The following is a 72,089-nucleotide window of genomic DNA, read 5'->3' on the forward strand; positions in this document are numbered from 1 at the left end:
ACAAGACATACAGTCCTGCCACAGGCCTGTGCTTTCTGAGTTGGAGAAGGCTGGGCTTCACTAGTACAACCTGAGGGCCCCGGGTGCTGGTCATCCCACCATGAGGCCTAGGAGGATTTCAGTGGAAACCAGTTAAGTACAAGCTAAAGGAAAAAGAGCTCCAAGTGGCCCCCCTTTCCTCCATTCTCAGACACGGAACAGCTGAGGCTTCTTAATGAAATTCTGCCGCTGTGGGAGGGCTCCCAGCAAGACACTGGCCCCACCCCAGTTTCCAAAGGCCAACTCCAATCTCAAGACCAAATATTAAGGTTTCAGCTCCCTGACACTAATCCAGAGTAACTCTGGGTTTGTATCTTGCAGCTGCCATGTGTCTTCACACATGTACCCATCTCTCGTTGACATGCTATCCCAGATTGCTGCCGGCCTCATTCAGGGAGGCTAAGCAAGACGAAACTCTTACCTTCTGGCTTGGGAATTGTACTCTTAGAAGCTTGAGGATAGCAGCACCATGGGCCTGCTGTTAGACTGTTACCCCAAAAGGAGTAAGACAGCTGCGTTTCTCATATCTCTATTTCCCTCAACCCAACATCTCCTCCAAAGGAACTGTAGCAATGCCTCTCCCATGTACCACCTTCCCAATTCTCAAAGGCTCTGTCCTTCGCCAACAATATTAAAACATTTCTTTGCTGCCTGCATCAAGAGGACTTTTTCCCCTTTGCTCAAGGAGCATTAGAATTTCCTAAGATAAAGATGAAAAAAAGAAAGGTTCTGAGATGAAATCCTATGAGTTAGGCTCATGTGCCTATTTCTGCCACCTTCAAGTCCCCTCAGCCTCGGTTTCCTTTTTCTGAATTTTCTTTTTTAAACAGCCAGCTTTAAAGCCGATTGTTTCTTGGCCCCCATTCATTTAGACTGAAGTCAAGGGAGCATAAGTGATTTTTCCCAGTTTCCTGGAGGGTCAGCCCAAGTGCCCTAACTCTGGGAGCTCTGTTCTCCCACAAACCACCCCTGAAGCTCAATTAAACTGTTACAAAAGGAGAGAGCTGGGCTTTCTTTCCAGAGCCAAAGTATCTGCTACATGTTTAAACAAAGCAGGCTGTCTCCACTTGGAAGCAGGCGGAGTGTTTGGGATTCTAATTGATGGAGACACGCACAGAGCTGTCCTCATAAGGTTTTCTAATTCCATTGTAATTAGTGACCTTCTTCTTGGCCAGGGCCATTTAGATAAATAAAGTGACTGGTGTGAGAGGCACAGAGACTCTAGCGGCCCAGATGGAAGGGGATTCATAGACAGATGGTAGGAAATAGCATTCTGCATCCTCATTCCACTCTGCAGGAACAGCCCAAAGCTGCTTTCTCAAGGTTCTTTTCCAGCTTGAAAATTTTATATTTCTCTCGACAACTTTGCTCCCATTTGGTGAAATGGCTTCCTTTCCCTGTGGCTCCTGGAACTGGCTGAATAGGCCCTTTGGAGAAAGAATAGAGCTCAAAAGGGATTTTTCTAGAGAGCAAGACTGGGTCTGGGAAGCCTAGACAAAGGCATTGTCTGCCCCCAAAAGCTTCATCTTAAGAGATACAGTTCGATAGAGTGGAAGCAGCCTCCTCTGAGCTGGGGCTGGAGTGACCTTGGAGACAAGCTACTTCCCCTCTCTGAGGCTATGCTGTACAACTGGGAATGTTTAGCCAGGAAAAAACCTGGGGGTGGGCAAAGCTGAAAAATTGGCCTTGCTCTACTCGGGCCCACAAGACAAAATGAGACACATGGTGGGGGTGAGGTGAGGACAGTTGCAGAGGCAATCTCAGCTGGATAGAACAGTGAAAACTCCTCATCCAAAGCCCCAAAAAGTTCTGCAATCAAACCCTTTCATTTGACAAATGGGCAAATCAAGGCCCAGAGATCACCAGTAAATGTAGAGCCTGGCTTGCAGGATACCCTCGACACCAAGTCTTGGGACTTTGAACTCGGCTGCATCCCTTCTGGACCTGAACTGTGGTTTAACAAGACATACCAATGCTATCAACAGTGCAGACTTGAAACCGGGATCCCCAAGTCTTGTCTAGGACCTCTCTCATCTCACATCTCCCTGAGAGCTGAACACAGCACCAAAAGGCTGTTTAGACCCAAAGTCAGTAGAGTCTGGGTTAAAGAGAGGATTATCAAAACTAGTCTTTCCAGGGAATTCTTGGATGAAATCAATGCTATCTATAGTCATGAAAAATTGCTCTAAAATTATTGATAAGAAATGCAATTTTTTTTTGGCTTTTTGCAAGGCAATGGGGTTAAGTGGTTTACCCAAGCTCACACAGCCAAGTAATTAAGTGTCTGAAGCTGTATTTGAACTTGGGTCATGACTCCAGGACCAGTGCTATATTCACTTAGCCCCTTCCTAGCTGCCCGAGAAATTCGAATTAAAACATCTTTGAGGTCCCATCTCACACCTCTTAGATTGGTCCACGACTAGAAAGGAAAATGATCAATGTTGGAGGGATATGGGAAAACGGACACTAAAGCATTGTTGGTGGTGGCGTGAACTGAGCCAATCTTTCTGGAAAGCAATTTGCAATTATGCCCAGAGGGAAATAAAAATGATGTACAAAAATATTTTTAGCAGCTTTTTGTAGTGGCAAAGAATTAGAAATTGAGAGGATGCCCATCAACTGGTGAATGGCTGAACAAATTGTGCTACGTGTTAACAATTTGATCTACAAGAAATCATGAGGGGTAGGATTTCAGAAAAGCCTAGAAAGACTTAGATGAATTGATGCTGAATCGAAGTGTGCAGAAACAATGATAATCATATACGAAGGACTTGTTCATTTCAGTAGTATAACAATCAGACAATTTTAAAAGACTTAATCTTCAATTTTTAAAAGTTTTCTTATGTCATTTTTTTCATCTCATTTTCTTTGTTCCATTTGGATCTAATTCTTCTCTCACAACATGATCAATATGAATCTCTATTTAGCATGGTTATAAATATAGAGCCTATATCAGAGTGCTTTCTGTCAGGGGAAGGGGGAATAGACAAAAAATATAAAACTCAAAAGCTTGCAAAAAACAATTGGTAAAACATGTAGTTGAAAAAACAAATATTAAAAAAAAACCCAAACCCCATCTTTCCAATTTTTCTGCTAAAACAGATTTTTAAAATACATTAGCAATTCAAGTCAAGTCTTGGCCTCTGAATATGGAGGCCATGGGGGGATAGTAGGCAGAATGGTGCTTGGTCAAGGACTCAAGTCATTCCTAAAAGCCGGGTGACCTTGGGCAAGTCTCATTTGTAAAATGTGTGAGCTGAACGAGCTTCCCTCTAAACTCTCCCAAGGGAGGCTCTGTGGGAAGATGAACTGGGGTGGGGGGTGGGGAGGAAGAGGAAAGGGACAGGCTGGAAATAACATTAGCTGGTGAAAAGGAGAGCCTGGATGACAGTGTCTAAGGGAGAAATGCCGTGACCTTATTTTGCAGCCTGGATCCCAAAAAGACAGAGATCTGATGTAGCAGAGAAGTGGAAACTGGGGAGATGCCCATAAACTGGAGAGATGCCCATTAACTGAGGAATGACTGAACAAATTAAGGTATATGAATGCGATGGAATAGGAATGGGCTGTAAGAAATGATGATTTCAGAGACACCTGGGAAAACTTACATGAAACAATCCAGAGTGAAGTGAATATAACCAGAACAATTTCTATTGTAACTGGTACTGTAAAAATGAATGCAATTTTTAAAGTCTCAGTACTTGATCAACCGATGATCAATCACAATTCCAACAGACTCATGGAGGAAACAGGCCTGAGAGCTGACGAACTCACAGAGAGTGATTTTAGTATGTGGTCTTCCATTCTTTTTGGGGGGTGAAGAGAGAGGGCAGCAGCAAAATATATCTAATGTCATAAATGTAATGGATTTTGTTTTTTCTTGCCTTCAATGGGTGTTGGAGAGAATTTGAAACTGAAACTCAATTTTTTTTTAAAAAAGATCTGCCTGATTTGAAGTCAAAAGTTCTAAGTTCACATCTTGATTTTGTCATTTAGCTATTGGGTGGGCTGGGGTAATCATTTTACCTCTCTGTAAAATAAGGATATTTGCCTTCAATACTGACCATGCCAGGATAGCTGAGAGGATCAAATGAGCAAATCAGTACAATAATAGCCAAATTTGCTATCTAGATATCTGAGATACAAAAGGACAAAGACCCTTATAGAGAAACCCCTGGAGAACCCCAAGTCAAATTACAGCTCTTTCATAGGACTGTTAAGTAACATGGTACAATACAGCATAAATACTTAGGTTAGGTACTTCATAGGTTACTGGGAGAAAAGCTTTCTTTAGACTTCAAGAAACTGTTCTTATTGTTCACCCCAAAACAGGAGATAAGGAAGCATGTCCAGAGTTCAATCCCACAATCACTATTTCACCTAGAGTCACATTCACAGTTTGGGAATCCTGAAATACTTACCAAACTGGTTAGGCAAAAAAAAATTTTTTTTTTTCCATCAATTTCTAACAAGACAAGATGGGGCTGATTTAACATTTAACCCTTCCAATGGAGCTGCCTGGAGGGCTGAAAGCATGTGTCTCACTTGGGCTTCTTTATTTTAGTGCCATGTCTCAAAAACCAAAATGGATAAATCACTGAAAGCTGGGGTTGGCCAGGCCCAACAGCGGCCTGCATTGGTCCCCCCCACCCCCAACCCTTTACTTTGGACTAAGACACTGTGCTGGGCCTGAGACACAAAGACTCAGCCCACCATACACTCCACCTTATGCCCTTAGAACAACACATTGCATTTCCCAAATGTACTCAAGATAGGGAGGGATTCAACACACTCCTGAAAGAGTAAGTTTAAGCAGGATAGAATTATGTACTTAACCAAACAGAAAACTCAAGCTCAGCCCAGACCCCTGACCTAGCATTCAAGGCCTCCCCAGGAGCACCCATTCTCATCCTGCCCTCTCTCATCTGTGATCCCAGACTCCAGACTCCACCCACAGACATCCCCTTCCCTTTCAGGCCCACCTCAGGTGGGTATCATTTCTTCCAGGAAGATTTCCTTCCCATCCCACCACTCTCGGCTAACAGTACTTTGTGTATATTCCTTTGTATAAAAAAGATGTTTATTAAATGTGTGGTGGATGAATGGGACTCCCAATATCTGTATAACAAAGTCCAGTAATAATAAAAAATATTTTATTCCCAAACAGACACAAATAGAAAGCTTTTAATTAGAAAGCTTCCAATAGTTCATGATAGCTATAGAAATCATTATGTGTGACAAACTGTAGCTCTTCTTTTTATTTAATTCAACTTGTGGTAACATCTCACAAGCATGAATATTCAGTCTTTAGAGTCAAGGACCTTGGTCCTTCCCATCTATATAAAGCATCAACTTTTAGTAGGCAAAGTCTCATAAATGCAAATAATCCATAATTTCTGACCTATGCTCACATTTTCTTGACTGCATTGATTGTAGCCTGATTTCCACAATAATGATGAAATACTAGAAACTGGTTCAGATGACTCTATAATTTACTTTAAGACACCATAGGGCCTTGGATATATGTAGTAGGCACTCAAAATGTTTGCTGAATGAATGAATGTTTAAACACTCCTGATTAGGAAGCTCAAATGTCCCAGGCACTATGCTGGCCAAACCTTTGCTTTGAAGGAGATGGTGTTTGCCTGGTAAAAGTCAGACACAGTTTCACAAAAGAGTACTTGAAAAGTGAAAACATTCTTTGAATCTTTTCAAAGAGATCCCCTATAAAACCACAAAGCCTCCTCCAGCCATGACGGCACTAGTACCCTTTTGCTCCCAACTCCCTCTTCCATTACCAGCCCCAAGAGGGGGGATAGACAGGAAAAGGGAGCAGAGGGGCCTATGATACTGGAAAAGCCTGTTCCCCACAGAATCTCCTCCTCCCTCTTCCTTGCTAGGGAGGCACTGCTTTCTGGCTCCTGAGGTCAATCAGCCTGTGACCTGGCTGGCCACCTGTTTCTCAACTGGGAAATGTAATCCCTTGATCCCTCTGCCCTGGGGAACCCCTCTCATGAAGTTCTTTCATCAGGTTCGGGGAAATGGCTTTGACTTGTCGAGGTGGCAACAGCATCAGGATCCAATTTTCTTCTTTTCTTCAGCTGGTGCAGGTGGGATTTGGACTTTGTATGTGCTGGGGGCAAAGACAGAAAGAAAAACAAAAGGCCCTCAGTATGATTTTATTTTTTTAGATTTTTCAAGGCAATGGGGTTAAGTGGTTTGCCCAAGGCCACACAGCTAGGTGTGTCTGAGACTTGAACCCAGGTACTCCTGACTCCAAGGCCGGTGCTTTATCCACTAGGCCACCTAGCTGCCCCTCAGTATGATTTTTTAAGGGGGCCACAACATCCCCATCCTTTTCCCCCTCTGGCAGCAACAAGGCTAACTTGAGGCTGGGGTAGGGGGTGGTGGTGTGGATCCGTTCCCTCTTCCAAGAAGAACAAAAAAACAAGCCTGATGTCTTTCTCTATTATTCTGTTTTCACATGCCTCCATCAAGCCCCTTCTTGGACAGCTAGAGTTCTACTCTTCTTCTATAGACATTACAACCCTCCAGAAGACAAGACTGAAAATTGTGGCAACCCCACTAGCTACTAAAAATAGTTCTTTTCAACAATGACAAGGGGGTCATCTGCTAGTGCTGGGAGAACTGCAGATATCACTTTTGCCCATTCATCCCAGAACTCTTTGGCCATGTTAGGGAGAGCTGTGCTGCCCCTCTAGGTCTCTTAGCCTGTAGTTCAGGCTAGCAAGAGCCAAAATCATAGTCCCTCTCTCTGTTTCCAGCAAGCTGACCATCTAGGGCTGGAGTTCTCCAAATAAATAGAGATGCCTTGAATAGATGGCAAGTATGAATCTCCTTCCAGGAGAAAATAAGACAGTAGGGATCTGAGATCCCACTGAGAGCCTCAAGTGCAGAAGGCTCAATCACCTGGTCTTATCTCAGACCTCTAACCTGGGACAATCCCCAACCTAGAATTAGATTAAGAAGTCACATTTTTAAGAGATTGTGTACTATCAAAGAAAGATCATCAATTTTCCTAGGTAGGAAACTGATTATTAGTAATGGTTTGAAAAGAAATCCACAATGCAAAAAAGATTAGGAAGTTCAGTTAACATAGTTCTCAATTCAGGCCCTATGGCAAAGCAGAAGGTTCTGGCTTCTCTTCCTATTGGCAACAAGAGAAGAAAGAAGGGGATCGACAGATGGTGCTATAGAATGTCTTACACAACCCACCCTCACAAAGGCTCACAAGTGTGCTCCTGTAAGAGGAATGGAGACAATCCCAGTACTTTCTGCAGGTGGTACAATTGAGTTTTTCTACATTAACCACATTCTCCTTTCTTCCTTCACCCCCCCAATCTGGCATGTGCGAAACCTGAATATGGCTTGTAATTGGTGATATTTTTAAGTATAACTGTACAGATCTGGAGATCTCACTTTTAGAAGATGGTCTGCATCCAGGAGCTACTTCTATTAGCACTAATACGGTATTCTCTCTCCCTATCAACACCACAGACCAATTACAACTGGAACTGCTACTGGCAACAGAATACCCTGCTAGACAGTAGAGGGTCTGACCCCATATGGCAATTCCTGTATCCTGACAATGGAGTCTGATTTATTAATTTACTGCCTGTTCTTGTGAACAGGAGACTTAGTCAAGCCAATATGGAAAAAAAAAATCTAAATTCACTATTTTTTCATTTTAAAAGAGGCTATAAAGGAAGGATTTCCTGTCAAAAAACCTTCCAATCAACCCTACCTATCCAACATATACCAGAAATGCAAAGAACCAGGAAGACTTGAGTTCAAGCCTCAGCTCTGTCTGCTCCTTCCAAACTGGGTGAACCTGGCAACTGACAGAATGAGTTTTCCTGGAAGGTTCAGTTAATTATTCCTGTTCTCTTATTTTACAGAGAGAAAACTGAGACCCACAGAAGTCAAATGGCTTTCTCAAGATCCAAGAAAGCAAAATGACCCCTAGTATCTTTTTTTTTATTATTAGGTTTTTTGCAAGGCAGTGGGGTTTAAATGGCTTGCCCAGGGCCACATAGCTAGGTAATTATTAAGTGTCTGAGGCCGGATTTGAACTCAAGGACTCCTGACTCCAGGGCCAGTGCTCTATCCACTGCGCCACCTAGCCAGCCCAGACCCCTAGTATCTTTGAAATGAATTTAAGTCTTCTGAACTAGAAGATGATAACTTGGGGAAGTAGCTAGTCACTCAGTATCTGTGCTAGAAGATAACTTTTCAATATGGAATTACTACAGATTTATATAGAGAACAGAATTAACTGTCCAATGAGTCTTGTAGTCTTATCCAGGAACTCTTCATGAAATTATGTTCAGTAAATTATTAGAAGCTGATTTCTGCTCTCCCTATAATATCTACTAAGCTTAAACCTAAAGTTACTCTGAATTTTCTGTAATTTTAGATGATTTAGCAGTTCTTCCAAAAAGTCTCCTTTTAACATTATCAGTTTTCATTAAAACCAAAGTACCATTTTCAGAAAGGGATTTCAATGAACAAAAACTACTATTCCACCAAGTCTTTTTTTTTCTTTGCAAGGCAAATGGGGTTAAAAGTGGCTTGCCCAAGGCCACACAGCTAGGTAATTATTAAGTGTCTGAGACCGGATTTAAACTATTCCATCAAGTCTTAAAAAAAAACAAAACACCTAAGCTTCCATCCCTTCCCCATCCCAAGTCCTTTATAAGGTTTACCTGCCCATTCTCGATCCCCAATGATGATTCTATCACACAGTTCACATCTGTGATGACTTCGCTTATTCTCGGTTACATCACATTGCAATCTTATGGGAGTGGCTACAGGTTGCTGGCCCTAGAGAAAGCAAATCAATAAAAAAAAGTATTTGACTGATAGATTACTATTTTATTTTCAATTCTCTGAGAAAACAGCTCTGGGATTTCTATAGTGCATCACAGCTTATTTAGAAACCTTCCTCATGGGGCAGCTAGGTGGTGCAGTGGATAAGACACCGGCCCTGGAGTCAGGAGTACCTGGGTACAAATCCGGTATCAAACATTTAATAATTACCTAGCTGTGGGGCCTTGGGCAAGCCACCTAACCACATTTGCCTTGCAAAAACCTAAAAACCTTCCTCATGACAAGCCTGTCAAAAAGTGGTAATAGGTCTATTAATTATCCCTATTTTATTGATAAAATAACAGAGGCTGAGAGATAAATAATTTACCTCCAATCACACAAGTTTGCCACCCAGGGGCAGCCTAGTAGAGTAAAAAGGACACCAGGTTTTGCATCAGCAGACTTGTGACTAATGCATTATTGTAGATTTCTGAACTAGAAGATGATAACTTGGGGAAGTACCTAGCTAGTCACCCAGTACCTTTGTTAATAGATAAATTTTCTTTTTTTTAGGTTTTTGCAAGGCAAATGGGGTTAAGTGGCTTGCCGAAGGCCACACAACTAGGTAATTATTAAGTGTCTGAGACCGGATTTGAACCCAGGTACTCTTGACTCCAGGGCAATAGATAACTTTTCAATATGGAATTACTTCAAGTTTGTAAAGAGAATAGAATTAACTGTCCAATAAGTCTTGCAGTAATTCCTCTTAAGCTGGAGCTACTATCAGACTGACTGTCTTGGACTTTAGCTGTCAATGTTAGTGCTATTAAGATAGTCAAAGTAAATGAAAAGCACTTGAGACTATGCTTTTGACCTAGATCTCTTTCTCTGTAAAACAGGGATAGTATTTGTACCTTGCAAACTTCTTGTGAACAAAGCATTTTTGTCACCTTTTGAAAACTAAGTTATTAATAACCTTTCAAAGTTCTACATAAATGTAAAGTGTCTTTGTTTATCATCCTGGGTCAAAGATATGATGGGCGCACTAATTCTGGCAATAAACTTTACAAACATGAAAAGTGGAAAGGGGGGCATGGAAAAGTCAACTTTAAACAAGTTTGTGCAGATAAAGACAAGAGGAAGCTCCAAAGTAATGTTTTGTTTCATTCTTAACTAAGAGACCAATACATGAGATCATAAATAGTCAATTTTCATTTCACAGAATGCAAATTTTTAAACAAACAGAACAAACAGTAATAAGAGAAACAATTAACTAAGGGAGAGAAACAGCACATGTATCTGGCAAAATACAGGAAACTAATACAAATATAGAAGGAAAAAGACTAATTATTCAACTGAAAAGTGGTCAAAGGATAGGGACCAACAATTTCTCTTTTCAAAGGAGAAATACAAAGCATCAAACAAAGAAATCTTCTAAGGAATGGAAGACAATGTTGAGTTTTCTCCTTGGAACAACCAGCTTGTAAAGATGACAAAAGGTAGAGATGACCCATTTAAGAGGAAATACAGAAAGACAATCTAGGATAATCAATCTCCACTGTTGGCGCCATGAATGAGTCCAAATGTTCTGAAAAACAATTTGGAACTCTACGTCACTGACTAGCTATACCCTTTGATGCAGCAATACTACCAGTGGGAACAACTCCCAATGAGATCAAAAATGGAGACAAAGATCCCATATATACCAAAATATTCACAGCAACATCTTTTTGTGGTAGCAAAGAGACTAAAGGCAAAGTGGGTTTCTTATTCCAAAAGGCTGAACGAACTGTTGTACAAGACATTAACAGAATATTAAGATATGAGAAATAATGAATATGAAGAATGCAAAGAAATCTGGAAATACCTTCATGAATTGATGAAGGTTGAAGTAAGCAAAAACAAAGGAACACCTTATACATGATCACAATAATATAAAGCAAAATAATCTTGAACTCTGATTAAGCAATGACTAATCTTGGTTTCAGATTATACAATGTGAAACACATCTTCCCTCTATGATGGACTTAAAATACAAAATGATACATGCATTTTCTGAACATAGCCAATGTTTAAGAATTTGTTTTGCTTGATTATACTTTTTCTTTAGGTTTTTGCAAGGCAAATGGGGTTAAGTGTCTTGCCCAAGGCCATACAGTTAGGTAATTATGAAGTGTCTGAGGCCAGATTAGAACTCAGGTACTCCTGACTCCAGGGCCTGTGCTCTATCCACTGCACCACCTAGCTGCCCCAACTATACATATTTTTAATGAGGATTTTATTTATCTTTTTTCATCATTCAATTTGGGATAGGGGACAAAATTGAAAGGGAAAAGAAATAAGTATTTGTTAATATTAAAAATTAAATTCCTCTTCCTTTCCCACCACAAAACAATTTTGTCAGAGCTTTTAAGCATGAAGATCTTCTTTGTCTCAATGAAAAAAATAAGCTTATTTTTGTTCTGTTTTAGGTTTTTGCAAGGCAAATGGGATTAAGTGGCTTGCCCAAGGCCACAAGGCTAGGTAATTATTAAGCATTTGAGACGCGGATTTGAACCCAGGTACTCCTGACTCCAGGGCTGGTGCTTTATCCACTGCGCCACCTAGCCGCCCTTCAATGAAAAAAATAAGCTTATTTTAAAGCTTAAATTAAAGATAATAAATTCTATGATCCTAACTTAGGGGGAAAAAAAGAAACATACCTCCATCCTCTAAATAAAGAAGTGATGGATTACAGATATATGGAATAAGACACAGCCAATGTACTGGTATACTGTTTAGCAATATACTTCATAGTTATGAAGAAAGGCTCAGAAAGACCTTGGAAAGTGAAAACTAAAAACAGTATGGAGAAAGAGCTAAAAACAAATAAACAAAGATTGTTGTGCCTTAGAGGCAGGTTAAAGGCAACAAACAGCTTTCCTGAGGAAAGGTGTTCAGAACTCTATCCAGACCATACTGCACCTGGAAGGTACCTGGATGAAGCTTCCCACAATCTGCAGAGCAGGTCCCAGAACTGACTCCTCCCATTTTAAGGCATCAGTTACCTCCAAACCATAAATCGGGGGCACATTGGGTCCCGGGCCTGACAAAAAAAGAAAAACTATTAGTTGACCAAGTCCAAGCTCAAACTAACCTTGCTTCAAATGTTCTGTGGCTTGATAACACTAAAATTCTTAAGACAAATATTCATTATTCAAAATTCAATTCACATCTGAAGATAAAACATGCTACCTTGTCTCTAAGTCAAAAGCATAGTCCCAAGTGCTTTTTGTTTGCTTTGACTATCTTAATAGCACCAACAATGACAGATAAAGTCCATGACAGTCTGTCTGATAGTAGCCCCAGTTTAAGAGGAATTACTGCAAAAGATCTCTGAAATGGGCACTGACATTCAAGAAATCTGTGCTAAATATACATAGACACAGGAGGAATTGCCAATCCACTACCATCAGGTTTTTGTTTTTTTTGCCAAAGACAGTGTACAGCAGAGCATAAAACACTAGTTTAAGATGGTGATCCAACACTTTCTACACTATTCTGGGCCCAGTCAATTGCTGATAGGATGCTTCAACATATCCCTAACCTGCTTATTAGTCATTCTCCTAAACCTATTCCCTTTTAAACACCAATTAGTCTGTGGCATCACAATAACCAGGCTCTCCCCTGGGTTTATCTTTGACTCTACCTCCTGTCAAGTACAATTCACGTAAGATATTGCCAAGGTGGAGTAAGTTACTGATAAGTTCTACTGATTCTATCTTGGCAATATCTTACATGAATTGTACCTACTATCTCACCTTAATAAAGAGGTGTTCCTCACCATCTACCTGGATGACTGCAAAAAACTTTTTCAGGTAGTAGAGAGCATACTCCCATTGTTACATTAAAGGAACAGCTACCCCAAAGCCAAACAACCCTAAAGGATCTTTCTGTCTCTAATGTTCTGGTTCTTCCAATTTATCCTTCTTACCCTTGTCAGGCACAGATCTAATCATGTCACTTCTGGTCAAAAAAACTTCCAGTCATTTCCTTCTGTTCCTGGTTCAAAGTTCACACTCCCTCTGACATTCAAGACTCTCCAGAATCATACCATGTATGTCCCTGCCTCTTAGCCCACTACTCTGCTGTAATTCTCAAAAGAGCGAGGGTCTTTGAATTTCTCCTTACAGCTGGTAGAGGTTTTGCACAGGCAGAAAGCATGCCTCCACATCTATGATGCTAACAACACCCACGCCCAATGATTAGTGAAAGTCTTCTGTTAATGGAGCCTGAGCCCCTACCATCAGCAAAGGCAGAGGCAGGAATACTGGCATGATTCAGTGCAGACCGGCAAAGAGCATCAAGCCTTGGACCAAAACATCAAAGGCCACAGCGTGCCAACGGTTGGCAGGTGCTGGCCTTTTTACCATGCCCACCACAAATGAGCTTTTTTCAGAGAGAAGCCTGAGCTGCACCTGCCCTCCACCTGCCCTCCTGAGGAAAGGTGAGCCTGGGAGGGGCGGGCAGTGCCCACAGTCCACCTGGCTTGGGATAAGCTCTGCACCTGTCTCAGGGCCACTCTACACTCTCTCTCTCCTTCGAACCCTTTGTTAGACTTCTGAGTCCGCCCTCAGCCCCTTCCACAAGTGCTCAGCTCCCAGCTGCTGTCGATGGCTCTGATCCAAGGCTGAGCTCGGTTGGGGAAGTCCCTCTGGCTCCCCGCCAAAGTGATGTCTCCCCAGCCCCAGAGACCCACGCCAATAGGCCGGTTCCTGATCTGGAAGGCGGCTGTGCCTTTCACTCCGGCACCGCATGTGTTTGTGTGCAAGAGAAGCAGACGTATGATAGGCTATGCCATCAACTCCATATGCTTCTGAGGGTGAGGGCAGGGCCAGCATTCTGCAGCTTCTCAAGATTATAAAGTTCCAACAATAAAAAGTGGTGTGTGTTAGAAGAGGCTTATTTCAGGAAGTCAGGGGGATTGAGAAAAGAGAAGCCACATCAGGACTTTGTGGTCTACCAAGTCTCCAACTTGGCCGATGACCTATTTTCTCCTGCCTAACTGGATGAACAATGAAACAGAGAAAAAGAGTAGGGAGTCCAGGGTGCCTCGAGGAGAGAAAGTCATCTCTAATATCAAGGGACAAATGCCAGTCTGTGTATGGATGATGTCATTGAACAAGGCAGGAGCAAAGAATGCTCAAAGGAAGAGAAGATCCACTGGCACTGTTACATGTGTAGTCCAAAGTACTAGCTCAAATAACACTAATGCTGAAAGATGGGTGATTCAAATACGAGGGATCTTGGCCCTGTGCTCACTACTAGGGATGAGGATGAAAAGTAGCATAGTTCTTGTAATCCAGAATCCAGATTTAATGGAGGGATTTGTGATGAGGTAGGACAATAACAAAAGGTGTGGTGTGAGGCAGGATATGGTAGGGCAAAGGAAAACCAGGCCAAATGCTCTAAGAAAATCAGAAAAGGGAAATTTCCTGAAGGCAATGGCTTCTGAGAGACTGTCACAGGCAAAGTTAGGAGGAAAACTGAATTCAGCTGTCCTTAGCTATAAAAGAAAACATGCCCAAAGTCAGATAGCATGTGAGAGGCTATTTATTCAGGAGTCACCAGGAACAGCCAGCCACAAGCTCTAAGGTGGTTTCTAACATGCTAAGCCTCCTTCGGCCCACAGTCACATAACTTATTCTTTCTGACACCATGCTGAGGTTGTTCAGGGAACCGAATAGTTGGCAGGGGAAGAATTACATTTGCTGCCTAAACACCAGACAGGCTCAGATGGCCTAGTGTTGTGTAAATGAGGAAGGGGAAATCTACCACAGATTCTTATGGTTAGATAGCTTTGAGCTGGGGTTTCTTAATCTTAAGGACTGTTTACTCTGAACTTTAGAAGGAAATTCCTCAGCAAAGATTAAATGTTATAAGGTAAGGTTTTTTTTAAGGTTTTTGCAAGGCAAATGGGGTTAAGTGGCTTGCCCAAGGCCACACAGCTAGGTAATTATTAAGTGTCTGAGGCCAGATTTGAACTCAGGTGCTCCTGACTCCAGGGCCAGTGCTCTATCCACTGCGCCACCTACTTGCTCCATAAGTGTTCTTAATGTGAGGATTTGGGAACTTGTTTTATAAAAAATATTTTGATAACTATATTTCAATATAACTGGTGTTCTCTATAATGATTTTTTAATTCTATGCTTTAAAAAATATTCTTAAGTTTCCTTTTACTGGCTAGCAAAGGGGTCCATGACACAAAATGGTTAAGAACTGCTGTTCTAGGGTAATGAACCTTTTTAAGCTTAAATTATGATGACGTAAAATTGAAATTCTTTAGTATTAACAAAATTAATAGGAAGGAAAGGGGGGAAAATCTTTTTTTTAAATCAAATATTTCTGATAAAGGTTTGTTTATTACGAGACCAAGATTTATCCCCATAGGATATGAACAAAGAGATCTCAAAAAATAAATCATAAACTACAAGCAACCAAAGATTGTGCCAAATCATGAATAATAAAACTGCAATTAAAAATCAACTCTGAGGTGTGGGTTCACACCTAACAAATTGGCAAAGATAACCTTTGGGAATGGTCAATGTTGCTGGGAGCTGATACAACAATCTGGAAAGTAATTTGGAATCTTGCTAAGAAATTAACTAACATGTTCATTCCCTCTTAGCCAGAGATTCTACTTCTGGGCATATATCCTCAGAGAGGGCTGGAGATAGACCTATAATTTCAATAATTCAGAAAACACCTGGAGGAAAAAACCTTCTCCAAAGCAGGTTTCTTTCTCTGCAAACTCCTGTCTTAAGAGAAAGGTTTAGAGCACTGAACTTGACGATATCTGTCAGAGACAGAATCCAAACCTGGGTTCTCCTGTCATCCGGATCAAGTTCTCTATTACCCCTAGATGTTCACTACACCCCCCGCCTTCCTGATACCCCAGTCCAAAGACAGATAAAAAGAAAGGCTCCACAGACACCAACATATTTGTAATGACTCTATTTTTAGTAAAGAAATAGAAACAAAATGATGTCTACAGAGTGGGAAATGGATAAACAAGGTGTGGTACAAATACAATAGAATATTACTGCTCTTTAATAAATGAATATGAATAAATCTTAACCTTCAGAAGAATTACACAACTAAGGCAAAGCAAAGTAAGCAGAACATATATAATGTCAATAACATAAATGGTATAGATTACAGCAAACCCAAAATTTCATAATACTGAACTCAGTCAAATAAGGTAAGAAAATGTACTTCCCTCCCCCCTATTGCTACATTTTCAGACATTTTAGTTCTAATGATTCCCTCCAGACCCCTTTCAAATTTATTCTGTCTTAAGCTTGCTGAACAGGAAGAAAGGACATATCTGAAAATGACAGTGATGTTAAAACAATGATGTACCAAGTTAAAAAAAAAAATTGAAACTGATACCAGGTACATATTTTCCTATACTTTCTGCAGAATGCCTACATCACGATGAGGCAGACTTTACCTGTGAGCTATTTTCCCCAGAGGTAACAAAAAATAGAGTAAAATTGTTTCACATATGTATCTCACTTGATTCTCAGATATTATGCCCATTTGACAGCTGAGGAGATAATCTCAGAGAAGTAAAGAAACTGGCATAAGGTGATGACATAAGCCTCTGCTCCTCTCTATCAACATTATCTTTGTTAAGCCATCTAACTGGCTGGGGCCTCAAGTCCCTTATCTATGAAATGAGAGGTTGGACTAGATGGTCATTAGGGCCCTTTTTGAGTTCTAGAACTATGACTCTATGACTTGAATCCAGTTCTTCTGACTCCAAACCACTTCAATAATGGCTCTACCATCTACCTCAGGGACAGTGGGATAGAATGAGTCAAAGACTTGGAATCATTCCCCAGGCCAAAATTTCAATCAAATACCAAACACCCCTCCACTGTACCCCCTGGAATGTGTGTTCCATTGACAATAAACTTCCCTTCATTCTAAATCTTTTTCTCCCATGTCTTAAATCTTCTAAGTAGTACTGAATCCTGACTCCTCCTGATGACAAAGTTTCACTACTCACCCTTGTCAGAATGCATCTTCTTTCATTCCCCTTGACTCATTTGCCATTTTCAGACTCTTTCCTCACACCTCCATCACTCAGTAACCTCTCCTTCTGTGAGATTAATGTAATTTATGTCTATTACCCAATCAAAATCTTTATTTGAATCTTCCATTTCTACTATCATCTTATATGTCATCTACCCTTTGTTGCTAAACTCCATAAAAAGACCATTTATAAAAAGCACTTCTGCTTTTTTTCCTCTTACTCTCATCTTACAATCTGGCTTCCAACTCATTATTCCACCAAGAAATGCTTTTTTTTAATGATCTCTAAGTTGCCAAATCTAATGGTCTTTTCTCAATCTACATTGTTCTCAATCTCTCTGCAGTTTATAGTAATGTTGATCACCCTCTTCTTCCTCATCCTCCCTTCCCTGACTTTTGGGACACAGTTTTCTCCTGGTTTTCCTCTTACCTAACTGTTCTTTCTGTATTTTTTGTCACCTCCTCCAGATCATGCCTTCCAACCTTGTGTGTCCTATATGAGGTTCTGCCCTGGGCCCTTTTATCTTTACCCTCTATACAGCTTGGTGAGCTTATCAGCAACCATAGATTTCATTACCATCTCTATGCCAATTATTCTCAAATCTATTATCCTGACCCAAGTCTCTGCTGACCAATCTCACCTAGCCCTTTCAGACATACCAAACTCAACATGTCTAAAACATCCCCTGCCCCCAATCATGCCTGGACTATTTTAATAGCCTGCTGGTAGATCTGTATGCCTCCAGTCACTCTCTACTCCAATACATTTTCCATTCAGCCATCAAAGTGATATTCCTAAAGCACAGGTTTGATCATGCCCTCCTTTCCCTTCTCCCTCAATAAACTTTGCATCCTATTTCATCTATGATCAAAAGTAAAACAAACTGACCCTCAAAACCCTTCATAACCTATCTTTACTCCTATCTTTCTGGTCTTCTTATATGCTACTACCCACCATGTTGTCTAATTCAGTGATATTCTACTCCTCAGCTCTGGGCATTTTCTCTGGCTCTTCATGTCCAAAATGCTCTCCCTCCTCTTGTATGTCTACTATCCTCCCTGGCTTCCTTTCAACTCTTAACTAAAGTCCCATCTTCTAAAGGATACTTTTCCCAAGTTCTCTTAATTCTAACTATCTACCCTATTTTAGTACTCTATTCTAAACAGAACTTGTTCTCTTTCTTAGCTTGCTGTCTCCTTCACTAGATTCTAAATTCCTTGAGGGAAAGGACTTTATTTTTCTCTCTTTGTATTTCTTTCCAAAACAAAGTAACTCCCTAAATATTTACCCAACCAGGAGACTAGAGATTGAGGTTCAAATGCCAGCTCTAACACTTAGTAACCGAGCCTCAGTTATACCATCAGTAAAATGGGAGGTCCTTATCATCTATCTGCATATGTCACATACAGACCCCCCCCCCAATTATTGTGAGGACAATGCATGAGCCTTCAAGTGCTTTAGAAGTGAATTGCTACATTTTACAAAAGACTGCAGGAACAAGATTTCATTTACTAGGGCCTGCTAAAAATAAGGATACTAGTAACTCTTCTTCATTATGAAAGAACAAGTGATAGGATAAGCCAATACAAGGAACTTACGACTTAAGAAGCGGTTTTTAACCCATTTGTTTTGTTTCCGAGCATATCTCTTGGTCACCTGTTTTAGAGCTTCAATACCTGCAAGTGAAGAAGACAGAGTTAAATCAAGTAACCAGCACCAGTGTCCTCAGGATCTCCTGACCAGAGAGCAGACAGCCCTTGGATAGCAAGGAGATCAGCAACACTCTGGGGGACTCACTCCTAAGAACCCACAAGTCCAAGGTCATGGATGCTTTGACAGAGTAGAGAAATGTCAAGGGCAGTGAATGGAGGCAGAGACTTTGAGGAAAGGATTTTGCTCCAAACACTAAACAGAAGGGAATTATTGTTATTAACTTCTCATCCTGTGCTATCAAGCTTGTACTTAGACTTTTACCATCAATCTTGCCCCAAGATTTCCCAGGATTGAATAAGAAATTTCATACCTTTTTTAAGGAGGAGGTTACTGGTCTCTGGACTGCACTGGTCATCACTGATCAAGTATTCATGGAATTCCTTGAAACCAATGGATTGAAAGATGCCATGCTGGTAGTTCTGACTGGGAAAAGAAAAAGATGAATCATTTATTTCTCTGACCTGGGACTTTTTTTGTCCCCTATCCCTTAACAACATTCCTCAGAATCTCAGCATCTCTAAAACTCGAGTTGAAAAAGTTCAGAAATCAGTAGTTGAACCCCTATATAGGAGTGTCCTTTAAAGAAGCTCTGACAAATGGTCAGACAGCCCCTGCTGTTTCCAATGAGGAGGACCCCACTATGTTTAATGTCTGGACATTCCACTCCTGCACAGCATTGTCAGTATTCCTTAAATCTAATTATTCCTAAAATGCCTCTCTGCAACTTCCCAACACTGCTCTTGGATAATCAAGGATCAAGTAAAACAGATCCAATATCTCTTCAAATACTTGTGCCCCCATGTAGCCTCTTCTTCTGGCTGAACACTAACAGTTCATTCAGGGAATCATTAAATGGCACAGTCTCCAATTCTTACATTGCCCTGGTCACCCTCCAGTCTGTCAATGCTTTTCCTAAAATTTGGTACTAGAACTGAAAAAAAAAATCCAGATATGGCCTGAGGAGGGCCACAGAACATTACTCTCTTCCAGTAGGCAATAAGATCAAACAAAAACACAAACATATTTTCGTTCTACTAACTTTTAGACACAATTGAAAGTGATATGCCCATATGCTCACCAATTCTCAGCAACTTTCTCCCGATTGTAGCGTCTATGAAACTCTTTCAGCTCTTCCAAAAGCCCAGTAGCTATCATTTCATCTACCCTCTTATCCAGACGCTGGTCTAGAACTTTAATTGAAATCAATCAATAAATAAGGCTGTATTTACTTGGTATCTTTCTTTATATGATTAGCATTACACTTAAACAAAATTATTACACAAAAGTAGAGAACCACTAAAGAGCAAGAAAAAGATTTATATTCCAAGGGGACCCATTGAATAGTGGTTGGATCTGGAGTCAGGAAGACTTGTGCTCAAATCTGACCTCAGATACTTACCAATGGTATGAGTCTAGACAAGTCAGTTAAACTTTGTCTGCCACAGTTTCCTCATCTGTAAAATGAAGAAAATAAAAACACCTACCTCCCAGGCTTTTTATGACACAATGAGATATTTACAAAATGCTCTGCAAATCTTTTTTTTAATTTTTTTTTTTAGGTTTTTGCAAGGCAAACGGGGTTAAGTGGCTTGCCCAAGGACACATAGCTAGATAATTACAAAGTGTCTGGATTTGAACCCAGGTACTCCGACTCCAGGACCAGTGCTTTATCCACTACACCACCTAGCCGCCCTGCTTTGCAAATCTTAAAGCAATATAAAATATCAATTGGTGTTATTATTTCACATTGCCATACCAGTCAAAGACAGCTAGATAGAGCATAAGTGCAAAAATGATGTGCTGGTAAAGCTCTGACCATGTCAGCAGAAGAATTTCAAACAGTAGAAGGGTTGGAGCTGAGAAAGAATCATAGTTATTCCAAATCTAGTGGTCCTCATATTAAGCCCCTACTTCTTGGAAAAGAAAGCCCAGAGGATAAATAACTCATTCCCAGGATACAAAGGAACAAAAAATAGAGCTGCTGTTTTGGGGATAAGGTAGTGGAGCTAAAAAGTCCATTCTAATTTACAGGTCCTATAACTATTTATTCACCTAATTCAAGTTATACTTATTTTCTTCTTATTCACTCTTTTGTCATTTACTTCATTTGTCATTCTCATCTAGGTAAGTTATTTCAAAGTTTCAGGATTTGTCACCTAGAGGAAGAAAGTAGTGCTAAATAGTTAATGTTTGTATCTGATGATGGAATGACAAAAAGACAAGCTTCCATAAATAAATCTTACAGAGATACTTAATTCTAGGATAGAGGGGTTTAAATGCAAAATCCAAGTTTTAGCATATTCTCTCATGTTGAAAAAACTTCTGAGCCTGCTTTTTCAAGACCCAAAAAGCTTTGTACTCTGGTTACTTAATGACGAATTTTTTGACCAGAGCAATTCAAGAAACAAAGGAAAACAAAATGACTCCTATAAAAGGGAGCCCTTAAGCAAAGTCAAGGAAAAAAAGCTATCAATTCTAGAAAATGAATGAACAGGTAATTACTAAGCATTTGGAAGTATGATAAAAGGGCTCCTTATCTGTCTAACACTATAATACAAAAGCAAGACTTCTCCTCAAAGAGCTTACACTCTAATGGAGGAAGACAACACAAAGATGCAGAAGGAAGGAGATCCAATATCTCTTCAAATACTTGTGCCCCCATGTAGCCTCTTCTTCTGGCTGAATACTCACAGTTCATTCAGGGAATCATTAAATGGCACAGTCTCCGATTCTTACATTGCCCTGGTCACCCTCCAGTCTGTCAATGCTTTTCCTAAAATTTGGTACTAAAACTGAAAAAAAAAAATCCAGATATGGCCTGAGGAGGGCCACAGGACATTACTCTCTTCCAGTAGGCAATAAGATCAAACAAAAACATGTACCCATCCAGAGGTACAGAAATGGAAGGTAGAACAGGATGTACAAGAAAAACCAAGTAGGACAATATGGCTGGATCACAGACTAAATATACTGACAAATATAAAGAAGATTAGAAATCTAGGCAAGGACTACAGAGCACTAATGAGGAAGGAAGGACTTTTTATTTGAATTTAGAAGTAAATTATGTAACACTAAAAGGAAATCCAAGTTGGGAGAGTCATCAATCCTGGTCATAGAAATCATCTTCTGAGCTAGAGTCAACAGGTGCAAAGAAGAAATCACCAGGCTAATTAGTTTTGTTTATCTGTTTTTTCTTGTTACAAAAGGCTTCAAAGTCTACTAGGAAAAGGTGGAGAAAGTACATGGGAGATAAGGAGAAACAATCAAGATATATAGAAACTTATTGGATGGAGAGTGAGAATATTAAAGCATCCCATTTCTTAGTTATCTATAAAAGATAACACCTATTGGTACTCCAAATGTGAGATTCATGCCCACAGAGCAGTGATACTGCTAAAAAAATTCTACCATATCAACCTTGACATTTTCATTACACATGAAACAAGACAAAATGAGATTGTTACCGAGCAAAGGGATGGCTCACAGGGTGGTTTTTTTTTTAACTTTGGACAGATAGATGAGGAGCCCTTTTATCATACTTCCAAAGATAGGAGGAAAATACTTCAGCTCATAAGATATGATCATCTTATATTAAACTCCTTGTGAAAAAATACCAAATTTAGAACCATACAATGAGACATGACATACTATTAAAACAATTTAATACACAAGACCTCTTTGATCTATCTAGGCAATCCACTGACTCTTAAAAATGGAAAGGGAATAAAAGACAGAATAATAACACAATATCATTTCCCAAAGAATCTAAATAGCTATTTCACCAGCAAACATGCTCTTTCAGTTAGGTGGAGAGATATGGCAGCCAAAAGAAAAACTAATAACAGTTATAAAATCAAAAAGAGGATCAGTGGTACAGATTAGGCACACACACAAAAAAGGCAATAAAATACAGAAGCATGGTATTTAACAATCCTAAAGCTTCAAAATCCTAGGATATGGACTCACCAACTGACAAAAATTGCTGGGGAAAAGAAAGCAATCTAACAAATTAGATTTAGACCACCATCTCCCACTACCAGTGGATACAGGACTTAGCTACAAAAAAATCTTATCATAAGCAAATAAAAAGCAAAGAAGGAAACACCTGTCTCTATTATAGATAAAGAGTTCCTGATCAAATGTGTAATAGAGAGGATCACAGAAAATTGTATACAGAGCTGAAGTTTTTGCACAAATAAAATTAATGCAGTGTGACTTAGAAAGGAGGCAGCATAAGATGTATTACCCAATAGATAAAGTCAAAGAATACACAAGTAGAGAGTTCTCAAAAATAGGGAGGAAAGTTCTTCAAGAAAGGATGGAAGAGTATAATTGATTCAGAGAAACAAGGGAAGACATGTACAAACTGATACAGAATGAAATAAGAAAATGCAGGAAAGCAATTTATACAAAAGCTTTAATACTACAAAGAAAAACAACTTGAAACTTCTGTGATCAATGCAATGACCAACCACGACTCCAAAAATTGATGATAAAGTATGATTCCCACAGGAGTCCTATTTACTTGTACTGCTGGTTTAAAGGATATGCTCATTTTAGTGATGGGAACGAAATAATTCCAAGTTACTTTCCAGAGTATCTGGATTAATTACATAGGACCCTGAGGTACTGCTGTCAGCCTCAGTCTCATCCTCACCTATGTGGATCTCCTCACTACCTCAGCACCCTCAGTTGTCTCTCCTCTCCAACTGAAGGCTGAATAATAAACTCTTCCCAAAGTCTCCCTTTATTGAGGGTTCAAAATTTTTCAGTCATCTCTCCAATTCACCTCTTGCTTGGATTTGATTTCACAAACATAACTCCTTCCCATCACCTGAAATATCATCATCAAAGTGGTTGAGCTTTAAAATAACTCCTCTTCTGGCTATAAAGCAGAACAATTTTTTCAACCTCTTTTTAAGTGTTGTTTCCCTCATTAGATTGTAAGCTCTGAGAGGACAGCAGTTGTCTTTTAAAAATTTGTGTTAGTAGAGCTTAACCCAGTGGAGTGAGCACATAGTATTATTAAGGAAGGTGCCAATCATCCTCCCCAAATGCCATCCAATTGCTACACATAAGACAGGGCAAAGACAGGAGGCAGCAGGTGCCAGGGAAGTCAAACCATCACTTTGACCATCATCTTCCCTCAGGTCCTGACTCAAGAGCCTGGAGGAAAGCACCCCAACCACCAATCTAACTGCCTGCCTCACCCTCACAACCATCTTTGAGGGCAGAAATCATTGTGGAAAGGGATCTCATCATCATCTGTAGCAACTGTTAACCATTATTTTCAATAGGCAGAGGAATAGAAGAACCCCGGGAATAACAGCACCTCCCAGACCCCTGATTCTCCTTCCAGTTCAACCATCATCTGGGAAGCAAACCCTGTGAAGAAAGGGTCAGTTATCCCCACAGACTACCAGCCATAGGGAGGGACCTGAGGGAGACACAAGAGGCAACAGGTGCCAGGTAAGTCAAAGCACCATCATCACCACCACATCATCTCCCCTCAGTCTTTGAAGCCAAAAAGTCTTGGAAGTAGCATGACTTTTAGCCCTGTAGAGACACAGTCAGAAGTTGCAACTAAAGGTGCTATAGTCACAACTTCTGAAGACTCAGAAAAGAAAGCTCTGGTCACCCAAGTCCTTGGTACAAGTCAATGACTCAACACTTGAAGGTAAAAGGATTATATCAGTAGAAATGACCCTAAAGAACAGGTACTATCAGTTCATTGCTGGGTCCTAAGGTCAATGAGTCCTTGCCCTTTAAATGGTAGATAGTGGAACCTAAGATCTTCTGGGTCTTCTACCATTAGAATGAAAGCTTCTTGAAAGCAGGGCTGGTCTTTCCTCTTTCTATCTTCTGCACTTACCACATGGGCTTACACATATTGAGTATCTAATAAATGCTTCACAAGTCCTAAGTTCATACATTCATCCAGTCCTCATAGAAAGGTGAGAGGTGGATTTGTTTTACTTGACTATACTTAACTGTACAAGAAAAGGGTTGTGCTTGGAGAGGTTGGGGAGGGTTACTATTGACAGTGACATCAAATGATAAAGAAAAGATTTAAAAACTTCTACAGGTGCACACATGAAGGAAGGCTGGAGAGAGACACAAGCCAAGACACTGAATTGATATTCATGGATTTGGGAAGGCATAACATGGTACCTGAATGTAAAGAAATAACACTGGGGCGGAGCCAAGATGGCGACATGAAGGGATCGAGTCTTAGGTGCTCTGATAAAAACTCATAAACTAAGGACTCTAACTAAACTTTCAAGAGACAGAACCCACAGAGGGACCCAGTGAGGCAGTTCTCCTACTCAAGGTAACCTGGAAAAGAGCAGAAAGGCTCTGCTCCCCAGGGGTCGGAGGGGCGGCCCGCCAGAGGGGTAGCCCAAGCGAAAGAACTTCAGCCTCCAGGAGGGAGCCCCAGGGCACTGGGAGTCACAACTCACAGCAGTGGGGGAGTCTCCTGAGCTGCACCCCGGGGAGCACCGGGCACAAAGTGGGGGAACAGTGGGGGACCTCTGCCAGAGCAAGCACATGGAGCCCAGCCCTCAGGGCACACAGAAAGCAGCTTGGTCTTTCAGCAGCCCTGATCCAGGAACAGAAGCAGGTGGAGCTGGTAAGCAGGAGCCCCCAGGGCATGAGCCCATTGAACCTAGGGAGGGGAGTGAAGAGAGACTGCAGAGCTCTGTCCTCTGCCCCTGGAACAGGACTCTGGGGCTCTGACCACATTCAGATCCTGATCGCAGTCTAGGCCCCCCCATAGAACAGCAGGGTCCCCCCACCTCGGCCCCGTGGCAGAGGGGGGCGCTTATGGTCATTCACAGACCAGGAGGGAGGACAGAGGCTCACACACTGAGACCCTTGTGGGAGTGTCCCAAAAGCTCAGGAAGCACCCCCAAACCAGGCCCAGGCTGGGAAAATGAACAAGCAAAGGAACAAGAGGAAGACCATTGAGAAATATTTTGCAAATGAGCCCAAGAAGGATCAAAATACTCAGTCTGAAGATGAGGAAGCACAAGCTCCTGCACCTAAAGACTCCAAGAAAAACAGAAATTGGGCTCAGGCTATGACAGAGCTCAAAAAAGACTTTGAAAATCAAATGAGGGAGTTAGAAGAAAAACTGGGAAAAGAAAGGAGAGATGCAGGAAAAACATGAAAATGAAGTCAGCAGCTTAGTCAAGGAAATCCAAAAAAATGCAGAAGAAAATAGCATGCTAAAAACCAGCTTAGGACAAATGGACAAAACAGTTCAAAAAAGTTATTGAGGAGAAGAATGCTTTGAAAAGCAAAATTGGCCAGATGGAAAAAGAGATAAGAAAACTCTCTGAGGAGAACAAATCCTTCAGACAAAGAATAGAATTCAGGGAGATTGATGAATTTACTAGAAATCAGGAATCAATACTTCAAAACCAAAAAAATGAAAAATTAGAAGAAAATGTGAAATATCTCATTGAAAAAACAACTGATAATGGAAAACAGACTTAGGAAAGATAATTTAAAAATTATTGGAATACCTGAAAGTCATGATCAAGAAAAGAGCCTTGACATCATTTTCAAAGAATTACTACAGGAAAATTGCCCTGATATTCTAGAAGCAGAGGGCAAAATAGAAATGGAGAGAATCCACCGATCCCCCCGAGAAAAAGATCCCAAAAAACCAACCCCTAGGAATATTATAGCCAAGTTCCAGAACTCCCAAGTCAAAGAGAAAATATTACAAGCAGCCAGAAGGACACAGTTCAAATATCGTGGAGCTGCAGTCAGGATCACAAAGGACTTAGCAGCAACTACATTGGAAGCTTGTAGGGCTTGGAATACAATATACCGAAAGGCAAAAGAGCTTAGAATGCAGCCAAGAATGAACTACCCAGCAAGGCTGAATGTCCTCTTCCAGGGGAAAAAGATGGACTTTCAATGAACCAGGGGAATTTCAAAGGTTCCTTTTGGAATGGCCAGAGCTGAACAGATGGTTTGATCTTCAGATACAGGACTCAGGTGAAGCATGGAGATTGGAGGAGAGGGGGAAAATATGAGGGACTTAATGAGGATGAACTGCATGTATTCCTGCATAGAAAAATGACACTGATAATACTCATATGAACCATCTCAGTTAATAGAGCAGGTAGAGGGAGCTTTTTTAGTTGAAGCACAGGAGAAAGCTGAATTCGAAGATAAAATATGGTGTAAAATGGAGTCAATAGGAAAAAAAGGGAAATGGAATGGGAGAAAGAAAAAGGAGGGGGAATAGGCCAAGATATTTCACATAATAAGATTTTTTTTTTTATCAATGAGCTATTGCAATGATATGGAAGGGGGGAGGTAAGGGGGAATGAAGGAACCTTCATTCTCATCAGAGGTGGCTAGGAGAGGAAACAGCAAATATACTCAATGGGGTATAGACATCTGGAGTAAGAAGGAGGGGGGGGAGCAGGGGGAAGGGGTGGGGATGTGAATGAAGGAGGAGAGGATGGACCATGGCAGGAGAGTGGTCAGATATAACACATTTTCTTTTTTACTTCTTGCAAGGGGCTGGGATCAGAAGGCCTGCCCAGGACCATAGGACCAGGTGGATGCTGGGCCTAAGGGGTGGTATGGGGGCTCAGGGCTTCTTGGCCCCAGGGCCAGGGATCTGTCTGCTGCGCCATTCAGCGACCCTACAGCAGAGTCAGAGTGAAAGGAGAAAGAAAATATAGTACATGGCAGTGGAGAAATATGAAAGGAGGGAGTTGCAATCAGCAATGGCAACATTGGAAAAATATGGAAGTTAACTTTTGTGATGGACTTATCAAAGAATGTGATCCACCCATGACAGAGTTGTTGGTGTTGGAACAAAGACTGAAGCACATTTTTTGTTATTATTATTTGGGGGAGGGTGCAGGGCATGTGGGGCTGGGTGGCCTGCCTGGGGCCACATAGCAGGGTGATCTTTGGGTGTCTGGGACCGGATTCGGACCCAGGGGCTCCTGGTTCAAGGGCCAATGCTCTGTCTGCCACCCAGCCACCCCTACTATTATTACCATTTTATTTTATTTTGGGTCTTTTTTTTCCCCTTCTTTTTGGTTTTTGCAGGGCAGTGGGGATCAGGTGGCTTGCATGTCACATGGCTGGGTGATTATTGGGTTTACGAGGCTGGATATGGACTCGGGTGCTCGTGGCTCCAGGGCTGGTGCTTCGTCCATTGCGCCACCTGGCCATACCTACAATTATTACTATTATTTTTTTAATTTTAATTTTTTTCTCTCCCCTTTACTTTTTTCACCCAAGCAAGTCTGTCTATATTCATGGGGGGAGGGGTATTTTGTTACTTGTAAACAAGAACATTTTATTAATGTAAAAAAAACATTTGTACAAAATGAGAATAAAAAAATAAATTAAAAGAAATAACACTGCTGTAAGAAATGACAAACATGTTGAGTACAGAAAAGTATAGAAAAAATTAACATGAACAGATACAAAGTGAAGTAAACAGAATCAGGACAACAATATTATACAATAATATCAAAGTAAATGGAAAAACAATAACCACAAAACAATCAAAAACGAATGCTGCAGAATTATGAATGCTTGACTTTGAAGAAGAGTTGGGAGCCTATCCCCAGTCCTTTAGGGAAGGGATGGGAGGACCCCATGGGTATGAAATATTACATATGACATCACATTTTTTCAGTGTACTGAATGGGTTTGCTTGGGTTTTTTCTGTTTCTTCTTTCTGTAAAAATTCTATTACAAGGAACAGGGAGATTCTCTGGGACAGGAGGAGAAATATAGGAGTGATAAAGGAAACCTCAGGTAGTATCAAAAACAAAAAAAATTAATATTTTTTAAAAAAAGAAACTGCAGTGCTGAATTTATTGTATAATTTTAAAAACAAAGATGCATATAGTATTAAACTCAGTTTCATATGAATCAATGATTTCTGTTTGGAAATAATCGATAAATTTTTGCTGATGTTTGGCAAGTTTGGAATAAAATTAAATTAAAACCTTGGGGTGAAAAATTACTATTGCCCAGTCTATGATGATGTATTGGATAAAATGTCTATCAAAATACATTCAAGACAGACATAGCAGGTGAAGTGACCAGGAAAAGAGTATGCTACATTATGTATAGAAAATTGCTTAAGTGTTATTAATATGATTAAACTTCTTCACGAAACTAAGGGTCAACTGTATAGGCATTACTATACTTCTGGTGATACTGTACAGAGAATTCATAGGGTCTGAAGAATTAAAGGCATAGATGACACAAAGGCTCCAAAGGGGTATATGGTAAGCATGAGCAAAATAATACCCTGTATTTTTATAGCTCTTTAAGATTTGCAAACCCACACATATCTCACTGATCGTCACAACAAATGAGTGAGGCAGATGCTACTCTGATTCCTATGTTATAGATGCAGAAACCAAGGCTAAGAGAGGTGAAGCAACATGTCCAGGGTGCAAGCATTCTAGTCACATCACCACCTTACTTCACTGAAGAGCAATGCGAGTGAAGAAATGTTCAGGATAAATAGGGTGGAGGATATCAAAGAAATATGTCCCTGGAAAGTGTGATGAGAGAGCCAAGAATGAGGGTTCACTGATGTCCACCTCAATGCTTCCATGATACCCAGATCTGGAAGAAAGTAAGGTAGATGGGCCTTCTGAGAAGACAGGACAAAAGACAAAGTGGGTGAATTTCAATTTGCAGCCCATCAAATCATCAAAGAAGAGCTAAGAGAGAAAGCATAACACCATACAAAGACTAAGAAATAAAAATTATAGATGACACAAAGCTGAGGACAGTCAATACTCAGGACGCAGGATTCAAAGACTTAGCACGTATATCATAAAATTAGATTTAATAGGCATTTTTCTATATTTAAGGTCTTGCACATAGTTAAAGAAATAAAATGAACAAGTATAGAAGACATGACTACAGGGCAATTTATGAATAAAAGACTTAGAAGTTATTAATTCCAACTTTAACATCAATCAACATAATGAGGGAGTTGCTAAGAAAGCTGATACACCCTTATTCTGCATTAAAGGATGAATGTCCAAGAAGAAGGAAGTGACAGTCCCCACCATACTGTGAATTGGTCAGATACATATGGGATACTACCATGTAAGAAGAACACTGACCCATAGCCACAGGCTTCTTTGCTGATCCTCTCACATTAAAAACTCCATCTCCTGACTCAGAGCATTTCCACTGGTTGTAGATTATTGCCTAGAATGTCTTCTTGTCTCTGCCTCTAGGTTTTCTTCCCAGTCCCAGCTAAAATGCCACCCTTTGCAAGAACTCATCCCTTGTCCCCCTTGCTGTTAGTGCCTTCCTTCAGAGATTTCCTCCAATTTATCCTGTTGATACTTTCAAGTCCAGTCAATAAGCATATATTAAATACTCATGCTGTATCATAGATTCTACTGTCTTAGGAACATAGATGCAAGCAGAAAGAAGATCCCTGCTCTCAAGGAGCTGTCATTCTAATGGAGGAAGGGAGCTGAAAGGAGGAGGTGATGAAAGAAGAGAAAAGAAAGAGAGGAAGGCCTCAGAACAGTGACCCTGGAGGGGAAGGAGAAATGGGTTGACCTGGACACTCCCCTTCATTAGAGGTTCTGGGAAGGGTCTTCAAAGAGCACCCTAATTCGGTCTGGTTTAGAGAGAGCTGTTGGGCTCATTAAATCTGAATTCTGTGGCTTGGTCTGTTGTGCTTCTCTCTATATTCCCATTTGTGTGTGAGGAGTAGCCTACAGGACTCAGGTGAAGCATAGAGATTGGAGAAGGGGAAAATATGAGGATGAACTGCATGTATTCCTGTATAGAAAAATGACACTGATAATACTCATAAGAACCTTCTCAATTAACAGAGCAGGTAGAAGGAGCTTTTATAGATGAAGCACAAGAGAAAGCTGAATTTGAAGATAAAATATGGTGTAAAAATGGAGTCAACAGGAAAAAAAGGGAAACGGAATGGGAGAAAGAAAAAGGAGAGGGGGAATAGGCCAAGATATTTCATATAATAAGATTTTTCTTTATTACAATGAGCTATTGCAATGATATGGAAGGGGGGAAGGCAAGGGGGAATGAGGGAATCTTCATTCTCATCAGAGGAGGCTAGGAGAGGAAACAGCATATCTACTCAATGGGGTATAGACAACTATAGTAAGGAGAGAAGGGGGACAGGGGGACAGGTGGAAGGGGGGATGTGAATGATGGAGGAGAGGATGGACCATGGGGGGAGAGTGGTCAGATATAACACATTTTCTTTTTTACTTCTTGCAAAAGGGCTGGGATTGGATGGCCTGTCCGGGACCATAGGGCCAGGTGGATGCTGGGCCTAAAGGGTGGTATGGGGGCTCAGGGCTTCTTGGCCCCAGGGCCAGGGATCTGTCTGCTGTGCCACTCAGCGACCCTACAGCAGAGTCAGAGTGAAAGGAGAGAGAAAATATAGTACATGGTAGTGGAGAAATAAGAAAGGAGGGAGTTGAGGGGCAGCTAGGTGGCGCAGTGGATAAAGTACCAGCCCTGGAGTCAGGAGTACCTGGGTTCAAATCTGGTCCCAGACACTTAATAATTACCTAGCCGTGTGGCCTTGGGCAAGCCACTTAACCCCATTGCCTTTCAAAAACCTAAAAAAAAAAAAGGAGGGAGTTGCAATCAGCAATGGCAACGGTGGAAAAATATGGAAGTAATTTTTGCGATGGACTTATCATAAAGAATGTGATCCACCCACAACAGAGTTGGTGGTGTTGGAACAAAGACTCAATCACATTTTATATTATTATTTTTTTTGGGGGGGGTGCAGGGCAAATGGAGCTGGGTGGCCTGCCTGGGGCCGCATAGCAGGATGATCTTTGGGTATCCAAGGCCGGATTTGGGACCCGGGTGCTCCGGGCTCAAGGGCCAATGCTCTGTCCGCCACCCAGCCACCCCTACTATTATTACTATTTTATTTTGGGTCTTTTTTTTCTTTTTTTGGTTTTTGCAGGGCAGTAGGGTTGGGGTGGCTTGCATGTCACACAGCTGGGTGATTGTTGGGTGTATGGGGCCTGATGTAGGCTCGGGTGCTCCTGGCTCCAGGGCTGGTGCTCCATCCACTGTGCCACCTGGCCATACCTACAATTATTACTGTATTATTTTTAATTGTAATTTTAATTTTTTTTCCTCTCCCCTTTACTTTATCACTCAAGTGAGTCTGTATTTTTGGGCGGGAGGGGTATTTTGTTTACTCTTAAACAAGAACATTTTATTAATGTATAAAAAACATTATTTGTACAAAATGAGAATAAATATTAAATAAAAAAAATAGAAAAATATATACCCCCCAAAAAAACAGAATAATGTAGAAAGAAATTTGTGGTCAGAAGTGGTTTGGCTAAGATGACTTTCCAAAGTCCCTTCCACCTCTGAGATTCTGTGATTCCAGATTCATATCTGGCAGTCACTGGCATCATAATCTAATGTTGCCATGTTTGGCTGAAGTTTTTGAAGGGAGTATAAAGTTTATTTAAAATTTTCACCATTAAAGAGATATATCTTTCCTTCAAACAAACACTCAATTGGCATCAATTTGAGAATAGCCTTTTCTAATCCATTTAACAATTTTCTTCCTTTTATATGGCAACTATATTTTGGGATGAGATAAATTTGAGAGTTTTAATTTTTCCTAGGCTCTTGATCTGCATATATCCTTTATTTGTATCCCATACTAGCAATTTCCTTTCAGGATTTCCTTAATGTACTTAATGTATTCTAGGCACAGATAATGTATCCTAAGTGTAGGTGAAAGAACACTAGATTTGGTCTAAGATGACCTGGGATACCTAACCTCTGGCTTCTTTTTGACCAGAGCCACAAAAGTGGACATGAGGTAGCATACAGATGTGGTACAGTAGCTGCTAATGGAGTTCAAATCAGACTAAAATATTATTTTTAACAAAATTTACCAAAAGAAAAACAATTCAACAAAGATAATGTTAATTTGTGTTTTCTAAAGTCAATATGCAACCTCATATATCTGAGTTTCATACCACAGGTATAACTGATGGAGATGAGGTCTGGGAGCCAGGAAGACCTGAAATCAAGTGCTGCCTTTAATATATATACTGACTTGGTTAACCAGTCACTCACCCTCCTGGGACTTCATGTGACTTTTGAAGGCTATCAGCTGTAGAAAAGATGCTGAACTACATTTGAAACAGCATTTCCTCACCAATGAGACCAATGAAATGGAGCCCATAATTTCTCGAGTCTTTTCCAGTTCTATATATATATATGGTCCTATAATCTTTTTTTTTCATAGTATGACATAAGCATGCTATTTGAGTCCATTAGAATCTAGCAATTTCAAAGTCAGCCAGTCAGTATTCATACCACAAGAATTAGCTACCTACTCCAACACAAGAATTGGCTTCCTATTCCATCCCTGACCCTTCTGGATAAACTGATGATCCAACTAGCCTGTGGTCATTTTTTTCCCAAGATCCTCTCTCTGTCTCTCTCTCTGTCTCTCTCTCTCTCTCTCCCCTTTCATTAGGTCTTTCATAAATCTCATTCCAGGTCCTCCCCTCCTCTTTTCATACAAAGTTAGGGCTACAAATGATGATTGGTACTCACTTTCTTCTGACCTGGAAAATGAGTTCTCCAGAATGGGGACAGTATTATCTTTCTCTTGGTCAAGGGATATTAGATATATGTATGAAGAGTCTACATTTCTCAGAACATTACATTTTCAGAAAAATCTTTGGGAATTATTCTCTTACCTTCTTGATCTGCATGTAACCAGAAAATACAAGAATTAGGAAACTTTAAGGGACCTCCAAGAGGACCTCCACCTTCTTCTGCATGTTGACGACTGAGAAGTTCACTATGCGAAATTCCTGTTTCTTCAAACACTTGCAAACTCCTAAAACATTAAAAAAATAAGACTCCCTGAAAGCTCAATAGGAAACAGATGTTTAAGTCTGTGTTAACAGGCTCAGCCAGGAGGAAGCTGTTAGCAAACTGGCAAACTCATTCTCACAACATAATTATGACTAAATGTCTTATTGGTATGAAATCTCAAAGCGACTCCAAATCAGCCTATCAGAAAAAGTCTCTAAAAAAAAAGCAGGAAAAGGGTCAGAGTTATGACTAACCTTTTAAAATCTTTTATTTCTCTCAGTCTCCAGAAAGGTATAATTAGTTGTAAATCTCATCAGCTACCCTACCTCCATATTCTCCCTTCTCTAAAACATTCCTTTAGACTATTACCCCTAAATCTATTTAATGCACAAGTCTTATTATGGTAACTCTTCTTCTTGGGGGGGCGGGGATGTTTGCAAGGCAATGGGGTTAAGTGACTTCAAAGTCACAGGGCTATGTAATTATTAAGTGTCTGAGGTCCAATTTGAACTCAGGTCCTCCAGACTCCAGGGCCATGCTCTATCCACTGCACCACCTGGCTGCCCCTATTATGATAATTCTTGTTCAAAAAAACCTTCGGGGGGGGGGGGGGCAACTAGAAGATGCAGTGGATGGAGAACTGACCCTGAAATCAGGAGGACCTGAATTCAAATCCGACCTTTCTAGTCTTCTTATACCTTATTCCTCAACAAACTCTTCCATCTAATGACACTGATCTGCTGGATGTTGCACGAACAAGACACTCCATCTCTCAGCTCTATGCATTTTTTTTTGGCCTAGTCTCCAGGCCTAGGGAACTCTCCCTATTCCTCCCTCTCCAACTGGTCCTTTCCAGCTCCAACTAAAATATCATCTTCTAAAGGAAGCCTTTCCCAACCGAACCCCTCTCTTAATTCCAGAACCTCCCCTATTACTTTCTATTAATCCTGCTTCTCAAGTAATTGTTTGCAAGTTGCCACTCCCATTAGATCATAAGCTCCTTCAAGGCAGGGACTGTTTTTTGCTTCTTTTGGTATTCCTACTTGCTTAACATGCCCTGCACATAGTAGGCTCTTTATAAATATTTATCTAATGATTACTCAAAAAACTCCAGTGATTCAGTATTAGCTTTAAGTGCAAATATGCTGTTTGGCTTTAACTTTCAGACTTATAACACATTCAGCCACAATTCCTGGTTCCTGGCAGATACTTATCAATGTCTTTTTTTCATTCATTCCTTCAGGCAAATAAAATGGTTTTTTGCTCTCCTTCACACACTTCATTCCATCTCCTCTTTCTGCCTCTCTCAGCTCCTCACTCCTCTGAGATTACCAGTGTCCTCTGAAGGCCCCTCCCTTCCATAGAGGAATGCCTCCTGACTTCAGGGTTGGTGCTATATCCACTGTGCCACCTAGCTGCCCTGGGTCAGAGTTTTATTAAATTAAGATCATAATTCTAACAGACCTAGCTAACTGGTTAACAGCAGCAAACTAGAAGAGGTGGGGGTGAAGCATCAACAAGGTCAAGCAATCCTGTGGCAAAAAATCTTTAGTAATTCAATTCCATATAAAAGGAAATATAGAATTTACATGCCCATATGCACAGATTAATTTTTCATAAAAAACCTATATTCTATACATAACTTTTTTTACTCCTGCTACCCTCTGAATACTTCATGAAGATACCAGCTACTTAGCAAACAGCCCTGGACAAGATCCACATACATACCTAGTGTCCCAGATTAAGGGCCTTTGCTCAAGCCAAAGAAAACTACTTACTGAGCCTCAATTGTACCTTTCACTTTCTACCTTTTTTTTAGGGTTTTTTTTTTTTGGCAAGGAAAATGGGGTTAAGTGGCTTGCCCAAGGCCACACAGCAAGGTAATTATTAAGTGTCTGAGACCGGATTTGAACCCAGGTACTCCTGACTCCAGGGCCCGTGCTTTAATCCACTGCCCACCTAGCTGTCCCTCTTTCTACCTTTTCTAACTGTTCCTTATGCTCAAGTTCATCAGGACTGTCCTCCCTACAACTTTATCTCTTCAAGTATTGGATTCCTAGCCTAAATTTCAACTCCAATGTCATCTTTTCCTAAGCCTGTACCTGAAGCCCCAGCAAAAACTTTTTTTCTTATACAAACTTTACATAACCCATATTATTCTATAATCCATATACTCCAAGAGAGAGATTACTATGGCTATCTAAAATTTGTCGTAACTTTCCCAACACCAAACAGTGTTATGTCTATAATGAGTGCTTAATTAAATGTATACTAAATTGAATTCCAGCAATGAAAAGTAATAAGTGGAACTTTAGCACAGGAAAATTATAAAAATAAGCAGTTTGCATAGTCGACTGTGGATAACCTCAACAATTACCTGATGCAGACCAAAACAGTAATGATATCATGTTTTGCTCAAGAAGGGAAGTCCATCAGACATTTTAGAAAGTTTCTATCCCACTTAAAAGTCAAAAGTTTTGATCACTTAAATCTTAAATGGTAATTATCTTTGAGCTGGTAAACTAACTTATGTAATAATATTATAAAATATTTCATCTTTCCTTTTCCACTATCATGACGATTTGGTGTCCCTTATCACAAAAAGGTTTAGCCTGCCCAGGTACCAGAAATCTCATATAACTCTTGCTCTTTAATTTCTATTAGGACATGTCTTCAGTTCATAATGTCCAAGGAAGTTGTGGAAGTTGCTACCATGCATGAGAGCTTTCTTGGTCAACTCAGTTAATTAGGAAGAGGACTCACTCACACTACACACTGCTGCCTCATCTGATCTCACCCCTCAGGGAGATTCTGTAAGTATGGGTACAGAAGCTGAGCAGGCAGGAGATTAAAAAAAAAAATTCACCTCCCACACACCCCTCTGATATGAAAAATGTGGAGTGTGGAACCTGGTATTGCACAAACGACTGAGCAAAACAAATAAAATCCCAATGTAAATGGATTGGATGTCAGGAAGAAAAATATATGAAAACTGTTATTCAAGCAGAGATCAAATAGAAAATGATCCAAGATCACAGAGGCCCTAGGGAATTGTGCTAGAGTATACCAACAAAGTAGGGAACAACTATTTATGGGGGAGTGGTATTGAGACAATAGCCCAGGGCTCCCCAACAGGTCTATCAGGATCAACCAGTCAATCTTGAAGCAACTCTGTGAACAGCTGCCATGTTACCCTCCCACTGCTCAATGGGGATTTCCAGATTAGAGGCTGCTCTTTCCATCCCATCCCCCAAATGACTTGCACTGTCAGCATCCCCAACTTCTGATCAGTCTTCCACCAAAAACTTATGTTGTCAAAAATCCACCAATTACAATCTCTTTTCTTCTCCCTACCCCCAACTTCCATACCAGAATTTCTCCTTTAGAAAAGGTTAAGAATTGTTTATAAACTACAAAATTTTCCCCAGGAATTTGTTATCAGTCAACTTTAGACAGGTCATCTCACCTGGCTACTTTGCGTTTGTCGTGTGGGTGTAGCTTGGCTGCCATTTCTGGGTCCACCTGACTTAACCGGGAATGCAATTCACTGCCATCAATTTTTTCCAATTCCACTTTCCTGTCAATCCCTTTCTCTCCCTTATGTATTTCCTCTGAAGAATGGAGAACTTCTCTCTGGGATTACCAGAAAAAAAAATTTTAGAATGAAAATACCCCGCTTTCTGATCAGAAAAGCAATAGATCTAGAATTATCCCCATCATGTCAAGGGCTTTAATCTTGAGAGCACTACCTGTAGGTCCTACATTAGAGCATTTAGAAAAATCTCACATTCAACAATTCCAAATAAGAAAAATAAGGTTGAGACAGGTTAATGGCAACCACAGCTTCAGATTTCTGAGGCAAGCTGCCAAATGATGATTAAGCCTTTCTTATTTAGAGTTCTGGCAATATCTCTACTTCTCAGCTAAAAAAAACATTTAATGGCTCCCTAAAAGCCTATAATGCATTGTTCAAACTCCTTAGGTCTAGCATTCAAGGCCCTCCAGTTTAAAATCATCCTACCTATCCAGTCCCAATTCATACTACTCCCCCTCACTGCATTATTACACTCCAGGCAAACTGGTCTACATGCTGTCTGCTGACATGCTCCATCCCCTCCCAACTTCATGTTTTTGTCCAAGGTTGTATCTGATACTTAGCAGACCTCTCTCGCTCTTCAATCAAAATTCTACCCATTTGTGAAAGCCAAACTCAAATGCTACTTCTTTCAGAAAGCCTTTCTGAAGGCCCAGCCAGTCAAGGCCTTGACTCCAACAAAGCACAGTACTTTCTGGACCTCTCTGAAGAACATATATTCATCATTTATACAACAATAATTTATGTATATGCCATATCTTCCAATAAACTTTAAGGGTCATGAAAGGAGTCTACCTAAAGATAACAACCACTATCCAAAGCATCCTGTAGTAGACAATTTGTGCTAAGATGTAAATTAATCCTAAGAAAGGCAGTGTGGCCCACTTCTCCCATGTCCTCTGTCCTCAGGCCAACCAGGAGAAACAAGCTGCACACATGCAATAGACATTTCTTTCAGAATATTAAGTGAGAAAATGCCAGATACTATTCAAAACAAATAAAGACTTGTAAGGATTTTCTTCCTCTTCCTAATAAAATTCATCCTGGGAGAAAGAAAAAAATCTTTAAATTGGCATACCTTGGTATTGATCAGAACTTTCCAGAGCAAGGATTCAATATAATAATTATCACCCTTTATGTCTAAATTAAGTACCCATTTCAACCTTATCTTGGTGTAGGATGTAAGATGCCTAGTTTCTGCCATACTATTTTCTGATTTTCCCAGCAGTTTGTGTAAAAACTTATTCCATAAGCCAGAGTCTTATGACTTTATCAACAGTAGATTATTATTTTTTATTTTTTAGATTTTTCAAGCAGTGGGGTTAAGTGGCTTGCCCAAGGCCACAGGCTAGGTAATTATTATAAGTGTCTGAGGTCTGATTTGAACCCAGGTACTTCTTTCTGACTCCAAGGCCGGTGCTCTATCCACTGGGCCACCTAGCTGCCCCAGATTATTATTATTATAATCATTTACTACTGTGTCTTTTGTACCCAATCTATTCCACTGATCTACCCCTCTATTTCTTAACCAGTACCAAATTGTTTTGATGATTGCTGCTTTAAATATAGTTTTAGATCTGGTATGGCTTGGTCACCTTTGCATTTTTTTTCATTTATTTCCTTGATATTCTTGACCTGTTGTTCTTCCAAATAAATTTTATTATTTTTTCCTAATGGTACAAAATAATTTTTTTGGTAATTTAGTTGGAACTGAATAAATTTATTTAGGTAGAACTGTCATTTTTGTTATATTAGCTGAACCACGAGCAGTTGATATTTTTCAATTTTTCAGATCTGACTTATTTTCATGAAAATATTGTCATTCATATCATTCCAGGTGATTCCCAAGTATTTTCTATTGTCTGCAGTTATTTTAAATGAAATTTCCCTTTCTATTTCTTGCTGCTGTGTTCTGTTGGTCATATATATATATATCTATAACTATATCTACTTATTTATTTATATAAATGCTTTCTTCCATATGCAATCACTTGAATGAAATAGGGATATTTAGCCTGGAGAAGGGAACACTTGGGAAGATATATACTTATCTTAAGGTATTTGAAGGGTTGTAATTGTGAAGAGGAATTGATTTTTCTCTAGCTCTGGGGGAGGAATACTGGGGAACAATTTCCTACACCAAGATAAGGTTGAAATGGGTACTTAATTTAGACATAAAGGGTGATAATTAGAAGAGTAAAGAATAGTTTTCTTGCCATATCTATGGAGAAGGGAAGAATTTATGACCAAACATGAGACAGCGAATATTATGAAATGAAAAATGAATAATTATGATTACATCAAATTTAAAAAGCTTTGCACAAACAAAACCAAGGCAATCAAGATAGGAAGGAACAAGTTTTACAACACATGTTTCTAGTAAAAGCTTCATTTCTCAAATACATAGAGAACTGAGTCAAATTTATAAGAACACAAAGTCATTCCCCAATTGATAATGGTCAAAAGATATGAATGGCCAGTTTTTAGATAAACAAATCAAAGCTATTTATAGTCACAAGGAAAAACTGTTTTAATTCACTACTGATTAGAGAGATGCAAAATCAAACATCTCTGAGGTACCACCTTACATCTATTAGATTGGACAAAAGGACAGAAAAGGAAAATTATAAATGTTGGAGTTGTAGGAAAATTAGGACATTAATGTAGTGTTGGTGGAGCTGTGAACTGATCCAACTATTCTGGAGAGCCATTTGGAACTTTGCCCAAACAAACAGCAATCAAACTATGCATACACTTTGATCCAACAATATCACTACTGGGTCGGTATCCCGAAAAGATCATAAAAAAGGGGAAAGGAAGCACACATGCAAAGATCATAGCAACTTTTTCTGTCCTGACAAGGAATTAGAAATTGAAAGGATACCCATCAATTGGGGAATGGCTGCACAAATTGTGGTATCTAAATGGAATGGAATGCTAACATACTATAAGAAATGATGAACCAAGTGGATTTCAGAAAAACCTGGAAAGTAAAGTGAGTAGAACCAGGAGACCCTTGTACACAGTAACAGCAATATTGTGTAATGATCAACTATGACTGACTTAGTTCTCAGTAATACAATATTTCAAGTCCAAAAGACTCATGATGGAAAATACTATCCACATCCAGAGAAAGAACTATAGAGTCGGAATGCACCTATCTTTACCTTCAGTTGGCATTATGGGAGCTACATAGTCAAATATACTTTCAAAACTTAAAATACCCTTTGTAAAGGGATTTTCATGTTGGCAAGATGTATCAAATCTTCCAAGTGCAGAGTTGGAGAAGGTACAATGTCTTCTAGAACACCTCTTCTTAAGGTCTTCCATTATTGTTCCTGAAATTCACTATGTTCAAGGTAGTACTCCTATCTTTTACCCTAAATCTGCTGTTCTGTTTGCTTTTATAAATTTGGTCATCAACATATGCCAATTAACACAAGATTTTTCCAATTTCAAATTCTCTTCCTCCCCCATTCTGCATTAGTCCTTGCCTCCCCTTCAACAAAAGGAAAAGAAAAGGCAAGAAAATACGCTTTAATCTACAGTCTGAGTCCATCATTTATCTATCTGGAGGGAAGACAGTCTATTTTATCAGGAGTGCTTTGGAATTGTCAAGGGTCATGGTCAGAGTTACTGAGTCTTTCAAAGTTGATTATCATTACAATATTGCTATTACTGTATAGATTGTTTTCCAGGTTCTGCTCATTTTATCTGACGTAAGTTCATAAAGGTCTTCCTAATTATTTTTAGACATTTGAAACATTAATTTCTTACAGTCCAATAGTATGCCATCACATTCATAAACCATAATTTATTTAGCCATTTCCCAAATGAGTATCCTCTCAGTTTTCAATTCTTGCCAACAAGAAAAGTTATTATTGGGCAGCTAGGTGGTGCAGTGGATAGAGCACCAGCCCTGGAGTCAGGAGTACCTGAGTTCAAATCCAACTTCAGACACTTAATAATTACCTAGCTGTGTGGCCTTGGGCAAGCCACTTAACCCCATTGCCTGCCAAAAAAATAAAAACAACCTAAAAAAATAGTTATTATAAATATTTTTATATATATGAGGTCTTTTCCTCATTCTTTGATCTTCCTGGAGTATAATTCTAGTAGCAGTATTACTGAGTCCAAGAGTATGCACAGTTTTATAATACCCACAGTTTGGGTATAGCTCTAAATTGTTTTCCAGACTGCTTGACCAGTTCCACCAACAATGCAGTAGTTTGCCTGAACAGGTAGTTTTCAAAGGAAGAAATTAAAGCTATAAACAAATTTTAGAAAAAATATTACAGGGGGGCAGTTAGGTGGCACAATGAATAGAGCACTGGCCCTGGAGTCAGGAGTACCCGAGTTCAAATCCAGCCTCAGACACTTGATAAACAGACACACCTAGCTGTGTGGCCTTGAGCAACCCACTTTACCACATTGCCTTGCAAAAAAGCTAAAAAAAAAAATTAAAAACTGCTAGGAATTAAAAGAGCAGTCAAAGAACTCTGAGGGTTTACCTTATACTCATCTGATTGGCAAAGATGACGAAAGATAAAAATAACATTTGTTGGAGAGGCTCTGGGAAAACATGCATACACTAATAATTATTGCTTAATTCTAGAAAGCAATTTGGAATTAAACCCTCAGAAATTACTAAACCTCACATAACTTTTGACACTGTTATACCATCACCTAAACAGATCAAAGAAAAAGGAAAATAACTCATGTTTGGAATTATTTATAGAAGCTTTTCTGGAATAGCAGCATAGAACTGGAAACTAAGGGAGAGTCTTCTGAGGAATGACTATACAAATTATGGTATAGGAATGTAATGAATATTAGTTTCCTATAAAAAAGATGATTTCAGAAAAACAAATACAGAGTAAAATCAATAGACCAGAACAATACCACTGCAAACTAAAACAACTTTAAAAACTTTGGAACTGAGATCAATGCAATGACAATAATGATTCCAGAGTGATAAAGTAAGTATGCTACCTATTTCCTGGTAGAGAGGTGAAGAACTCAAGGTGCAAAGTAAGACATACGTTTTCACACAATCAGTGTGAGAATTTGCTTTCCTTGACTCTGCCTAGTTGTTAAGAGGGCTTTATTTTTCTTCTTTTTTCAATTTTTAATCTCTGAAAGCTAAAGAATAATAGCACTAATTTCATTAAATGATTCAGGATAATACATAATTTACCTTCTCAGTGGTTTGCCATTACAAGCAGTGCTATTTTTCAAATGTCATCTGTAGAAGCCGCCAATCATCATCATCATCATCATCATCATCATCATCATCATCATCATCATCATCATCATCATCAATCACATAAATTTAAAAAGTTGAAGCTCAACTACTACAAAAAGCAATTCGAACTTTACTAAGAAAATGATTTCAGGTCTTATACCCTTTAACTACAAAATCCTACTTCTAGGCACATAGTCCAAAAAAGTCAAAGATAAAAAAGTTCCCAAAATAACACCAAAATATTTTTTAACAATCTTTTTCAGGAGCCAAAAGCTAAAAAACAAAGTACAAGGTTCAGGGTTTGGGGAACGACTAAGGAAACTGAAATACTCATGAACACAATGGAATATTATTGTACCATAAGAGATAATGAATATGAAGAAAACAAAGAAACATCAAAGACTTCTATGAGTTGATGAAAAATGAAGAACAAAGAAAATCATGTGCTAAATAACATATAGTTTTGTTTGTTAACAAGAGGTCTTCACATTTTAAAAGGTTGATGCTGAAGGTCTCTACACTACAATTTGATGTGTCAGCATCCTAAATGAGAAAAGAACACGAGTACCAAAAAAAAAAAGGGAAAAAAAAGTTTTGTCAGTCAGCAAACTCTACTTGGGAAGGTTGAAGGAGAAAACAAAGGCCTAATAATTTATTTTCCATTTTTAATAAATACATTACTTGTGATTCCATTTTGGATAAAACTTGTTCTTCAAAAAGAAAATAATGAACTATGGAATATAGGGGAACAAAAATGTGACTAACACATTACTTCCCAGGCCACCTCCTTCCTGATGATGCAAAAGAATACCAGACCTTAAAGGGTCAGAAGATCTAGATGGCCATTCGCCAGCTATATATGACTTTGGTCAAGACATTCAAACTCTAGCCTCAGAAAAAATAGCCTAAAGGGGGCGGCTAGGTGGCACAGTGGATAGAGCACTAGCCCTGGCTGTACGGCCTTGGGCAAGCCACTTAACCCTATTGCCAGGCCTAAAATACTTACACTACATACTTTTCATAAAGCACCATGGAACCTACCTGTGTGACCTTGGGCAAGTCACTTAATCCTACTGCCCTGCAAAAAACAAACAAAATAAAATCACCATGGAAATGTACGTGAATCATTATTCCTGTTTTACCAATGAGGAAACTGAAGTTCAACTTCCTAGAAGTGGCAGCATTTGATTTAAAGGATAGACAGTGAACTCAAGGAAGGGGAGGGAGAAGGGAAGAATAGAATTTGGAACTCAATACTTAAAAATGTATAGTGCAAGAAAAAAATAAAGGATGAATAGAAATTCAATAGAAGGTGGGGGAATCTGAGAGACATCCCATGTGAAGATCAACTCTGGAAAGGAAGAAGACAAAAAAGTAGAAAGCAGGTTCAGGAGATATATAAGAATTGGGGTGTGCTGAGTATGCCTTTTATACACACACCCACCCACACACACACACCCCCACAACACATTTTAGAGGGCTTACAAGTACAGAGCAAAAAACAAACCAAAAAAAAAACCTTTACTCAAAAGGCAATAGAGAACCACTGCCTTGCTCAGTCACATAATAGCAATGTCTTTGTCATTATCTATTAAGCTACCAAAAAGTAATCAATTGCTTCAAATCACATAGATTTAAGAAGAGCCAGGCTTCTGGGGCGGCTAGGTGGCATAGTGGATAAAGCACCAGCCTTGGAGTCAGGAGTACCTGGGTTCAAATCCGGTTTCAGACACTTAATAATTACCTAGCTGCATGGCCTTGGGCAAGCCACTTAACCCTGTTTGCCTTGCAAAAACCTTCAAAAAAAAAAAAGAGGCAGGCTTCAAACTCAGATCATCAAATTCAAAAGCCAACACTCTACACATATAACCTTCTGTCTGCCTCTTCAATATGCATGCAGCAGAAAAGACTGAACAAAGGAGAGACTGAGATGAGTGCTTTAGAAAAATGTGAGCATGGAAAGGAAACTTTCAGGGGAAAGCACAAGTAATATTACTTCATTTTTGCAGATGAAAACACTGAGGCTTTCCAATATATCTCCTATAATAGCAAATATCAGATCTAGGGGGTGAGGGCTGGGGAGAAAAGAAATCTGGTTCTATGATTTCATCATCTGTACACAAAACTCATACTCTCCCACAAATGCAGAGTTGTGAGGTTACTGCAACTTAGGACCTTAAAGAGTTGTCCAAACAAGGAAAAATTCAGTAACTTGCTCAGGGTCACATAGCAAGTATATATCACTGAAAGGACTTGAACATGTCTTTCTTTAATCCAAGTCCTTTCCCTTATCCACTATTCAAAAATGTATATTAGAATGAAGCACTAGAAATTTCATGAATATTGCAAAATCTTAAGTCACTTTACTACTACTCAGGCCCTATTGAATATCAAATAATTTACTCTGCTGAGAAACACTAAGAATAATGCAAGGAATGTGAGAATGTCTTCAATCAGGTTAAAATTCTTTACTCAACATAAACTTACCGCAGAAAGAAACCCTGAACTGTCTGAAAGGTTTGAGTGGTTAAGTTAGACCCTTGCTCCAAAGCAGAGGGAAGATCTTGAGATGTCTGTCCATGTAGCACCAGTGGGAATTAGTGCTGAGATCATTGTATGATGGATCTAAAAATCTAGTTTCAAGTTCCAACTCTTTCCCTAGCTAGCTATTTTTATCTTGTTGAAGACTGAACTAATGAAGGTCTATGGTGCTCTAAAATTCTGATTCTGTGAAATAACTTTGAAATGTTTTTTTAAACTTCTTGTTGCCTTTCCCAATCAAGAGAAAAGGAACTGTATTACTTATCACCAATAGAAGATTTATCCCCAATTTTGCCAAGAAATACCTGAAATAGTGAAAGAGTTTAGAGGAATTGGAAGCCCAGCAAGAGGAGAAGAGAAGTCACAGCCCTACTTAAAAGTTCTCCTAGGAACAGACTTGAGAGAGGCCTGGAAAAAGAATGCTGTGTCAGTATGCCGTTGAGAATAAAACAAAGGGATCCTTTGAAGATGGTGAAATAAAATGAACAATTAAGATTCATTCTGTAGCCATCGTCTGTGCTTCAAGTTTGCAACATCTTTGATAATATTTGTGGCAGCTCGCTTCCCCACCACCACCACCATGTGCCAAGTGTGATAACAATAGTGTATAATTATGCTGATGTCTGTATATTTATGTTTAAAAATAAACCAGTGCAACTGACTGGAAATAGGGAAACAGACCAACTCTCAGGCTTTTCTAATGGGACCCCAGGGTTACCCTGCCTGACAGAGAGGATCACAAAACAGAGGACATGAAAACTGGAAGGAGCCTTAGTCCAATGACTGGGAATAGGGTGGAGTTCTAAGCCTTTTTTTTTGGGGGGGGGGATCAAGGACAATTTCTTTGTCAAGTTTTTGAAGCCTCTGGGACCCCTTCTAAGAATGTTTTTCAATAATTGAAAGAAATGCTAAATTCCAGTTTAGAAGTCAGTGAAGCGGGGCTAGGTGGCATAGTGGATAGAGCACTGACTCTGGTGTCAGGAGTACCTGAGTTCATATCCAGCCTCAGACACTATATAATTAGCTGTGTGACCTTGGGCAAGCTATTTGACCCCATTTGCCTTGCAAAAACTTTAAAAAAAAAAGAAAAAAGAAGTCAGTGAAAATAAAAATGTAATTTTCCCAATCTCACCTGAAATCTATACAACAATCCCTTGGGGGTCCACCAAGTCCAGGTTCTAGTTTACTAATAATTACAGACGAGGAAAACCAAAACCCAGTGAGGAAATGGATGAAAGAGCTGGTCCTGGAATAAGGTCTGTGACTGCTAGATTCCATGCCCTTTCTACAACACAATGTACCAATCAAAAGAGAGAAAGAAAGCAGAAAATACATAGAGAAACAGCAAGGAATTCTTGGTTCATGAGAAAAGGAATATATTTCCTGGATAGACAGGCAGAAGAAAGGAATGTGATGTACTCTAGAACAGATTAGAACCAGAAAGAGACTACAGACTTTAAAGGTCAGCAGGCACAATCAATTAATCAGCAAGTTTATTAGTAGGACTCTGCAAGGCCATAGGGAGGATATGGCAGGAGGAAACCTGACAGGGCTATTTCTTAGGCACCTACTCCTCAGCAGGCACTGTATGTCTCACAGAGCTCACAATCTAATGGAGAGACAACAAACAAATAGCTTTATAAAAACAAGATATAAACAGAGTAAACTGGGTATGTCAACAAAGGGAAGGTGAGAATTTAATTCGGAACTTAAAAGTTAGACAAGGAGGCAGAGAGGAGGAGGGAGAACATTCTAGGTATCAAGGAAAATAATATTTGATTCTGTAAGTAATAGGGAACCACTGGAGTTTATTGAATGGGAAAAGAGGGTTATATATGGTCAAACACATTTTAAGATCAATTTGATGAGGGCAGCTAGGTGGCACAGTGGATAGAGCACCAGTCCTGGAGTCAGGAAGACCAGAGCTCAAATCCAGCCTCAGACGCTTAATAATTGTTTATCTGTATGACCTTGGACAAGTCACTTAACCTCATTGCCTTAAATAAAGATCAATTTGATGATGATAGAGGATACCCTGGAGTGTGGAAAAACTTGTGGCAGGGAGACCAACCCTTTGTAATAGACCAATTACAAGGTGATTTGGGTCTGTAATGGGATGCTGTGTCAGAGGAAAGGAAGTATACTCATGAGATATCATGAAGGCAAAATCAACAGGTCTTGAAAACAGGCTAGATGACATGGGGCAAGGGGGGCTTGTTTGAGAGTAAACAAGAAAACACTTGCATTTTAAGTTTGAACAAATGAGAGGATGGTGGTGCCCTTGACAGTAAGAGAGAACTTAGGAAGAGGAGTATGAGGGAAAAATAATGTGTTCAGTTTGGAACAAGTCATAAGTTCAAATGTCTAAAAGGCAGTTAGAAACTGGTGGTTAAGGCTGGACAAGCAGATCTGCATAAAGGTCATCTACGTAAAAATGATAACTGGAATACATAGGAGCTAATGAGATCACCAAGAGAAATAATTATATAGAGGGAGAGAAAAGAGTCCCTGAGGAAATCCTGTGGGACAGTTGTGGTTCAGACAGATAAGAGAAGAACAAGGAAAGAATGGTTAGTAACACTAAAATCTAGGGAGGAAAATGGATAAATTGCCCATGTCAAAGATTGCAGAGAGGCCAAGGATTAAGCAGTCTGTTAAAGTAAAAAAGACTGGATGAGGAGGCAGAAAATTTGGTTTTTGATAACTGCTGTGGTACTTCCTGTCTAAATGCCCTTGAACAAGTAACTTCCTTTGTCTTGGTCTCAGTTTCCTCATCTATAAAATGTGGGGGAGAAAGGAGGAATCGGAAATGGTGAAAGAAGGCTGAATTAAAGAAGCCCTGTGAGCTCTAAATCCTGTAATCACATTAAAAATGGTCAATACATGTATTAAGTATCTGATCTGTAACTACCTTATATCCTAGTTAGTCCAGAATACAGACTGTACTCATAAAATTAGATCCCTCTGAAAGGGGGAACCCCAAATGAATAAGGCATACACCACAGGAAGATTTTATAATACAGATTTGGAGAAAATAGTATGGCCTAATACATCTGTGGCCTCAACTAACCCTAGCACCATCAGTAATTTCTGTTGAACTCTGTAAGAGTGGTCTGAGAGTATGTACAGCTGTTCTCAGAACAACCAAGGAGTCTAGGAGGTAAGGGGGAAGGCTCTGTTCCCAAGGTCATAATTGAAAGAAAGAACCCCAAATGCCTGGGTGGTGACTGAGTTGAAAGCAAGCTAAGGGCTTATTTCTATTTTCATCTCATTAAAAGATTCCAAACTTCAGACTATCTTAAATTATCTAAAGTATTAGAGACTTACTAGCATTCTAATTCCATTTCTCCTAATATCTTGAGCTAAAAATAATTTTTTTTACATTTTAAAATACAATAAAATTATTTGAAAATATAGAAACAATTCTCAGCTCAGCAGCCAGAAAAAACCAGGTGGCAGACGAGTTTGCTGACAGAATAACATCCCAGACAAATCATCATCTACTAATTCAAGTGAAGATCTCCAGTGATATAGTTACTAGCACAGAAAGAGACGCCCCCCGCACCCCAGAGAACTGATTACTGGAAAGCTTTTCCCAAAAGAGAACGGTACTTTGCCTCTCTGCAATTTAGAATTACAGGATTTAGAGCCTGAAGGAACCTTAAAGAATATGTGTGAGTGTGTTGATATATATTCTCCAACCTTCTCATTTTACACACTAATTCTAGTTCTGCCTTCTAATGCCAAGCAGAATGAGTGTAAACTCTTTCCCATAATGTCCTTTTCAGTTACCCAGGGAGAGTCGACAGTCTTCTTGTTGAAGAAAAAAACACCCCTTATTCCTCCAATCCATTCTCCTACAACATGGTTTCAGGCCTGGCTGGTGGGTCTCTGGACCCAGGTCCAATTTGTCACAGTCTTTCCTAGAATATGACACTCCGATATCTACACAATACCTTGAAATGTGTTCCAGCCAAGGCAGAACAATAGGATCATAACCCCCCGGGTTTTGGACATTATATTTCTATTAATGCTGCCTAAGACCAGGCCTTAATTTCCAATAGTCAAACACACTGCTTCTTCTCTCTCTCTCTGTATAATCTGCCTCTAATCCCTGTGTGCCCTTTGTTTCCCCTCCCACTCACATGATTCTGTAATTTCACATTTCCTTTCCCCTTCCGAGAGTAGCATAAGACAGAGTTGCCCCAGCTACACAATGAGCCAAACAGAAAAAGAAAACCTATCTTCCCTGCTCTGCCAGGCAGCCTGCAGAGAGTGGTGCCCAACTTATCTGATGCTCTCTGGCACTCTTCTCTAACACAAAGAAAATTATGCCCCAGTGCAGGTCAGGCTAAATGAACAAGGCTTCCTCTCTCTAGCAATCACAAAACTGCACTGGTTTGTTTTCCTTAACTTACAGGTGGGAATCTGTAATGTAAGGTCATCTTTGGATGTCTTGCCACGGCACTTTCTCTGGTGACTGAGGCCTCAACCAGGCCAGAGCACAAACTTGGTATTCCTCCTGAATACCCCAGGCATTACAAACGATCCTGAAAACCTGACTAAGTTCCCAGTTCTACCATTTGCTCATCTGTACAACCCTTCTGTGCCTCAGTTTTTCCATCTGGAAAAAAAGGGGGGACAGCACTAATGGCTCACCTCAGAAATATCAAGATGAAGGAACACATGCATGATTCACTGATTTAATGGGAAGCATTTGAGGGTGGAAAAAAAAATTAAAGCGAAAGAACAATAGCACAATAGAAATGCCAGTGTTCCCTGTGCAAGGCTTGGGAGCAGATTCGAAGGCCCTTACACTTGCCCTGTCAGCTGTGCAGGAATCTACAGCTCAGCCTCGCAGGGGACCATCTGTCTTCACCCGAAAATGAGCAACGCCTCCTAGACAGAGGACGTCAACTCCCCATAGAGACTGCTTATGCTCAATGAGCAGGAGCCTGAAAGCCTACATCAGAATAATTGGGGATCTGAGCCTTGGTGGGGAGGGCGAGTTCAGTAGCGCCTGGGCTCTGGCGGCTCTGGTGCTTAGCGACAGAAGTAGTCCATTAATAAAGGGGTCACTGTGTACCAGACTCGAGCCTACATTATCCCAACAGGTGGTCTCGGGAACCCCCCTCACCCTCCCAGACGCCCCAGCCCACCCCACCATGACTTCTACTCCAACAGCTGCCCAAACACTGCCATCATTTGTCTGATGTTTGCAAAACTAGGACCAGGCATTCCCCATGAATGGACAGAGGGCTGGAACTTAGCCTCTGTCAAATGGTACAGAACGATAAGCTGACATGGCAAATTGTGAGGGCATTATACTTTATAAACACTCACAGAATCCTGAGCTATCAGAAATGGGAGAGAGGAACCTTTGAGGCTTCATCTAGACCAATCTCATTTTACACAGGAGGAAATGAGGGCTCCAAGACAAGGGACTAGCCCAAGGTCAAACCACTAGAAAGGAGTGGAGACAAAACAAAAACACAGGTCTCCAGGATTCTCGGTCTTGTGTTTTTTTATATTATTCCTAACCTGCCTAATCAAATCCTTAGAGGAATAAAAAGGACAACAAATCTCTGTGAATATAATGCTCAGTATAACATGAACGATTAATTTGGGAAAGAAACATTGAGAAAAAAAAGGAAACAAGAAAGTTCCTGGCTTTAATCCTTAAAATTCCTATTAAATGGTGTATAAATTCTTTGAGATCAGAGATTGTGTCATTTTCATCTCTTTATTCCTAGCACTCAGAAAAAAACTGGAAATAGAAAAACTTTTTGAGACAATCAACTACTGAATTACATAGTCCTGTTCTATTTATCTCAAGGATTAGCTAAATGTCTAGCAATGACCTGAGTGAATTCTGTCTCAGATTCTAACTGTGTGAACTTACACCAGTCGTTTAACCATACATCACATCAGTTTCCTCATCTGTAAAATGAAGTTAATAAGAGCACCTACTTCACACGAAGTATTGTAATGATCAAAAAGAACATGAACCACTCTCTAAACCATAAAGCACTCTATGAAATGTTAGCTATTATTATTATTATTGTTATTATTATTTTGAGTAAAACTAATCAAATGCCAGTGAAAGTAAATATTAAATAAATACATTTGGGGGTATTTTTACCCTGAGATCTTTGGCTCACCTTCATTCAAAGCTGAATAATAACATTACACCAAACCAAACTATAATCAAGACCCCAAGAACAAAGAAAAAAATAAAACACAGCTCTAATGAATCAAAATAAATGTCACAATGTATAAGCACTAAAACTATACTCATGGAGGATCCTCTCAAATTTTTAGGAGCCAGCTTACTCTTACTTTGCACATATTCCTAACAAACTTCATTTAGCTGGTTCCTAAATCTGCAACAAGATTAAAAGAAGTAACTGAAGGGGAATGAGGAGGAGAAAGAGTCAAAAGCTTCCTTGGTATGGGGGGAGAACATTGAGGTCTTTATCAATATAGCAAAGTTAAGGAAGGGGCAGCTAGGCGGTATCGTGGATGGAGCACTGGCCTGGGAGTTAGAAGGATAGGAATTCAAATCTGCTTGCAGACATTTATCAATTACTAGCTGTGACCTTGAGCAAGTTACTTAACCCTAAATGCCAGGACCATCCTCAGTTGTCCTGGTTCATATATGGCCACTAGAACCAGATGGCTATGGAAGAGAAAAATGAGGCTGGCAACTTAGCACAGCCCCTCTTCACTCAAATCCAATTCATGTGCTTGTCTTGGCATCCCTGATGTCAAAGTCTTCAAAGTTAAGGAAAGGGTCTGGTTGGAGGTGTAGGGAGCAGTGGAAGAAGAGCTAAGTTTTTAACACAAAGGAAGTCAAAGTCACTAGCATAGAGGTGATAACTGAAGTCAGTAAAAAAGGAACTAAATGAAGTTATATTGAGGACAATATCTACAAGAAGAAAAGAACAGGAAAAAAGCTTGAAAAAAGGGAGAACATCCACATGAAGAGAGGTGGAAAAGAAATCAAAGAGGTTAAGAAATTAAGGAAGAGAAGAGAAATAATCAAAAAGGAAAAGTGTTTTGGAGAAAATATCAATATAAGATTATGTTTCCCAAACAATTTCATACCTCTATTTGGCCTTTATCTCAAGAATTCCACTTTAATCACTACTATAAAAACTCAATACAATTTACAACTGGGGTGGGGGGAAATAAAGCATGCCTATAGTATACAGCCTAAAAGTTCTCTAAGTGATTTTGTTAAATATGATCAGTATAAATTACTTGTCATTATTTGTAAACATTATCTAGTCATAGCCAACCTGGCTAGAATGGAATGTTAACTATTCTACCACATTAATATGTCCTTTTATTTTGAGTTCCAATATTTAAAGAGTAGTACATTGGAAAAGAGTTGGATCTTGATTCAAGCTGTAGATCAAAATCCTGGTTCTACATTTTATTATTCTGTGTAATCTTATATAAGTCACTTAACATCTCTGGGCCTCAGTTTCCTCATCTGTAAAATGAACAGATTGGACTAGATGACCTGGAGTCCCTTCTAGCTCTTTATCTATGATCCTACGATATGGAAAACACAAACATGCCAAGATACAGCTATAGATAAAGCATTGATAGAGGAGTAGAGTTGGCCACTGGGAAGGTTGAAGGGGTCTGGGAGCTCTGATATGGAAAAAATTTGCATCTTAACTCTCTAATTGAAATTTAGTAGGCAGCTAGGTGGCTCAGTAAATACAGCACCGGCCCTGGAGTCAGGAGAACCTGACTTCAAATCCTCAGACACTTAATAATTACATAGCTGTGTGACCTTGGGCAAGGCACTCTTAACCCCACTGCCTTTTTAAAAAAAAGGAAAGAAATTTAATATTTCCTTCAGTTATGAATGTATACAAAAAACAAAAGCATTAGTCATACCTGTAACTTACCAAGCAATATCAAACTTATCACACTACATTTGCTGCAAAAGGTTCAAAATGTGAACATGGGCAAGTGACTTAATCCCACTGCCTTTTAAAAAAAGGTTCAAAATGTTTATTTTCACTTTCAAAATTATTGTAGTTAAGGCCTACCCCTAGATCTCATGTTTTCTTCTGAACCTTCCCATGTAAAGACTACAATTGGTTTCCTGTGTAAATGATCAATTTGATTTTATGAATTTAAAACAATCTGAGAAAGTGTTCATAGGCTTCAGCAGAATATCAAAGGGGTTTATGACAAAAAATGGTTAAGAACTTCTGGTCTAATGTAGAGGTAGAAAAACCGTAAGTAAAGAATGGTTTTTAAATTTTTAAATAAAGTTCTACTGTATTTTTAAAATATATGAAACCACTCAACTCACAGGACCATACAAAATTTACAGTTAGCGGGTTGTACTTTCAGACCACTTTTCTAAAGGTTTCAGGGTCCAAAACTCTTTTTTAAAAATCTAATCAGGAAGGGTCGACTAGGTGGCGCAGTGGATAAAGCACCAGCCCTGGAGTCAGGAGTACCTGGGTTCAAATCCGGTCTCAGACACTTAATAATTACCTAGCTGTGTGGCCTTGGGACAAACCACTTAACCCCATTTGCCTTGCAAAAACCTAAAAAATAAAAATAAATAAAAAAATAAAAAAATCTTATCAGACGCAATTAGGTGATCCAATAGATAAATACAGCTCTGTGCCAGGAGTCAGAAAGACTTGAATTCAAATCTAGCCTTTGGCACTATCTTACCCTTCCCTTCTTTTGATGGCTTGGGAAGAAAGATTAGGGAACTGCATTCCACTGTCAAAAAAAAAAAAGGAATGAGATTTGCTAGCTTTCTATCCTAATGCTCTCTTCTACTAACAATTATTAACATTGTACTTTAAGGTTTGCAAAGCACTTTTTAAATAAACTATCTCATTTGAGTCTTTCAACAAGCTTTTAACTTAGGGAATAAAGGCATTATTGGCTTCATTTTATAGATGAGGAAATGGGTTCAGAAAGGTTAAATAAAAAGAACTTTTTATCTTTTCCCCCAATTATATGCAAAAATAATATTGAACATTTTGGGGGGTTTTTAAGTCTAGTTCCAAATACTATACCTCCCCTCTTCTCCCTGAGATGAGAAACAATCTGATATATACAAGTAATCATGTAAAAAAAGAAATCATGTAAAACATTTCCATATTAGTCATTTTATTCAAGAAGACTTGGAAAGGAAGAACAAAAAATAGTATGCTTGAGTCTGTATTCAAACAAGATCAGTTTTTTTTTCTCTCTGGAGGTTGAGAAGTTGATAGCATTTTTCATTGTGAGTCCTTTGGAATTGTCTTGGGTCACTGTACTGTTGAGAACAGCTAAATCATTCAGTTGTTTGTTGGAAGATATTGCTATTACTGTGTACAATGTTCTCCTAGTTTTGCTTACTTCACTTTGTATCAGTACTTATAAGCCTTTCCAGGTTTTCCAGAAATCATCCTGCTTGTCATGTCATAAAGCACAATAATATTCCATTATAATCACGTACCACAACTTGCTCAGCCATTCCCAATTTATGACTATCTCCACCACTTCCATTGTCAAAAAAAAAGAGAGAATGAGATTGCTATAAATTTTTTTTTTACAAATAGGTTCTTTTCTCTTTTTAAAAATCTCTTTGGGATACAGACCTGTTCATGGGAGTGAGAGAAGGACCCCAATCACTGGGGGACTGGGAGATGTAACTTCATCCATTCAATAAGCATTTATTAAAGGTTTGCTATGTATCAGGCAGTTGGTCCATGAACTACAAGTCCTGAAGATAAGGCTACAAAGAGAAGAGCAGGAAGGACAGTGACTGTGTGCCCCAAAGGCAGACATTAACTATATAATATATATGTTTGAGGGTTTATAAAGTGCTCCACACACTAGAGGGCATAATTTTTGGACATGGACAACATAGGAATTTGTTTTACTTTGACTAAGCATATTTGTTATAAAAGTACTGTCTTTGCTTTTTAAATGTGGAAGAGGAAGTGAGAAAAAATAAAATAATTTTCTGTAATTGAAAAAGTTAATTTAAAAAAAATCTCCCTAAATATCCAAAGTGAATTGTACACCACAGCTGATCTTGATAATAGCTCCATGACATAGGTAGGACACATTTTACACATGAGGAAAAGGATCAAGTGACTAGCCATAGTCACATAGCTTCTAAGCCAAAGAAGAATCTGGGGGCAGCTAGGTGGTGCAGTAGATAGAGCACCAGACCCTGGAGTCAGGAGTACCTGGGTTCAAATCCAGTCTCAGACATTTAATAATTACCTAGCTGTGTTGCCTTGGACAAGACACTTAACCCCATTTGCCTTGCAAAAACCTGAAAAAAAAAAAAAAGAATCTGAATCTGAGCCTATCTTGACTCTAAACCCAATGTTCTCTGTCCATTATAACACACTGCCTCTCAAATTGTGGAACTGTTCAAAAGCTTAAACCAACTGTTGTTGAGTTGTTTTTCAGTACTGAATGTTCTTCATAACTCCATTTTGAATTTTCTTAGCAAAGATACAAGAGTGGCTTGCCATTTCCTTCTCTAGCTATTTTACAAACCAAAAAAATGAAGCAAAATGGTCAAATATCTCATAAACTTCTGAGGTCAGATTTGAATTTAAGAAGATAAATCTTCCTTCTTCCAGGTCCAGCACTCGAATTGTTTAATCCAATAAATCCCGTTAATTTTCATCCAGATAACTTTCAAATGGGGAGAAAAGTAATCTTTTGGCCATCTAAAATGTCATTTTGGCTTAAAATTACAGTTAACAGAATGTTTGCAGAAAGAATTAAGAGCATCTGCCCTAAAAGTGGAAGACAAGACAGAGAAGTCCAAGATGAAATTCACAGAGTAGAACTATGAAGCAGTAGGGCCCCCCTGCTCTATATGGCCACAGTGAATCAGACCAAGCTATTTTCACTGTCTGAGTTGAGAAATTATAAAGAAACAAGTTATTATTAAAAGCAAATGTCAACCAGCAAGTTAAAGAACTTTTTATATTTTAATCTCCATGATCCTGGCATAGGAAACCAAACCTAACTTCACTTTCTAGATGCTGTTCAAGATTTCCTTATGAATAATATAAATTATAGAACTTCTTAAAAAAAACTTTGGTTAATCTCTAGGTATCTCCCTATATTTTTTCCTCTTTTACAATTAAATTCCTAGTTTATTCTCATTGTCTCCATTCCTTTCACCTCTCAAAAATCTTTGCAATTTGATTTGCCCCATTATCCAATTGAATCTATTCTCTCCAAAGTTACCAATGATTTTTTTGAATTACCTGATCCTTTCTTCCCGACCTCTCAGCAACATGCCATTAATCACCTCTACTCCCAAGATACTCTCTATTCTCTGGATTTCTTTCTCTCTCTTAATATTTACAATGCAATTTGAGTTGTACAAAGTGCTTAATATCTATCATCTCATTTGAGCTAAAACTCAGTCCTAGACTGTCTTCAAGGTTTCAGCAACTCCCATGAGCTTAACTATTTTCTCTAAATAGAAAACTTTCAGACCTAGTTATCTAGCCAGTCTCTCTCCAAGCTCCAGGGCCATATTATCAACTGCCTATTAGACAAAATGGAATCCGAAAGAGATCTTAAACTGAGTATGGTCAAACCAGAGCTCAATATCTTCTTCCCAAATTCACCCAACTAATAGAAATTCCCTCTGTTGAGTCATCATCATAATTCCAGTCACCCAAGTTCCTTCTGTCTTTCATATCTTCTCATTATCCCTCAGATAATATATCTAATCAGCTATCAAATCTTGAAGATCACTTGATAAAGAGATGATGGATTTAATATTGCTATGATGCTGAAATTTATTTTGCTTGACTAAGTATACGTACTGGCATTTTTCTCCTTAAATTGAAAACAAAGTCTTGTTCACAAAGTGGAAAAACCATTTCTCAAATTTGTCTTCTTCCCTCTACTCAGAAAGCCATCACTTTGGTTCAAGCCGTCATTACCTCTCATTTCATAAGAACCTCTCTCTCTCTGTTTCTCTGCCAATATTGCTTATTCCAATCTATTCTCTACATCTCTCCCACAATGATTTTCCTAAAGCACAGGTCTGACCAATCATTCAATCAGAGCTCCCTATTTCACCTAGGGTCAAATACAAATTCCACTATTTAGCCTTTGAGACCCTTCACAGCCAGGCCCTAACTTTGCACCAGTTGCTCCTTATGGCTGAAACACAATCTCTCCATATCTTCACCAACAAAGTATTCCTTCAAAACAAAATGCAAATAAGTTTTACTTCAAAAGTTAGTGCAAAGCTTCTGCATGAAATGGTTCCTGATCCTTGGCTACTAGTACCTCTTTCCCCAAAATCTCAAATTTCTTTATTTATTATATATTTTGTATGAATTGACATTATTTTATATCTCCCATGACAGGAAATCTAAGGTCCTTGGGAACAAGGCAGAAATCTATACCTGAACTATACCTCAATTCTCTCTGTCTCTCTCTCTCCCTTTCAGGTTAAATGGCAAAGTGAAAGGAAAACAGAGAATTGTCCCTACCAGTCAGGTGGTAAAAGAGTAAGCACAAGAAGTCCTGACACCATCTGCTAGGTGCCAAGACCTGTACTAAGTACTTTACAATCTGATTTCTTTTGATCTTTCTGGAACATTGGTGCTATTATTACAAACTGAGTTCCTATTTTACAGATGAGGAAACTAAGGCAGACAGAGAAGTGACTTGCCCAGAGTCATACTGTAAGTGTCTGAAACTTAGTCTTCCTGACTCCAAGTCTAGAGCTCTATGCACTGAACCACTTGGCTATCACATGAAAAATGTTCTAAATCATTAATACAGAGATAAGTAAAAATTAAAGCAATTTTGGGAACTCTACCTTAGATACATCCATTTGACAAGATGACCAAAAAAAAGAAAAATGATAAAAGTTGCGAAGGGTTTCCAGAAAACAAGACTTTGATGCAATCTTGGTGAGGCTAGGAATTGGTCCATCTGTTTTGGAAAACAAAATACACTAAACTTTGCCTAACCTCTGATCCAAGACAAAACTATTTATAACTTCTTTTGAAATGGTGAGAACTAAAAACTAAGAGAACATCCATTGATTGGGGAAGAGCTGAACAATTTGTACATATGAATACAAAAGAATTATAACAGCTCCATAAATAAGGATGGAATGGAAGTTTCAGAGAAACCTAGAAAGATTTATTTATTATAAAGTGATAGGGAACAGTGGGCAGAATGAAAATAATTTATATAAAAGACAAAAAAACTTTGACAAACTTAAGATCTCTCTGATAAAGGTGGTTACTAGCCCCTAATTGTATACAACTAATAATGAAGAATATTTCTCCTCTCCAGAGAAATGATGAAATAAAGATACAAAATAAGATAGACAATTTTGATTGGGGTTAACCAGGGGATGGATATGTTTTGCTTAACTTTACATTTTCATTACAAGGGTTTGGGTTTTCATTTTGTTTCAATGAAGGAAGAAAATAGGAGGAAAAGATGGGGGGGGGGGGGGACTAGGTGGCATAGTGGATAGAGCACCGGCCCTGGAGTCAGGACTACCTGGGTTCAAATCCGACCTCAGACACTTAATTACCTAGCCATGTGGCCTTGGGCAAGCCACTTAACCCCATTGCCTTGGGAAAAAGATATAGGGTTAGGTTCTTCCCTCCCCACCAAAATGAGAAGAGAACCTAGGAAAGGGAAGGCCAGAAGGAACCCAGTAAGCTCTTTAAAATGCTTGTTGCAGGGGCAGCTAGGTGGCACAGTGGATAAAGCACTGGTCCTGGAGTCAGGAGTACCTGAGTTCAAATCTGACCTCAGACACTTAATAATTACCTAGTTGTGCAGCCTTGGGCAAGCCACATAACCCCATTGCCTTGAAAAATCTTTAAAAAAAAAGTTACATACTGAATTTAATAGAAACTTTAAAAAGAAAAGCAAGTGCTACCTAACAGATTTGCAATTTTCTTCTGTCACTTCCTTTTTATATGGAAATGCTAGTTTTATTTAGTGTCTAAAGCAACTAAGAAACTGTATCCCAATCATAAATTTAAGTTCAAAGTAAAAAAAAAAACTCAGAACTATATAAAAATGGGCCATTACAATTGCATCCTGGCCAACTCCAGCTGAGCCCTTAACACTAGATGACAATACTTTAATTCATCTCTTGTTGAATTCTTAATTAGATACATACAAGTCTCCATAGCTTTAAAAAAAAATACAAAAGAAATGCTTTTATTTCAGATTACAGCCCCCGATTCTAAAATTCACTTTTCCTCCATTTTTTCAAGGGAAAATTTCTATTATAGGTATTTTATAACAAAGTTCCACATCTGTTACCTCCTGGTTTCATCAGAAATAAAAATGCTCTTTTCAAAGCTGTTTATTGCCAAATCCAATGACTCATTTGTAAATCTTTCCTCAGGACTCATTTGTCTGGCTTCTATGCTTCATCTGATACTATTAATCAATTCCAATTTTCAATAATGTTTTCTTCAAGACGTCCCTAACACATCTTGCTTTTCCAGGTGCCTCTTTAATCACCACCATTGTGTCTCATTCCAGGGATTCATCCTCCTCTTGCTACACAGCTATGAGTGTTCTCCAAGTGCAGACCTTCAGTTCCTTCCTTTCTGTTTATGACTTCCAAAACTTCATTACCAGACCTATTAACCAAACTCCAACTTATACCTATATATAAGAATGATCTATTTCTATTGTCTATGTTCCTAAACTAGGAACCCTTCTTTATTCCCTTTTCTAAGTAAATCTGATTCAAATTCAAGACATTTTTATTAAGCATACTGGACGCTGGAAGAAATGAAAAGTTTAGAATCTAAATTTTAAATAAAGACATGAATTTCATTCTTCATTAAGGTTACAGTTTAGATGAGAAATACGACAAAAACACGAATATATAACAAAATATGTGAGATGTCTGAGGGGCAGCTAGGTGGCGCAGTGCATAGAGCACTGGTCCTGGAGTCAGGAGTACCTAGGTTCAAATCCGGTCTCAGACACTTACTTAATAATTACCTAGCTGTGTGGCCTTGGGCAAGCCACTTAAACCCCATTTGCCTTGAAAAATTCTAAAAAGAAAAAAAAGAAAAAAGAAAAAAAAGAAAACTTCCAATTATGTCTCAGTCGAAACCAGAGCTCCTATGTCAAAGAAAAAATATAGTATGCACCCAGAAAGAAGCAGTTCAAGTATTCAAGGAATCATCACAGATTGTCAGAATCACTGGCATTTTCTATTAAAAAGGAAAGCTCTGGAAATACAGTATTTCAAAGGGCAAAAGATATAGGTTTATCACCAATAATAACTTACACTGAAAAGCTGAGTATAATTCCAAGAGGAAAAAAAATATCTCTTAATTGAACAGAGAACTTTCAATTAATTCTGATGGAAAGTCCACAGCTGAGTGTCAAACATGAAATACAAACACAAGAGTCCAGAGAAACCTAGAAAGGTAAATTTATTTGAGTAAGGAAGTCTCTATGAGACTTGTGCTAAAATTCTAAGAAGGGAAAAATAAACATGTAACCTTCAGAATTCTGTTTTCAAAGGATATTGAGGGGAAAAAACTAAGGAAAAACAGGTCTTAGGGGTGGATTGGTTCTGCTCTGAGGATTACAGAAAAAAAACAAAAGGCAGAATAAAATGAATTATAGATTGGGGAAGAAAGAAGAAAGCACAGAAGGAAGTCAGGAAGTTTTGAAAGTAATGTGTGGAATATACTACACCTTTTTATTTTAAAAAAAAAAAAAGCAATGAGGAGGAGCCAAGATGGCTACATGAAGGGATCGAGTCTTAGGAGCTCTCTGATAAAAACTCATGAACTAAGGACTCTAACTAAACTTTCGAGAGACAGAACCCACAAAGGGACCCAGTGAGGCAGTTCTCCTACTCAAGGTAACCTGGAAAAGAGCAGAAAGGCTCTGCTCCCCGGGGCCAGAGGGGTGGCCTGCCAGAGCGAAAGAACTTCAGCCTCCAGGAGGCAGCACCAGGGCACTGGGAGCTGTGGCTCACAGCAGCAGGGGAGTCTCCTGAGCTGCACCCCGGGGAGCACCGGGCACAAAGTGGGGGAGCAGTGGGGGACCTCTGCCAGAGTGAGGACGTGGAGCCCAGCCCTCAGGGCACACAGCCAGCAGCCTGGTCTTTCAGCAGCCTAGACCTGGAAACAGAAGCAGGCAGAGCTGGTAAGCAGGAGCCCCCAGGGCATGAGCCCATTGAGCTGAGGGAGGGGAGTGAAGAGAGACTGCAGAGCTCTGTCCTCTGCCCCTGGAACAGGACTTTGGGGCTCTGACCACATTCAGATCCTGATCACAGTCTAGGCCCGCCCCCATAGAACAGCAGGGGCCCCCCACCTCGGCCCCGTGGCAGAGGGGGGGCGCTTATGGACATTCACAGACCAGGAGGGAGGACAGAGCCTCACACACTGAGACCCTTGTGGGAGGGCCCCAAAAGCTCAGGAAGCACCCCAAAAAAACAGGCTTAGGCTGGGAAAATGAACAAAGAAACAAGAGAAAGACCATTGAGAAATATTTTGCAAATGAGCCCAAGAAGGATCAAAATACTCAGTCTGAAGATGAGGAAGCACAAGCTCCTGCATCTAAAGACTCCAAGAAAAACAGAAATTGGGCTCAGGCTATGATAGAGCTCAAAAAAGACTTTGAAAATCAAATGAGGGAGTTAGAAGAAAAACTGGGAAAAGAAAGGAGAGAGAGATGCAGGAAAAACATAAAAATGAAGTCAGCAGCTTAGTCAAGGAAATCCAAAAAAATGCAGAAGAAAATAGCATGCTAAAAACCAGCTTAGGTCAAATGGATAAAATAGTTCAAAAAGTTATTGAGGAGAAGAATGCTTTAAAAAGCAAAATTGGCCAGATGAAAAAAAAAGAGATAAGAAAACTCTCTGAGGAGAATAAATCCTTCAGACAAAGAATAGAATTCAGGGAGATTGATGAATTTACCAGAAATCAGGAATCAATACTTCAAAACCAAAAAAATGAAAAATTAGAAGAAAATGTGAAATATCTCATTGAAAAAACAACTGATATGGAAAACAGACTTAGGAAAGATAATTTGAAAATTATTGGAATACCTGAAAGTCATGATCAGGAAAAGAGCCTTGAACATCATTTTCAAAGAACTACTACAGGAAAATTGCCCTGATATTCTAGAAGCAGAGGGCAAAATAGAAATGGAGAGAATCCACTGATCCCCCCGAGAAAGAGATCCCAAAAAACCAACCCCTAGGAATATTATAGCCAAGTTCCAGAACTCCCAAGTCAAAGAGAAAATATTACAAGCAGCCAGAAGGACACAGTTCAAATATCGTGGAGCTGCAGTCAGGATCACACAGGACTTAGCAGCAACTACATTGGAAGCTCATAGGGCTTGGAATACAATATACCGAAAGGCAAAAGAGCTTAGAATGCAGCCAAGAATGAACTACCCAGCAAGGCTGAATGTCCTCTTCCAGGGAAAAAGATGGGCCTTCAATGAACCAGGGGAATTTCAAATGCTCCTTTTGGAATGGTCAGAGCTGAACAGAAGGTTTGATCTTCAGATACAGGACTCAAGTGAAGCACAGAGATTGGAGGAGAGGGGGGAAATATGAGGGACTTAATGAGGATGAACTGCATGTATAGAAAAATGATACTGATAATATTCATATGAACCATCTCAGTTAATAGAGCAGGTAGAGGGAGCTTTTATAGTTGAAGCACAGGAGAAAGCTGAATTCGAAGATAAAATATGGTGTAAAAATGGAGTCAATAAGAAAAAAAGGGAAATGGAATGGGAGAAAGAAAAAGGAGAGGGGGAATAGTCCAAGATATTTCACATAATAAGATTTTTTTTATTACAATGAGCTATTGCAATGATATAGAAGGGGGGAGGCAAGGGGGAATGAGGGAACCTTTGCTCTCATCAGAGATGGCTAGGAGAGGAAACAGCAAATACACTCAATAGGGTATAGACAACTGGAGTAAGAAGGAGGGGGGAGCAGGGGGAAGGGGTGGGGATGTGAATAAAGGAGGAGAGGATGGACCATGGGGGGACAGTGGTCAGATATAACACATTTTCTTTTTTTACTTCTTGCAAGGGGCTGGGATTGGAAGGCCTGCCCAGGACCATAGGGCCAGGTGGATTCTGGGCCTAAGGGGTGGTATGGGGGCTCAGGGCTTCTTGGCCCCAGGACCAGGGATCTGTCTGCTGTGCCACTCAGTGACCCTACAGCAGTGTCAGAGTGAAAGGAGAGAGAAAATATAGTACATGGTAGTAGAGAAATAAGAAAGGAGGGAGTTGTGATCAGCAATGGCAATGTTGGAAAAATATAGAAGTAACTTTTGTGATGGACTTATCATAAAGAATGTGATCCACTCATGACAGAGTTGATGGTGTTGGAACAAAGACCAAAACACATTTCTGTTATTATTATTTGGGGGAGGGTGCAGGGCAAGTGGGGCTGGGTGGCCTGCCTGGGGCCACATAGCAGGGTGATCTTTGGGTGTCTGGGGCCGGATTCGGACCCAGGTGCTCCTGCCTCAAGGGCCAATGCTCTGTCTGCCACCCAGCCACCCCTACTATTATTACTATTTTATTTTATTTTGGGTCTTTTTTTTTCTTCTTTTTGGTTTTTGCAGGGCAGTGGGGATCAGGTGGCTTGCATGTCACATGGCTGGGTGATTATTGGGTTTATGAGGCTGGATGTGGACTCAGGTGCTCATTGCACCACCTGGCCATACCTACAATTATTACTATTATTTTTTTAATTTTAATTTTTTTTCTCCCCCCCTTTACTTTTTTGCCCAAGCAAGTCTATCTATATTCATGGGGGGAAGGGTATTTTGTTTACTTGTAAACAAGTATATTTTATTAATATAAAGAAAAACATTTGTATAAAATGAGAATAAAAAATAAATTAATAAAAAATCCAAAAAACAAACAAAAAAAGCAAACATATGAAATGTAGATTGCTTCAGAAGCAATCCTATTTTATGTTCCCTAGGTAAGAAAATGCTCTTTAGAGAATATTTAAGTTCAGAATTTTAAAAAATATTTAAACATTCAGGCAAAAGGAACAGCAGGCACAAAAGATAAGTTACAGGGGCAGTGAAAAGTTATTTGATTGGAACACAGAGAACTTGGAAAGGAAAAAATAAAGTACTTGGAAAAGAAAATATGAGACAAAACTGGAAAGGAAAGATAACACCAGACATTCAAGGACTTTAAATGGCAGGGTAAGAAATTTGAACTTATTTGTCAGGGAATAAGGATGAAGATCACTTTAGAGAGGGATGTCATGTCTAGAGCAAAATACAAAGAAATTTAATCTTAGTCATAGTACTAAAAGCTGGGGGGGGGGGGGGGGGGGGGCAAAGATGAAAGAAAAAAAGCCTTTGCCTTCAAGGAGTTTGCATTCTAGAGGGGAGGAAATCATTACTATCTATGGGTATTGGAAAAGCTTCCTGAGGAAGGAATTCCTGATCATTAAAAGCTGAATCCTGTAGGAAATAAGGGATTCTAGGAAGAAGGAAGGAGAGAATTTCTTTCTTTTTTTTTTTTTGATAATTTCTTTCAGTCTAGAGGAACATGGAGGTCAAAAACACAAGGAGAGCTGTCATGTATGAAGAAAAATAAGGTCAATTTGACTGAACCACAAAAAGCATAAAAGGAGCTAACAAGTAATGAAGGTAAGTTTAGGCCAGGATTCAAAGGACTTTTTTATAAAAAGTAAACAGAGAAGGAGCCATTGGAGCAAGGTTCTTAACCTTCTTTGTGCCACAGGCCCTCTTGAAGTGTCGGGGTGAAATCTAAGAATCTCTTTTCTGAATGTTTTTTTAAAAGCACAAAATGAAATACCTATGATTACAAAAGAAAACAATTATATTGAAATACAAAAAGACAAAATATTGCAAAAGCCTGGGAGCAAGGACACATCCTTGTTTCATTCCACCAGTGACTGGGAAATCATGAGAGCATCGTCCACCAGAACCAGGGGCATGCATGGTGTCATGAAACTGACGTACAATATTGATGAACTTCTCAGGCAAGCAAATTCTGTCACAATTTTCCATAAAACCTCATGACTAATGGTATCAAAGGCCTTGGTCAGATCTACAAATGTTGCATACAGACCTCTGTTCTGTTCCTAGCATTTTTCCTGGAGCTGTCAGGCAGCAAACACCATATCAACTATTCCTCTACCCTTTCTGAAGTCACACTGATTCTCAGGGAAGCGACCAACTTCCTGGTGAAAGATCAACCTATTGAGAAGGACTCTGGCAAGAATCTTATCAGCAATGACTAAAAGAGAAAAATACCCCTCTGATTATCACAGGACAATCTATTCCCTTTACCTTTATAGAGATGGACACTCTTGAATGCTTGTCCCTTCATGCCATACAATTTCAGAGGTACTATAAAAGACACTATGTGCCTACCCTTCAGAATAAGACTTTTTTTTTGACATGTTCAATGTAGAAAACTATTTGCTTAATTATACAAGTTTGTAATAGGGGTTTGGGGGTTGTTGTTTTTTTCATTTTCTTTCTTTTTTTTTTAAGGTTTTTGCAAGGCAAATGGGGTTAAGTGGCTTGCCCAAGGCCACACAGCTAGGTAATTATTAAGTGTCTGAGACCAGATTTGAACTCAGGTACTCCTGACTCCAGGGCCAGTGCTTTATCCACTGCGCCACCTAGCCGGCCATATCCTTTCTTTATAATTTTTTTTTTCTTTCCCCTTCTAACTCTTCTTTCACAACATGACCAACGTGTAAATATGTTAAACACTAAAGTACATAAACATCTTTTACCAGATGGTTCACCACCATGGGGAGAGGGGAGGGAAGGGAGGGTGGTAGAAAAATGTGGAACTCATAAATTTGCAAATGGCTAAATGCTGAAAAATTACCATGGCATGTAATTGGAAAAATAAAATAAAATTTCAATTAAAAAAGGTATTAAAGGTAGTGCAGTGGACAGAGCAAGTCACTTAATTACCTAGCTGTGTGGCCTTGGGCAAGTCACTTAACCCCATCGCCTTGCAAAAAATTTTTTAAAGAGTCATCAAAAAAGATATTAAACCAGTCAAAACATATAAATAAGCAGTTTTCAGATAAAGAAATCAAACAATCTATAGTCATAAAAAATGTTCTAAATAATTATTGGTTAAAGAAATGCAAAGTAGAACAACCTTGAGATATCGTTTTATAGCTCTAAGACTGGCTAAAATAATTGAAAGGGAAAGCAACAAATGTTGGAAGGGATATGGAGAAATTGGAACACTAATTCATTGCTGGTGAAATTCTAAATTGAGTCTACCATTTTGGAGAGCAATATGGAATTATGCTCAGTTATTAAACTGCTTATATACTTTGACCCTGCAATATTAATTTTAAGTCTAATTCCAAATACTTAGGTAAAAAAAGGCAAAGAATCTATATGTTCTAAAATGTTTATAGTAGCTCCCTTCGTGGTGGCAAAGAATTGGAAACTGTAAGGATGCCCTGAATGGCTGAACAAGTTGTGGTATGTGATTGTGATGGAACATTACTGTTCTGCAATGATAAGCAAGAAATAGAGTGAAATGAGCATTATTTTGAGTATTATAAATTCCCAATTAACCACAAACTATGAAGATCCTCTCTTCATCCGGAGAAAGAACTGATGAATAGAAGGATGTATAGAATCATTTTACATACACACACACCCACACACAAACGCAGAGTTGTACCTAATGGTAGTCATGGAAAGAAGAAAAGGAAAAAAATTTATAATAACTATTATATAATTAAAGCAATAGCAAGGGGCAGCTAGGTGGCCCAGTGGATAAAGCACCGGCCCTGGAGTCAGGAGTACCTGGGTTCAAATCTGGTCTCAGACACTTAATAATTACCTAGCTGTGTGGCCTTGGGCAAGCCACTTAACCCCATCTGCCTTGCAGAAAAAAACCTAAAAAAAAAACCCAATAACAAGTTATATCTAATAGTGTTGTTGTTTCATATGTAATCATTTTTTATTACACTATCTTGTGGAAATGCTTGTTTTATCTCATAAATTAAAAATAAAATAAATAGATAATATACATATAAATTACAAAAAAAAATTTGAAGTTCAGATTCCAGGTTAAGAGCTTACAGTTTATTATTGAGTAGGGGAGTATCAAGGTCAGATTGTTATTTTAGGAAAATGTGGAAGACGTGGTGAAGAGAGAGAGACTTTCCTGAGTCAGGAAGATGAATTAGGAGACCACAACAGCAGTCTAGGTAATAAGTAAGCTATGGTGGTAGTGCCAATGTGAACAGGTGGAGACTTTAAACCTCTCAAATCTGCCATCCCAAAAATCTAAAGAAATTATTTATTTATATATGAAAGGTGATGGTACAGTAAGCATATAATAATCTCAAACAGGAAATTACATGAATAGTAATTGTCACACATAAAAAAGAGGGCAGTAGATGTAGGAGCAAGATAAGCCACTGTTGGGGTAGCTAGGTGGCACAGTGGACAGAGCACTAGCCCTAGAATCAGGAGGGCCTGAGTTCAAATCTGGTCTCAGACACTTAATAAATTACCTAGATGTGTGAGCATGGGGAAGTCACTTAACCCCACTGCCTTGCAAAATATATATATATATACATATATATATATATATGTATATATATATATATATATATAAGCCTACGACAGATTGAATTTGAGGTATCAGATAGGACACATCCAAGTAAAGTTAGATCTGGAGCTCAGAAGCAAATAAGAACTCGAGACAATTTTGGAAGTCATCTGTACAGAAGTGGCAGTTAAACACCGCCTTTGAAGGCAGAAAATCTGGGTTTCAATCTAGACTAATACTTCCTATCTATGCCCTTGCCAGTTTCTTTCCCTGCATATATTAACTTATCTACAAATGGGGCTGGACTAGGTGACATCAAAAGTCTCTTGGTCTATGAACTTAAGATCTTAAGGTTGTAAGCTATATACTGTGTGTAGGTAGTTTAAGAGGAAAGGACAGGGCAGGGAAAAAATAAGTCAATGAAAGCAGAATGGCTGATGATCAGCAGCAAAGGTCTAGTTGGGATTATGCACCATCAATTTGTAGTATGCAAAATCAGTTCAATTTCTTGACATTTTCCAGCAAGACTCTGTACTCCACATTAATAAAAAGAAGAAAAACCATATAGCAGTATGTTACTAGGGATGAGATTTACCTGAAATATTAACAAATTTTGGGGTCAAGTACAAAAGGACTCTAGTGTAATCAGCAGTGAAATGTTAAAAGGGAAGAACATGAAGTAAAGGTTTAGAACAAAAGGTAAAATGGGTCAAAGGTCCTGACATAAATGACATAATAGGTTTAGCTTAAGTAAAAGACTCAAAGAAATAAAATTCACGCTATCTGTGGCTGGAGAATGAAATTTCAATCTTTAGAATCTTCAAAGTGTAATTTCATATTTTTAACATATTTTATATTTCTTGCCTTCTCAATGGGTACAGGAACCGAAAACAAAAATAGTGAAATTACAAGAAGTCTAAGGGTGAAGTAGGGTTGAGAGGGTCACTGGAATCAAAGCATTTTGAGATCAGATTGTCAAAGAAGTCTTCAATAAGAACTGTGAAATCCCTGAGGATGATAGCAAGGAATGGGACAGATATTAAAGTCACTCAAAAAGTTGAGAAAACCATCTGGATAATTACCTGTCAATATCATGGATGATCAGACTATATGGACCTGAAAAGAGAAGTTATGGAAATATGGTAGCAGAACAATATGGAAGAGGAAGGAAAAGAACCAAAGTAGTATGTGCTAGTTACATCCTCGGAACTTCACCTTCCTAATCGTCTAAATCAGGCAATAAGAATTTATTAAGCACCTACTAAATTCAGGCATTGAAGAGCTGGGAGATACAAAAAAGGACAAAAGACAATCCCTGCTCTCAAAAAGATCCCAGCTACTGGGGAAGACACATAAAATGTGCAAATAAGCTATCTACAATACAACGATCATCAACAGAGCAAAGATACTGAAATTAGGGGGAGAAGTCAGCCTTTTCTAGCTCCCCCACCCAAGCTTTTCAGATCCCAGTCCATGCTCATTTTTTACTTCAAGGCTTTGCTCCCTTTGCCATAATCTCTACACCCTCCTCCCTCCATCTTTCCTAATTCTGTTTAATGGTACAACTCAAACCCAAATAACCTTCCATACAAAGCTTTCATTTACTTTTTTCTTCTCTGAAATTAAATAGCACTTGGGGGGGTGGCTAGGTGGCGCAGTGAATAGAACACCGGCCTTGGAGTCAGGAGTACCTGGTTCAAATCCGACCTCAGACACTTAATAATTACCTAGCTGTGTGGCCTTGAGCAAGCCACTTAACCCCATTTGCCTTGAAAAATCTTAAAAAAAAAAATAAATAGCACTAGTCTTGCCCCTTAAAATTTAGAGCACATCCTATACTGTGTAATATAGCATGGCTTGTATTGTCTCCCATTAATGGCCTTTTTGAAGTTCAAGATCATAGTTTATACTTCTCTAATTCCCCCTTTGGCACTAAACATAACCCTGCACTCAAATATCAACAGATTACTTCAAGATCAGTAATATTTTACCTTCATCCTTCCATCATTTCTCACTTTTAAAAGGATAGCTAGAACACTCATGAGAAAACATTCCCCTGGGAACACAAAGCAACTTAAATAATCTTCCACATTCACCCCTTAAATAAAGGAAAAGAAGATAGGTCAAGATATACTCCCCTTCCCTCTGAAAAAGAAATTTAAATATCTGTCTGTTCTCAACATCAACATTGAGATCTACCTATACATCCCCCTCCCACTCACACCTAACACACTTTGTATACAAGAGTTGTCATTTAATATTCATTTACTGGCTACTTCTAGAATCTCCTTTCGACAATTTTTTTAGGGGTTTTTTTTGCATTTTCTACAATTTTTTAACACTCCTAGATGCCACCAGGACCAAGCACTCCTAAACATGGTATCCTAATGAGAAGAAAACTCTGTATAGGGAGAAGAAAAGGATATATGGTCTTAGGAAAGGAGGGGGGGAAGGAAAAAAGTAGAGAAAAGCAAAGAAGGTTAAAGATAGAGAAAAAGAATCATTGATTTAGAGCTGGAATATATGGTGCGACTCCTTCCATAGAAACAAGTACTTACTATATGTGCTAGGGATATAAGGACAAAATAATGAGCCCCGACCTCAAGAGGAGGACAAGGTTATATGGCTGATCCAAGGTCATCCGGGTAACAAGGCCAAGGTCAGGTCATTTTAACACTCTTTGCCACGTATTTCCATCTTGGATGAGATAGGGAAACTGGAGGGGGCATGACGGGAGAAAAAGGAAGGAGGGAGGCTATTTGGGAAACAAAGTCAAAGGAGAAGGAAGAGAAGGAAGGTCCGAAATGAAAAGAAAGTACAGAAAAAGGGGGCAGGTAAGCAAAGAAGTGAATGAAGGAAGGGGGGGAGGAGAGAAACGGAGAGGAAGGGGCAAAAGGAAGAGGGGAAGGGGAATAGGAAACAGGGGAAGATGGGAAAGGGGAAGAAGGGGAGAAATAAAGGAAATGGAAGAGGAAAGGGGGATGGGGCGGGAAAGAGGAGGCGAGAGGCCAGGAGGAAGAGGGGAGGGGAGGAGGGGGAAGGGAAAAAGGGGAGACGAGGCTGGGCCGGGGCTGGGGGAGGGGCCCCCCGGAGGGGGCCTCGCGGCCTCGGTCCCGTCCCCCGCGGCCCGGGCCTCGCCCGCCCCCCGGCCCCGGCCCGGCCCGGCCCGAGTTACCTGCATGGAGTCGGCGCTGACGATCTCGCCGCCGAGCCGCTGGCCCAGCTGCAGCGCCAGCTTGGACTTGCCCGTGCCCGTGGCCCCGAGAATCACCACGAGCGGCAGAGAGCCGCGCAGGCCCCGGGGCCCAGGCCCGGCCCGCGCCGCGGTCGCAGCCGCCATGACCCGCAGCCGCCATCCGCACCGGAACCACCGCCGTGCTCGCGGGAGGGGGGGAGTGCCCGGGCAAGCATCGCGAGAGCACGCCCGGGCCGCGCGCACGCGCCTTGAGCCGTCTCCGTGGTAACCGCGGCGGGGGAGGGGAGAGGGCGGAGCCTGGAGGGCCCGGGCCTGTGCTAGGCACGTGGAGGAAGGAAAGGAGAGGGAGGAAGGAGGAAGCTGCTGGAGGCCAAGGTGAAAGCCAAGAGCAAGGGCGCTCCCGAGCTCCGGAGGCCGAGGGAAGGAAACAAGCATTTTTTTTTAATTTTTTGCAAGGCAATGGGGTTCAGTGACACACCTAGGTCATTATTAAGTGTCTGAGGCCGGATTTGAACTCAGGTCCTCCTGACTCCAGGGTCGGTGCTCTATCCACTGCGCCACCTAGCCGCCCCTGAAACAAACATTTATTAAGCTCCTACTGTTTGCCTGGCACTTTAGGATCTTTAAGTATTAATCATTAATAATTAAACTATCCCCATTTCACAGATGAGAAAACTGAGTCAAACAGAGGTGAGGCACACAGTAACTATCTGAAAGCCGAATTTGAACTCCGTTCTCCTAGACTCCAAGTGACTTGCTCCTATCTACTACTCCTTCTAAGTCTGCTCCCACTTAGCAGATGACAAAAGAAAGGGAAGGATTTCCTCAGGACTCCCAACTATCTCTACCCTGGCCTTCTGACATGGCTCCTGTAGCTTTCTTCTCCTTTGGATCTGCTGCCTCTGAGAAATTAAGAGATGTGGCCAAAGGTTCATTTGGCCCTAGACAAGTCTGCCTTTCGGTTCACCCTCCTCATCTATTAAGTGGGGGTGATCACCCCGGCCCGCTAACTACACAGAATGGTAATAAAGCATCAAATGAAAGAATATTTGCAGCTGGCAGAGAGTAGACATGTAATAACTGATGGTTTCCTTCCCTCCCCCATAGGAGCACCAGACTCTGCACTAGTGACAAGAGGGCATTATCATTATCGTTTAATTTCTCCCCAGGAAAGAAATCTTCAGGACCAGAGCTGTCCTACAAAGTGTCTCTAGAAGTAGGTCTTGAGGGCAGATACTGTATGTAGCATTTGAAGGATCTGGATTTACATCTACAAAGGACCTCAGAGGCCGTCTAATCTAACTTCCTTGCTTTCTAGTTGAGGAAACAGAACCTCAGAGAGCCTCCATCATCTTGA

The 72,089-nt window shown here is 39.6% G+C and overlaps 1 protein-coding gene across 1 annotated transcript; it reads right to left on the reverse strand.

Moving 5' to 3' along the window:
• Positions 1-4,501: 4,501 nt before the first annotated feature.
• Positions 4,502-38,211, reverse strand: TRIT1 (tRNA isopentenyltransferase 1). The gene is made up of 8 exons (XM_074217625.1): positions 37,011-38,211; positions 33,424-33,566; positions 19,740-19,851; positions 18,972-19,084; positions 18,547-18,624; positions 11,844-11,953; positions 8,766-8,883; positions 4,502-6,172 (listed from the first exon to the last, which is right to left on the reverse strand). Exons 1-8 carry the CDS (start codon positions 37,052-37,054, stop codon positions 6,051-6,053), a joined length of 840 nt encoding a protein of 279 aa, XP_074073726.1. The 5' UTR covers positions 37,055-38,211; the 3' UTR covers positions 4,502-6,050.
• Positions 38,212-72,089: the final 33,878 nt, after the last annotated feature.

The sequence above is a fragment of the Macrotis lagotis genome, chromosome 1 (assembly GCF_037893015.1).
Source record: "Macrotis lagotis isolate mMagLag1 chromosome 1, bilby.v1.9.chrom.fasta, whole genome shotgun sequence".
Classification (NCBI taxonomy): Eukaryota; Metazoa; Chordata; class Mammalia; order Peramelemorphia; family Peramelidae; genus Macrotis; species Macrotis lagotis.

Excerpts from the sequence above, each read along its gene's own strand:
- TRIT1 (XM_074217625.1), bottom strand. The coding sequence starts at position 37,054 with ATGGCAGCCAAGCTACACCCACACGACAAACGCAAAGTAGCCAG. Across the intron at positions 33,567-37,010 it reads GACAAACGCAAAGTAGCCAG|GAGTTTGCAAGTGTTTGAAG; the intron begins GTGAGATGACCT and ends TTAATGTTTTAG. Across the intron at positions 8,884-11,843 it reads TTGTGGGAAGCTTCATCCAG|GGCCAGCAACCTGTAGCCAC; the intron begins GTACCTTCCAGG and ends TGCTTTCTCTAG.